General features: G+C 46.3%; 1 protein-coding gene across 1 annotated transcript; it reads right to left on the reverse strand.

Annotated features, from left to right (window-relative positions):
* Positions 1–22,475: 22,475 nt before the first annotated feature.
* On the reverse strand, positions 22,476–31,496 carry RPL7 (ribosomal protein L7). The gene is made up of 7 exons (XM_063923921.1): positions 31,398–31,496; positions 30,578–30,683; positions 30,243–30,409; positions 28,755–28,892; positions 26,939–27,048; positions 24,881–25,092; positions 22,476–22,531 (listed from the first exon to the last, which is right to left on the reverse strand). The coding sequence occupies exons 1-6, from the start codon at positions 31,409–31,411 to the stop codon at positions 24,884–24,886; spliced, it is 744 nt and encodes a 247-aa protein (XP_063779991.1). The 5' UTR covers positions 31,412–31,496; the 3' UTR covers positions 22,476–22,531; positions 24,881–24,883.
* Positions 31,497–72,089: the final 40,593 nt, after the last annotated feature.

Genomic DNA, 72,089 nt, shown 5'->3' on the forward strand with positions numbered 1-72,089 from the left:
ACTGTAATGCTGCACATTGAGAGGGCTCTAACTCTGGATAGTGGAGCTTCTCCTCAGGAACAAGATTCAGTAACTTTAGGTACATAGGTTGCATATAAATCTGCCACACAGACCAATTTTGTAAATAAACACCAGGAACAGCACTTACAGCAGCTCTGCCACATTCCCACACACCACACTTGTCCCCAAGGAGGAATGAGGTATAGAGGCTCTGCCTTACCTAATGTGTATAAGGAGCTCTTCCATCATGTAACATGTCTAAGGGGATCTACTGTGTGCTGTAATGTCACTAATGGACACTACTGTGTGGTGTAATGTGAATTGGTACTTTTCTGTTGCCACACCCCTTTCCCATTATACAATGCCTCTATATTTCTCATACATCCTAGAGCAGGCATGTCCAAACTGTGGCCCTCCAGCTGTTGAGAAACTACACATCCCAGCATGCCCTGACACAGCTTTAGCATTCTCTGACAGCAAAACTGTGTCAGGGCATGCTGGGATATGCAGTTTCACAACAGCTGGAGGGCCGCAGTTTGGACATGCCTGTCCTAGAGGATGCTGGGGACACCATAAGAACCATGGCGTATAGATGGGATCCGCAGGAGACATGGACACTTTAAGACTTTGAAAGAGGTGTGAACTGGCTCCTCCCTCTGTGCGTCTCCTCCAGACTCCAGTTTAGAATCTGTGCCCAGGCAGACTGGATGCACACTGAGGAGCTCTACTGAGTTTCTCGGAAAATACTTTGTTAGGTTTTCTCTGACGTCCTAGTGGATGCTGGGAACTCCGTAAGGACCATGGGGAATAGACGGGCTCCGCAGGAGACTGGGCACTCTAAGAAAGAATAAGGACTACTGGTGTGCACTGGCTCCTCCCTCTATGCCCCTCCTCCAGACCTGTTAGAATCTGTGCCCGACTCGAGCTGGTTGCACACTAGGGGCTCTCCTGAGCTTCTAGTAAAAGTATTTATTAGGTTTTTTATTTTCAGTGAGATCTGCTGGCAACAGACTCACTGCTACGAGGGACTTAGGGGAGAAAAGCGAACCTACCTGCTTGCAGCTAGCTTGGGCTTCTAGGCTACTGGACACCATTAGCTCCAGAGGGATCGAACACAGGCCCAGCCTCGGTCGTCCGGTCCCGGAGCCGCGCCGCCGCCCCCCTTGCAGAGCCAGAAGCAAGAAGAACGTCCTGGAAATCGGCGGCTGAAGACTCCGGTCTTCATTAAGGTAGCGCACAGCACTGCAGCTGTGCACCATTGCTCCCTATGCATACCACATACTCCGGTCACTGATGGGTGCAGGGCGCTGGGGGGGGGGGGGGGGGTCGCCCTGGGCTGCAATTAGAGTACCTTAAATTGGCAAAACAACACATAATATTGTCTAATAAACTATATATGTGTAAAAATCCATATGCCATAATGTTAATAAAAGAGCGGGAGAAGCCCGCCGAGAAGGGGGCAGGGCTATCTCCCTCAGCACACTGGCACCATTGCCTCTTCACAGCTCCGCTGGAAGACAGCTCCCCAGGCTCTCCCCTGCAGTTTCCAGGCTCAAAGGGTAAAAAAGAGAGGGGAGGGGGGGCACTAAATTTAGGCGCAAACTGTATTGTATAGCTGCTATAGGGAAAATCACTTTGTGTAGTGTGAATCCCTGTTTATATAGCGCTCTGGTGTGTGCTGGCATACTCTCTCTGTCTCCCCAAAGGACTTTGTGGGGTCCTGTCCTCAGTCAGAGCATTCCCTGTGTGTGCGCGGTGTGTCGGTACGGCTGTGTCGACATGTTTGATGAGGAGGCTTATGTGGAGGCGGAGCAGGTGCCGATAAATGTGATGTCACCCCCTGCGGGGTCGACACCAGAGTGGATGGAGATGTGGAAGGTTTTACACGACAGTGTCAACTCCTTACATAAAAGGTTCGATGACATAACAGCTGCGGGACAGCCAGCTTCTCAGCCAGTGCCTGCCCAGGCGTCTCAAAGGCCATCAGGGGCTCAGAAACGCCCGCTACCTCAGATGGCAGACACAGATGTCGACACAGAGTCTGACTCCAGTGTCGACGACGAGACTAATGTACATTCCACTAGGGCCATCCGTTGCATGATTACGGCAATGAAAAATGTGTTGCACATTTCTGACATTAACCCAGGTACCACTAAAAATAAGAATTTACTTACCGATAATTCTATTTCTCATAGTCCGTAGTGGATGCTGGGGACTCCGTCAGGACCATGGGGAATAGCGGGCTCCGCAGGAGACAGGGCACATCTAAAAAAGCTTTTAGGTCACATGGTGCGTACTGGCTCCTCCCCCTATGACCCTCCTCCAAGCCTCAGTTAGGTACTGTGCCCGGACGAGCGTACACAATAAGGAAGGATCTTGAATCCCGGGTAAGACTCATACCAGCCACACCAATCACACCATACAACTTGTGATCTGAACCCAGTTAACAGTATGATAACAAAACGAAGTAGCCTCTAAAAAGATGGCTCACAACAATAATAACCCGATTTTTGTAACAATAACTATGTACAAGTATTGCAGACAATCCGCACTTGGGATGGGCGCCCAGCATCCACTACGGACTATGAGAAATAGAATTATCGGTAAGTAAATTCTTATTTTCTCTAACGTCCTAGTGGATGCTGGGGACTCCGTCAGGACCATGGGGATTATACCAAAGCTCCCAAACGGGCGGGAGAGTGCGGATGACTCTGCAGCACCGAATGAGAAAACTCCAGGTCCTCTGTAGCCAGAGTATCAAATTTGTAAAATTTTACAAACGTGTTCTCCCCTGACCACGTAGCTGCTCGGCAAAGTTGTAATGCCGAGACTCCTCGGGCAGCCGCCCAAGATGAGCCCACCTTCCTTGTGGAGTGGGCCTTTACAGATTTAGGCTGTGGCACGCCTGCCACAGAATGTGCAAGTTGGATTGTGCTACAGATCCAACGTGCAATCGTCTGTTTAGACGCAGGAGCACCCATCTTGTTGGGTGCATACAATGTAAACAACGAGTCAGTTTTTCTGACTCCAGCTGTCCTTGAAATATATATTTTTAATGCTCTGACAACGTCCAGTAACTTGGAGTCCTCCAAGTCGCTAGTAGCCGCAGGCACCACAATAGGCTGGTTTAAGTGAAATGCCGAAACCACCTTAGGGAGAAATTGAGGACGCGTCCTCAATTCTGCCCTGTCCGAATGGAATATCAGATATGGGCTCTTGTATGACAAAGCTGCCAACTCTGAAACTCTCCTGGCAGAAGCCAGGGCCAACAGCATGGTTACCTTCCATGTAAGGTATTTTAATTCTACCGATTTTAACGGCTCAAACCAATGAGATTTGAGAAAATTTAGAACCACGTTCAAATCCCACGGTGCCACTGGAGGCACTATTGGGGGTTGTATATGTAGTACACCTTTGACAAAAGTTTGTACTTCAGGCACTGACGCCAATTCCTTCTGGAAGAAAATTGATAAGGCCGAAATTTGAACTTTAATAGACCCCAATTTTAGGCCCATAGACAATCCTGCTTGCAGGAAATGTAAGAATCGACCCAATTGAAATTCTTCCGTTGGAGCCTTCTTGGCCTCACACCACGCAACATATTTTCGCCAAATGCGGTGATAATGTTGTACAGTCACTTCCTTCCTAGCCTTAATCAAGGTAGGAATAACTTCCTCTGGAATGCCCTTTTCTTTTAGAATCCGGCGTTCAACCGCCATGCCGTCAAACGCAGACGCGGTAAGTCTTGGAACATACAAGGTCCCTGCTGAAGCAGATCCCTTCTCAGAGGTAGAGGCCACGGATCCTCCATGAGCATCTCTTGAAGTTCCGGATACCAAGTTCTCCTTGGCCAGTCCGGAGCCACCAGTATCGTTCTTACTCCTCTTTTCCGTATAATTCTCAGCACCTTTGGTATGAGAGGCAGAGGAGGGAACACATACACTGATTGGTACACCCACGGTGTTACCAGAGCGTCCACAGCTATTGCCTGAGGGTCTCTTGACCTGGCGCAATACCTGTCCAATTTTTTGTTGAGGCGAGACGCCATCATGTCTACCTTTGGTTTTTCCCAACGGTTCACAATCATGTGGAAAACTTCTGGATGAAGTCCCCACTCTCCCGGGTGAAGGTCGTGTCTGCTGAGGAAATCTGCTTCCCAGTTGTCCACTCCCGGGATGAACACTGCTGACAGTGCTATGACATGATTCTCCGCCCAGCGCAGAATCCTTGCCGCTTCTGCCATTGCACTCCTGCTTCTCGTGCCGCCTTGTCGGTTTACGTGGGCGACTGCCGTGATGTTGTCGGACTGGATCAACACCGGCTGACCCTGAAGCAGCGGTTTTGCCAGACTTAGAGCATTGTAGATCGCTCTTAGCTCCAGTATATTTATGTGAAGAGACGTCTCCAGGCTTGACCACACGCCCTGGAAATTTCTTCCCTTTGTGACTGCTCCCCAACCTCGTAGGCTGGCATCCGTAGTCACCAGGACCCAGTCCTGTATGCCGAATCTGCGGCCCACTAACAGATGGGCAGTCTGCAGCCACCACAGGAGAGACAACCTTGTTCTTGGTGACAGTGCTATCCGCTGATGCATGTGCAGATGCGATCCGGACCATTTGTCCAGCAGATCCCACTGAAATGTCCGTGCATGGAATCTGCCGAATGGAATCGCTTCGTACGAAGCCACCATCTTTCCCAGGACTCTTGTGCATTGATGTACTGACACCGTTCCTGGTTTTAGGAGGTTCCTGACAAGTTCGGATAACTCCCTTGCTTTTTCCTCCGGGAGAAACACCTTTTTCTGAACCGTGTCCAGAATCATTCCCAGGAACAGCAGACGAGTTGTCGGGGTCAATTGAGATTTTGGAAGATTCAGAATCCACCCGTGTTGCTGGAGCACTACCTGGGTTAGTGCTACACCGACTTCCAGCTGTTCTCTGGACTTTGCCCTTATCAGGAGATCGTCCAAGTAGGGGATAATTAATACGCCTTTTCTTCGTAGAAGAACCATCATTTCGGTCATTACCTTGGTAAAGACCCGAGGGGCCGTAGACAAACCAAACGGCATCGTTTGAAACTGATAATGACAGTCTTGTATCACGAACCTGAGATACCCTTGGTGTGAGGGGTAAATTGGGACATGCAGATAAGCATCCTTTATGTCCAGGGACACCATGAAGTCCCCGTCTTCCAGATTCGCTATCACTGCTCTGAGTGACTCCATTTTGAACTTGAATTTCTGTATGTACAGGTTCAAGGATTTCAGATTTAGAATAGGTCTTACCGAACCGTCCGGCTTCGGTACCACAAATAGTGTGGAATAATACCCCTTTCCCTGTTGTAGGAGGGGTACCTTGACTATCACCTGCTGAGAATACAGCTTGTGAATGGCTTCCAAAACCGACGTCCTTTCTGAGGGAGACGTTGGTAAAGCAGACTTTAGGAACCGGCGAGGGGGAAACCTTTCGAACTCCAGCATGTAACCCTGAGATATTATCTGCAGGACCCACGGGTCCACTTGTGAGTGAGCCCATTGATTGCTGAAAATCTTGAGTCGACCCCCCACCGTTCCTGGGTCCGCTTGTAAAGCCCCAGCGTCATGCTGATGGCTTTGTAGAAGCCGGGGCGGGCTTCTGTTCCTGGGCAGGGGCTGCGTGCTGCCCTTTCTTACCCTTTCCTCTGCCTCTCGGCAGATAAGACTGTCCTTTTGGTCGCTTTTTATAGGAGCGAAAGGACTGCGGCTGAAAAGACGGTGTCTTTTTCTGTTGTGAAGGGGTCTGAGGTAAAAAGGTGGATTTGCCGGCAGTTGCCGTGGTCACCAGGTCCGAAAGACCGACCCCAAACAATTCCTCTCCTTTATATGGCAATACTTCCATATGCCTCTTGGAATCCGCATCACCTGACCACTGTCGCGTCCATAAACTTCTTCTAGCAGATATGGACATCGCGCTTACTCTTGATGCTAGAGTACAAACATCCCTCTGAGCATCTCGCATATAAAGAAAAGCATCCTTTAATTGCTCTAGAGTCAATAAAATACTGTCCCTATCCAGGGTCTCAATATTTTCAGTCAGAGAATCCAACCACACTACCCCAGCACTGCACATCCAGGCTGAGGCTATTGCCGGTCGCAGTATAACACCCGTATGTGTGTATATACTCTTCAGTGTAGTTTCCAGCCTCCTATCTGCTGGATCCTTGAGGGCGGCCGTATCAGGAGACGGCAACGCCACTTGCTTTGATAAACGTGTGAGCGCCTTATCCACCTTAGGGGGTGATTCCCAGCGCGCCCTAACCTCTGGTGGGAAAGGGTATAATGCCAACAACTTCTTTGAAATTAGCATTTTTCTATCGGGGGTAACCCACGCTTCATCACACACATCATTCAATTCCTCTGATTCTGGGAAAAATACAGGTAGTTTTTTCACCCCCCACATAATACCCCTTTTTGAGGTACCAGTAGTATCAGAGAGCTGCAAAGCCTCCTTCATTGCCGTGATCATATAACGTGTGGCCCTATTGGAAAATACGTTTACTTCCTCACCGTCGACACTAGATTCATCTGTGTCGGTACCCGTGTCGACTGACTGACTGAGGTAAGGGACGTTTTACAGCCCCTGACGGTGTCTGAGATGCCTGAACCGGTACTAACTGGTTTGCCGGGCGTCTCATTTCGTCAACTGACTTTTGTAATGTGCTGACATTATCACGTAATTCCATAACCAAAGCCATCCATTCCGGTGTCGACTCCCTAGGGGGTGACATTACCATCATCGGCAATTGCTCTGCCTCCACACCAACTTCGTCCTCATACATGTCGACACACACGTACCGACACACACAGCAGCCACACAGTGAATGCTCTATTGAAGACAGGACCCTCCTAGCCCTTTGGGGAGACAGAGGGAGAGTTTGCCAGCACACACCAAAAGCGCTATACAGTATATAACAACCCTAGAAGGTGTTGTTTTTATATATGCGCTCTCAATATATATTTATATCGCCATTTTATGCCCCCCCTCTCTTTGTTACCCTGTTTCTGTAGTGCAGTGCAGGGGAGAGTCGTGGGAGCCTTCCTCACCAGCGGAGCCGTGCAGGAAAATGGCGCCGAGTGCTGAGGAGAATAAGCTCCGCCCCTTTTCCGGCGGGCTTTTCTCCCGGTTTTTCTAATAAACTGGCCTGGGTTAAATACATACATATAGCCTTAATGGCTATATGTGATGTATTTATTTGCCTCTAAGGTACTCTATATTGCTGCCCAGGGCGCCCCCAGCAGCGCCCTGCACCCTCCGTGACCGAGATCCGTGAGCCGTGTAGCAACAATGGCGCACAGCTGCAGTGCTGTGCGCTACCTCTATGAAGACTGAAGTCTTCTGCCGCCTGTTTCCGGACCTCCGTTCTGCCGTTCTTCAGCGTCTGTAAGGGGGATCGGCGGCGCGGCTCCGGGACGAACCCCAGGCTGACCTGTGTTCCGACTCCCTCTGGAGCTCAGTGTCCAGTAGCCTAAGACTTCAATCCTCCTGCAGGCAGGTGAGTTGCAAGTCTCTCCCCTAAGTCCCTCGTTGCAGTGCTCCTGTCGCCAGCAGGAGACACTGATTAGAGACCTAAAAAAAAACTTTTCTAACTAGCTCTTTAAGAGAGCCACCTAGATTGCACCCTCTCGGACGGGCACAAAAACCTAACTGAGGCTTGGAGGAGGGTCATAGGGGGAGGAGCCAGTACGCACCATGTGACCTAAAAGCTTTTTTAGATGTGCCCTGTCTCCTGCGGAGCCCGCTATTCCCCATGGTCCTGACGGAGTCCCCAGCATCCACTAGGACGTTAGAGAAAATAGGATTTTGGTACTTACCAGGTAAATCCTTTTCTTTGAATCCATAGGGGGCACTGGAGTACTCTTGGGATATGGACGGCTTAGCAGAAACAAAGGCACTGAATATTTAAATTTAGAACTCTCCATATCCCCGAGTACCTCAGTGTAGTACCTCAGTGTTTTTTACTGAGCCGAACAGGAACTATAGAGAGGTTGAGAATGGAGAATTCCTATAACCTAACGGACAACAACAAAGTTGACACATAACGTTACCGACAACGAAACAGTTGACACCATAACCGATAGAACCTTATAATTTGAACCAGTCGGTGAAAATGTGTTACCATAAGATCCCCTGAGCTTAATACAACCCAGGTAAAACTGCTCTGGGTGGGCGTCCAGTGCCCCCTATGGATTCAAAGAAAAGGATTTACCTGGTAAGTACCAAAATCCTATTTTCTTTTTCATCCACTAGGGGTCACTGGAGTACTCTTGGGACGTACCAAAGCTTCCCCCGTGGGCGGGAGAGCTGTTTGACACCTGTAACACTAGGCGGCCAAAGCTAGATGCTGATGCCGCAAACGTATCAAACCTGTAAAAGCGCACAAACGTGTGCACTGAAGACCATGTAGCCGCACGGTCAAGCTGTGTCGTAGAAGCTCCACGACCAGCTGGCCATGACATTCCCACAGAACCTGTGGGATGAGCTATTACTGATGTAGGCGACTGTAACCTAGCCTTAAGGTAAGCCTGACGTATAGTCAGTTTTTCCATCTGGATAAGGTCTGCTGAGAAGCTGGCCAACCCCACTTGGCAGCATCATAGAGAACAAACAACGTATCCGTATTACGAACTGTAGACGTTCGGGACATATAAACGCGTAATGCGCGTACCACATTCAGAATTCTAGAATGTGCAGTCAACACAGGAACCACTATTGGTTGATTGATGTGAAAAGATGACACTAGCTTTGGTAAGAAATCGGGATGCGTCCGAAGTTCCGCTCTGTCATCGGGAAACACCAAATACGGTGGCTTGCATGACAAGGCACCCAAATTTGAAAAACGCCTTGCCGAAGCTAAGGCTAGAAGAAAAAACGTTTTCCAAGTCAGAAACTTAATATCCACTTGCTGTAAGGGTTCAAAATATGAAGACTGTAAGAAATCTGAACCCAAATTCAAGTCCCATGGCGCTGTAGGTGGAATAAATGGAGGCTGTACTCTGAGGACACCCTGCAGAAAAGTGTGTACCGACGGCAATAGAGCCAATCGTCTTTGAAAATAAATTGACAACACAGATACCTGCACCTTCAGTGTAGATAAACGCAGTCCTCCATCCAACCCCGTCTGTAAAAATAACAGAATACGGGTAACTTGAAAGATGTCGGAAACTTCCGAGCTTCACACCAACCTATATAGGCACGCCAAATTCTGTAATAATGAGCTGCCGTAACCGGCTTCCTAGCTCGTAACATGGTTGGTATAACCGATACTGTAATGCCCTCTCTTCTTAAGAGGGCAGTCTCAACAACCACCCTGTCAACCGCAGCCGCGCTAAATAGGGGTAAAAGAACGGCCCCTGTTGTAACGGGTTGGACGTAGTATGAGCGGCCAAGGATCGTCTGCGAGTAGTCCTCGGAAATTCGAGAACCAAACTCTCCGAGACCCATGAGATATCACTAGTATGACTGTGACGGACTCTCTTATGATCCGTTTTAGCAACGGAGAGAGCAGCGGAAAACGGTGGAAACAGATACACGAGGCTGTACGGCCACGCGATTGTGAGCATCCACCGCCACTGCCCTTGGGATCTGTCGTTCTGGACACATACTGGGCGTTTGTAATTGTGGCGAGATGGCATCATGTCCACCTGAGGGTAACCCCACCTGTGGACCAACATGTGAAACACCTCTGGATTTAATGCCCAGTCTCCTGGATGAAAATCCCGACGGCTGAGATCATCTGTCTAGCAGATGTCCACTCCCGGAATGAACCCAGTCGACAATATCACCTTGTGGTATTCTGGGCAATTGAGGATTCGAGCTACTTCCCGCATTGCCATGCGGCTTCTCGTTCCTCCCTGGTTGTTGTGTATGCGACTGCCGTCGCGTTGTCTGACTGCACTTGGACAGTCTGAGAGCGAAGCATGTAGTGCATTGTAAATTGCACGGAGTTCCAGGACATTTATAGACAGCAATCTGTCGTGATCCGTTTAGAAACCCTGTTGCTGACCATTTTAAACTACAACTCCCCAACCTCTGAGACTCTCGCCCCAGAGTAGAGACACCCTCGCTTCCCTGTGGGAAATCTGCCTATGTGAGGGCGACTACTGCTGTTGAAATGGACGCGAGTGAAAACCTCCGAACTGAAGCGCTTCGAAAGCCCATCATTGTTCCTAATAGGCGAATACACAAATGTACCGTTAGTGTGCGTGGCTTGAGCACTAATTGTACCAGATGGCGTATAATCTGTTCTTTCTGGTGTAGTAGGTAAATTCTTTGATTTACCGTATCTGGAATCATACCTAGGAATTGAAGTCGTTGAGACGGAATTAGATGCGATTGTTTTTGAAGTTGACACTGCAACCGTGGTGTACGTTAGCAGCGCAAGTCGGAGGAGCATCTGTTGAAACGGAGCTCTTATGAGCAGATCGTTAAGTATGGAACGATTGTCACTGCCAGGAATCTGAGATGAGCTATCATCACAAACATCACTTTGGTGAATACCCGAGGCGCTGACAAGAGGCCAAACGGTAGAGCCTGAAACGGTTAATGGCTGTGGCGTATTGCCAAACGCAAGAACCTGTGATGGTGACCAAACCGGAATGTGTAAGTACGCATCCTGGAGATCAAGCGCAACCATGCAATCGTGTGGCTCCAAATATGCAAATACTGACCGCAGAAAATCCATCTTCAATCTGTAGTAAGTGACTTACTGATTGAGACTGCGACGGAGCCCTCCGGCTTTGGTACCACAAACAGACGGGAATAATAACCCTGACCTTGTTGGTGTACCAGGCCTGGAATTAAAAACTGCTGAATCCAGCAGAGACTGAATGGCAACCTGCCAAAACGCCTTATTTCGTCCGACAGAGGCAGTCCTGTCTTTTAACCCTAAATAGCGGATCCATCCATGAGTGGATGGCTGGAAACCCGGCAAATGTAACGTGTAAAGGCGCGCTCCCACAATTGGAAATTTGAGATGGGCTGGGAGCCCGTCAAGCCACTGGCTTGTTGTGACTTTAGCGCCCTGGCGTTACAAGGCGTGACTGTTTTTGTACCACAGCCTTGAAAAGACTGAAGTCTAAAGGCTTTAAACTCCGGACCAGAGTATTTCCGTCTTGATACCGGAGGAGGCAATGGCTAGACTTTCCCCCCTCCCCCCCGCCTTGGCCTGAAATATCAAATTTAGGACCAAACAACTTCTGGCCTTGTCGTGCTGAAACTAGCGACGATGAAAAGCGAGAAGCGAGGTAACAGGCGGCAGCAGAAGCTTTACAGAGATACTCAGCAGCTTCTCATTAACGATAAGTCTAACGTGATCGTCATTGTTTCCATACATAGAGCGCCTAGTGACCCAAATGTATCTTGGGTCTTTATAAGGTTTGACACAGACGAATTCACCAATGGCGGATTCTCCCATTTAGATGTGGAAACGGGTAAATAGACTTAAATCTTAGTAAGATATTCAAAATAAGAAACTCATTGAAGATCTGTCGTTTAGTAAATACGACGGATTAGATGTTAGAGGCTCCTTAGTCTCTGTAAATTTGAGACACTGACTCACTGGTCATTAGCAATGTATGGTTGTCAAAACCCGCACTATCTGACTGCTGGTCTAATGTGCCCTTCTCACTCGTAGTTAGCGCTGTGAGGTTTGACATAGAATTGTCAGACTGCAACATAGCCGAAATGTTTAAATTATAAGACCAGTTAAATTAACACCCTGGTACCCAAAGGGAAGTTGGACCTTTGGAAAGGCTGAGACTCCTCCGTTAGAGCTGGCGGAGTAACTTCCGAGACTCCGATCTTACCGCTCCTGTCGAGCGAAGTCAATTTGAATTGCCAATGCTTAACATAGGATCTGGGAATGAACCGGCTTCCGGAGTGGAAACCTACAAAACAAACTGAACCTGTGGTAGATTTATATACAGACATTGTAGTAAACCTTATTTTTAGTCTGTGCTGAAGCCTTACTCCTTATACAGACAGACAACACAATAGCCAAAGGACAGACACTTGCACGACTCAGTAAAATCTTTACTTAAGGTGTGTAATATATATATATATTTATGGCCGAAATACAGTTCACATGGCCAGCCTATGTGAAACCTGAACCAAAATTCCCACTAACACCCCTGCGCCTCCGTGTGGAGTAGAGATGTAGGGCAGGAATGTTCTGGAATTACAAACTGGAAGAAACAGGAAGCATGGTTAAAATGGCCCCCGTGCCATGCTTACACTGATAATCACAGGACAGGTTACAATACCTGCTGCAGTGTTAATATAGGCTCAATAGACTATTATACAGTGATAATCACAGGCAGGTTACAATACATGCCTTCAGTGTTAATATAGGCTCAATAGCCTATTATACAGTGATAATCACAGGAAGGTCACAATCCAGTGTTAATATAAGCTCTGCCCGCAGTTTAATTCTGTATTAATACCTTCTATAGATATGGCAGCCTGTCATCACTATTCTTTTCCTTACATTTTCCCCCTTGCAGCCGCGCTGTAATCAGCCAGGTCCCCCCCCCCCCCCCCCCTTCCCTGTACTCCCTGTAGCGCTGTGTCTCAGCGGGGAGTCGGGAAGCTCATTGCAGGGAGGCGAGGGACACTTATTTCAGAGCAGCGGAGGTCGGCTGGCCGGAGCGGCGCGTAGCGGCTTCCGGCATCGCTAGCCGAGCTGCGGCGGGTCTCCCCCTCTGAGCGCTGCACTTTCAATACAGCGCTGACGGAGCGCCTGGCGGGAGGACGGAGCGCCTGGGGCGGGCGGTCGGAGCGGGCGGACGGAGCGGCTGGGGCGGCCATTATGAGCGGCAGTGAGCGGGCGGCATTACCAACGGACCCCACACAGCGGGGCGGCAGCCTGCGCTGACCGCCCCGTTTCCCCAGCATACCTTGTTGTAGGGAGGCCTGCGTCGGGCTTCAATCTGTAAGCTCCGAGCTCTTCAGTTTATGGCTGCGACGGTGCTTCTATCTGTAAGCTCCGTCCAGCTGTTGCAGGAGGCAGTGACTGCCTGTGGCTGTGAGGGTGCTCTTTGTGAGGACCGACACGCCATGCGCTGTCCGTGCAGCGGCACTATCCCGGACCCATGTTTTTACAGAAACTGGGAAGGGATGTGCTAAGTGAAAAAGTAAAAATGTAAAAGTAAAAATGAGAAATTAATAAAATCTTCAACAAAGTGTGGGAACTCCACACAAGCCTTGTTAGTGCTGTGAGCACAGAAAAAACACTGAGGTACTACACTGAGGTACTCGGGGATATGGAGGGGTGGAGAGTTCTAAATTTAAATATTCAGTGCCTTTGTTTCTGCTAAGCCGTCCATATCCCAAGAGTACTCCAGTGACCCCTAGTGGATGAAAAAGAAAAGGGTATTATGTTTGGGGAGAAAAAGAAACCAGTGGTTTTTCCCCCATCAGATGAGTTGAATGAAGTGTGTGAAGAAGCGTGGGCTTCCCCTGATAAAAAAAACTAGTGATTTCTAAAAAGTTACTGATGGCGTACCCTTTCCCGCCAGAGGACAGGGTACGTTGGGAGACATCCCCGAGGGTGGATAAAGCGCTCACACGCTTGTTAAAAAAGGTGGCACTACCGTCTCAGGATACGGCCGCCTTAAAGGAGCCTGCGGATAAAAAGCAGGAGGCTCTCCTGAAGTCTGTATATACACACTCAGGTACTATACTGAGACCTGCTATTGCTTCAGCATGGATGTGCAGTGCTGCAGCAGCGTGGTCTGATTCCCTGTCTGATAACATGGATTCCCTTGACAGGGACACTATATTGCTAACCATAGAGCATATTAAAGACGTAGTCTTATATATGAGAGATGCACAGAGGGATATTTGCCGGCTGGCATCTAGAATTAATGCAATGTCCATTTCTGCCAGGAGAGTATTATGGACTCGGCAGTGGACAGGTGATGCAGATTCTAAAAGGTACATGGAGGTTTTGCCTTACAAGGGTGAGGAATTGTTTGGGGATGGTCTCTCGGACCTCGTTTCCACAGCAACAGCTGGGAAGTCGACATTTTTACCTCAGGTTCCCTCACAGCCTAAGAAAGCACCGTATTATCAGGTACAGTCCTTTCGGCCCCAGAAAGGCAAGCGGGTTAAAGGTGCGTCCTTTCTGCCCAGAGGCAGGGGTAGAGGGAAAAAGCTGCACCATATAGCCAGTTCCCAAGAACAAAAATCCTCCCCTGCTTCCACTAAATCCACCGCATGACGCTGTGACTCCACTGGTGGAGCCAGGTGCGGTGGGGGCCCGTCTCCGGAACTTCAGCGACCGGTGGGTTCGCTCACAGGTGGATCCCTGGGTTCTACAAGTGGTATCTCAGGGATACAAGCTGGAATTCGAGACGTCTCCCCCTCGCCGTTACCTCAAATCAGCCTTGCCAGCTACTCCCCCGGACAGGGAGGTAGTGCTGGCGGCAATTCACAAGCTGTACCTCCAGCAGGTGATAATCAAAGTTCCCCTCCTTCAACAGGGACTACTGGCCCTTGGAGACAGGGTTATCAGCCGATGCATCTGAAGATGCGATCCGGACCACCTGTCCAACAGATCCCACTGAAAGATCCTTGCATGGAACCCTCCGAATGGAATTGCTTCGTAAGAAGCCACCATCTTTCCCAGGACTCGCGTGCAATGGTGCACCGACACCTGTTTTGGTTTTAGGAGGTCTCTGACCAGAGATGACAACTCCTTGGTCTTCTCCTCCGGGAGAAACACTTTTTTCTGTTCTGTGTCGAGAACCATCCCCAGGAACAGTAGACGCGTTGTAGGAACCAGCTGCGACTTCGGAATGTTCAGGATCCAGCCGTGCTGGTGTAGCACTGCCCCAGCTAGTGCTACTCCGATCAACAACTGTTCCCTGGACCTCGCCTTTATAAGGAGATCGTCCATGTACGGGATAATTATAACTCCCTTCCTTCGAAGGAGTATCATCATCTCTGCCATTACCTTGGTAAATACCCTCGGTGCCGTGGACAGACCAAACGGCAACGTCTGGAATTGGTAATGACAGTCCTGTACCACAAATCTGAGGTACTCCTGGTGAGGGGGGTAAATGGGGACATGCAGGTAAGCATCCTTGATGTCCAGTGATACCATGTAATCCCCCTCGTCCAGGCTTGCAATAACCGCCCTGAGCGATTCCATTTTGAACTTGAACCTTCGTATATAAGTGTTCAAGGATTTCAAATTTAAAATGGGTCTCACCGAACCGTCCGGTTTCGGTACCACAAACATTGTGGAATAGTAACCCCGTCCCTGTTGAAGAAGGGGTACCTTGACTATCACCTGCTGCGAATACAGCTTGTGAATTGCCTCCAGCACTGCCTCCCTGTCTGAGGGAGCTGTCGGCAAGGCAGATTTGAGGAAACGGCGAGGGGGAGACGTCTCGAATTCCAGCTTGTACCCCTGAGATACTACCTGTAGAATCCAGGGATCCACCCGTGAGCGAGCCCACTGGTCGCTGAAATTCTTGAGACGGGCCCCCACCGTACCTGGCTCCGCCTGTGGAGCCCCAGCGTCATGCGGTGGACTTAGAGGAAGCGGGGGAGGACTTTTGTTCCTGGGAACTGGCTGTACGCTGCAGCTTTTTCCCTCTACCTCTGGGCAGAAAGGACGCGCCTTTAACCCGCTTGCCTTTCTGGGGCCGAAAGGACTGTACCTGATAATACGGTGCTTTCTTTGGCTGTGAGGGAACATGGGGCAAAATGTTGATTTCCCAGCTGTAGCTGTGGAAACGAGGTCCGAGAGACCATCCCCAAACAACTCCTCACCCTTGTAAGGCAAAACTTCCATGTGCCTTTTAGAATCAGCATCACCTGTCCACTGCAGAGTTCCTGGCAGAAATGGACATTGCGTTTATTTTAGATGCCAGTCGGCAATTATCCCTCTGTGCATCTCTCATGTATAAGACTGCGTCTTTAATATGCTCTATGGTTAGCAATATAGTGTCCCTGTCTTAAGGTACAGAGAATCTGACCACGCAGCTGCAGCACCGCACATTCATGCTGAAGCAATAGCTGGTCTCAATATAATGCCTGAGTGTGTATATACAGACTTCAGGATAGCCTCCTGCATTCTATCTGCAGGCTCTAGGGCGGCCGTGTCCTGAGACAGTAGTGCCACCTTCTTTGACAGACGTGTGAGCGCTTTATCTACCCTAGGGGATGTCTCCCAACGTGACCTGTCCTCTGGCGGGAAAGGGTACGCCATTAGTAACCTTTTAGAAATTACCAGTTTCTTATCGGGGGAAACTCACGCTTCTTCACACATTTAGTTCATCAGATGGGGAAAAACCACTGGAAGCTTTTTTTTCTCCCCAAACATAATACCCTTTTTTGTGGTACCTGGGGTAATATCAGAAATGTGCAACACATTTTTTATTGCCGTAATCATGTAACGGGTGGCTCTATTGGAATGTACAGTAGTCTCATCGTCGTCGACACTGGAGTCAGTATCCGTGTCGACATCTGTCTGCCATCTGAGGTAGTGGGCGTTTTAGGGCCCCTGATGGCTTTTGAGACGCCTGGGCAGGCACGGGCTGAGAAGCCGGCTGTCCCACATCTGCTATGTTGTCAAACCTTTTATGTAAGGAGTTGACACTGTCACGTAATTCCTTCCACATGTCCATCCACTCAGGTGTCAACCCCGCAGGGGGCGACATCACATTTATCGGCATCTGCTCCGCCTCCACATAAGCCTCCTCATCAAACATGTCGACACAGCCGTACCGACACACCGCACACACACACAGGGAATGCTCTGAGGACAGGACCCCACAAAGTCCTTTGGGGAGACAGAGAGAGAGTATGCCAGCACACACCAGAGCGCTATATAATGCAGGGATTCACACTACCCACAGTGATTTTTCCCTTATAGCTGCTATAATACACAGATTTGCGCCTAAATTTAGTGCCCCCCCCCCTCTCTTTTTAACCCTTTGAGCCTGAAAACTACAGGGGAGAGCCTGGGGAGCTGTCTTCCAGCTGCACTGTGAAGAGAAAATGGCGCCAGTGTGCTGAGGGAGATAGCCCCGCCCCTTTTTTGGCAGACTTCTCCCGCTCTTATAATCATAATGTGGCAGGGGTATTTTACACATATATAGCTTATTAGGCTATATTATGTGTGATTTGCCACCCTTAATGTACTCTAATTGCTGCCCAGGGCGCCCCCCCCCCCCCCCCCCAGCGCCCTGCACCCATCAGTGACCGGAGTATGTGGTGTGCACAGGGAGCAATGGCGCACAGCTGCAGTGCTGTGCGCTACCTTAATGAAGACCGGAGTCTTCTGCCGCCGATTTCCTGGACGTTCTTCTTGCTTCTGGCTCTGCAAGGGGGACGGCGGCGCGGCTCCGGGACCGGACGACCGAGGCTGGGCCTGTGTTCGATCCCTCTGGAGCTAATGGTGTCCAGTAGCCTAAGAAGCCCAAGCTAGCTGCAAGCAGGTAGGTCCGCTTCTCTCCCCTAAGTCCCTCGTAGCAGTGAGTCTGTTGCCAGCAGATCTCACTGAAAATAAAAAACCTAAAATATACTTTCTTTTCTAGGAGCTCAGGAGAGCCCCTAGTGTGCATCCAGCTCGGCCGGGCACAAAATTCTAACTGAGGTCTGGAGGAGGGTCATAGAGGGAGGAGCCAGTGCACACCAGGTAGTCCTAAAGCTTTCTTTAGTTGTGCCCAGTCTCCTGCGGAGCCGCTATTCCCCATGATCCTTATGGAGTTCCCAGCATCCACTAGGACGTCAGAGAAAAAGCTTTGCCAATATTTAGTGCAAACCTAGTCCCTATTTAAACCAAACTCGCCCTCTGTCTGAGGCACCCCCACCCTCTTCCCTGCTTTCTGTACCTCACATCGGGGAATAGAAAAAAAGTGCGCGAGTGTGTGTGTTCCCATCTGCCCCAACAGTTATTTACGCCTCATCTGATCTGCTGGCTACACAAACCAGAAGTCACACACTTCTACAGCCTACACCACAGGTGATACCTAGACCTGCAGTTCTGCAGCAACAGGAGGAGGGACCAACCACAAAAAAAAGAGACGTTCTCCCTGCACAGCACTGCCTGCTATGGCTGCAGCAGGAGGGCTGAACACACACACGGGTGATATATTCAGAGCTTCCTGCTGTAATGTCTACAGCAGACAGCAAGGTAGCATTGAGGACATGAAAAGCCAACCAATCAGGATGGATGCAGATGGTGCATCCACAGCACTAATGTGCTGTGTGCAAAGCACCATTTGCCCACCGCTAGTTACAACCCTGTTAGCAACAGCAGAGTCAGAATAGAACTGGACACATGACCAATTAATAGGCCGTGGTTAATTTACGGTAAGAACTTAGTTGTTAAGTCTTTTTGTGAGGTAGACTGGGCTCCACAGGGAATGACATTGGGGTGTAGAGTAGGATCCTGATCCGAGGCACCAACAGGCTCAAAGCTTTGACTGTTCCCAGAATGCATAGCGCCGCCGCCTCTATAACCCCGCCTCCGTGCACAGGAGCACAGTTTTTGTTAACCAGTCCAATGCAGTAGCAGGCAAAAGAAATGACAACTGTTAGTAGCCACAAACACCACATTCTCACGACAGGAGAAAGTGTCAACAGCTAATGCCATACCAACCCACAGAAGCCAAGTGCGTCAGAGTGGACGCCCAGTAGAGCCCAGTGTACCTCGCAGAAAGATTTAACAACGGTAAGTTCTTACCATAAATCTAGTTTTCTGCTGCGGGGTACACTGGGCTCCACCGGGAATGACATTGGGGATGTCCTAAAGCAGTTCCTTATGGGAGGGGACGCACTGTAGCGGGCACAAGAACCCGGCGTCCAAAGGAAGCATCCTGGGAGGCAGATGTATCGAAGGCATAGACCCTTATGAACGTGTTCACTGAGGACCACATAGCCGCCTTGCACAATTGTTCAAGGGTCGCACCACAGCGGGCCGCCCAAGAAGGTCCAACAGACAGTAGAATGGGACTTAATAGTAGCAGGAGCTGTGCGACCAGCCTGAACATAAGCATGTGCAATCACCATTCTAATCCATCTGGCCAAGGTCTGCTTATGAGCAGGCCAGCCACGTTTGTGAAAACCAAACAGTACAAAGAGAAAATCCGACTTCCTGATAGGAGCTGCCCTCTTCACATAGATACGGAGAGCCCGTACCACATCCAAACACCGCTCTTTGGAAGACAATTCAGGAGAGGCAAAGGCCAGAACCACAATCTCCTGATTAAGGTGGAAAGACACCACTTTATGTAGATACCCAGGACGTGTTCCAAGAACCACCCAGTCACGGTGAAAAAAATCAGATATGGTGACGTACAGGACAAAGCATCCAAATCAGACACCTGTCTGGCAGAGGCAATAGCCAGAAGAAACACCTTAAGAGAAAGCCACTTAAGGTCTGCCGATTCAAGAGGCTCAAACGGAGACCCTTGCAACGCCTCCAGAACCACCGACAAGTCCCAAGGAGCCACCGGCGGGACATAAGGAGGTTGAATCCGCAAAACACCCTGAGTAAATGTATGAACATCAGGTAAAGTTGCAATTTTTCTCTGGAACCAAACCGACAAGGCAGAAATATTAACCTTGATGGAGGCTGAACGAAGGCCCAAGTCCAGGCCCTGTTGTAGCAAAAGCCAAAAGTTTGGCAGTACTAAACTTGCAAGCGTCATGATTGTTAGATGCGCACCAAGCAAAGTAAGAATTCCAGACCCTATGGTAAATCCGAGCAGAAGCCAGTTTCCGGGCCTTCAACATGGTTTGAATGACCGCCTCAGAAAATCCTTTGGCCCTTAAGACGGAAGCTTCAAGAGCCACGCCGTCAAAGCCAAATTGGGCTAAGCCCTGATATAAACAAGGGCCCTGAACGAGGAGATCTGGGCGCTGCGGAAGTAGAAGGGGACGCTCTATCGAGAGACCCTGAAGGTCTGAGAACCAATGCCATCTGGGACACGCTGGAGCGATCAGAAGTAGGATTCCACCTTTTTGCTTGAACTTCCTTATTACTCTGGGCAGGAGTGACACCGGAGGGAACACGTATGGCAGCCAAAAGTTCCATGGAATTGCCAGTGCGTCCACGAACGCTGCTTGAGGATCCCTTGTCCTTGCTCCGAAGACCGGAACCTTTTGATTGTGTCGAGATGCCAGCAGGACCACATCTGGAAGGCCCCACTTCTGCACAAGAAGTTGAAACATCTGGATGGAGGCTCCATTCTCCACCATGTACGTCCCGACGACTGAGAAAGTCCGCTTCCCAGTTTAGGACCCCCGGAATGAACACTGCCGATATGGCTGGCATATGGTGTTCCGCCCACTGAAGAATGCGTGATACTTCCCTCATTGCCATGCGGCTTCGAGTGCCGCCTTGATGGGCGCTGTCTGACTGTACTTGAACAGGTTTGTTCTGTATTAAATGCTGGGCCAAGTTCAATGAGTTGAACACTGCCCGCAAAGTTAATCGGGAGGAGAGACTCCTCCTTGGTCCACAGACCCTGAAGGGAGTGTTGCTCCAACACCGCGCCCCAACTTCTGACTGGCATCCATCGTCAGAAGAACCCAGTTGGAGATCCAGAAGGGACGACCCCTGCTCAATAGTTGGTCCTGAAGCCACCAGCTCAGTGACAGACGGACCTCCGGAGACAAGGAGATCATTTGAGACCTGATCCGGTGAGGCAGGCCGTCCCACTTGGCAAGAACCAGTTTCTGCAGAGGGCAGGAATGGAATGGAGTGTACGCCACCATGTCGAAAGCGGACACCATGAGACCTAGCACTTGCATTGCCGAATGTATCAACACTTGAGGACGAGATAGGAAGCATCAAATCCTGTCCTGAAGCTTCAGGACTTTCTCCTGAGACAAGAACAACCGCTGGTTATGAGTGTCCAACAACGCCCCCAGGTGCACCATGCTCTGAGCAGGGACCAGGGAAGATTTCTTCCAGTTGATGAGCCACCCATGGGCTTGCAGAAACTGGATAGTCAGATCCAGATAGCGTAGGAGAATTTCTGGGGAATTTGCCAGGATCAACAAGTCATCCAGGTACGGTAGGATCCTGACCCCTTGATGGCAGAGCACAGCCATCATAACCACCATGACCTTGGTGAAGACTCGTGGAGCCGTGGTCAAACCAAAAGGTAACGCCCAAAATTGGTAATGGAGGTTGCCAACCGCAAACCTCAGGTAGTGTTGATGCGACACTGCAATGGGAATATGCAGGTAAGCATCCTGTATGTCCAGGGATACCATATAATCCCCAGTTTTCAAGGCCAGAACAATAGAGCAAAGAGTTTCCATACAAAACTTGGAGACCCTCACAAATTTGTTCAAGGGCTTGAGGTTGAGAATGGGCCAGGAGGACCCAATTCGGTTTCGGGACTAGGAACAGCGGGTGAATAGTACTCCTTGCCTCTCTGAGCCAGAGGCACCTGTACTACCACTCCTGTGTCCAGGAGGGACTGTACCACCGAAGAGTTTTTGCCTTCACCTGATCCGAAGGGACGTCTGTCAGGCAAAATCGATGAGGAGGACAATTCTTGAAGGATATGGCGTAACCTATTTTTCTTTAAAAGCTTCTTCTCAGGGCTGCAGGAGCAGGCCCCCTGTTGTATATGCCTGCTTACTGCATGGCACCAACTACAAAACTGAGCTCCTGTGCACAGAGGCGGGGTTATAGAGGAGGCAGCACTATGCATTCTGGGAACAGTCAAAGCTTTGAGTCTGTTGGTGCCTCGGATCAAGATCCTACTCTACACCCCAATGTAATTCCCTGTGGAGCCCAGTGTACCCCGCAGCAGAAACAAAGCTACTATAGTGACAGACTTAAATGTTTACTCCCAAATTAACTGGACTACAATTTTAATTTTCACCAAATATTGGGTTACACGAAAATAACCTTAAAGGAGAATTCAACTACATATACCCCCTTTCACATCGCCAATGCCAGATCTCACCCGGGAACTGGAAACGGGTCCTTCCCAGGTGGGATCCGGCATTGGACCCCAACAGGAGGCTAACCGACCAGTCAGTATGCCGGACCGGTTGCCACAGCGGCGGGGAGTGGTGCTGGGAGAGGAGCTCATCTCCATGCCGTCTTTCCCTATCTAGTGAACAGGTCCCATTGACCTGGGAACCAGTTTACACTGCCACGGTATTCAACCCAGGAATAATACTGCTTTATTCCCGAGTTGAATCACCGGGTCAGGCGATCCAGGATTTCAACAATGGTGCTTTCACAACACACACTGACCAGCGTCGACCCGGCAATATGCCGGGTCAATACCGGGTTATCTGCGCAGTGTGAAAGGGGCAAAAAATAAGCAGAACTCCATGGACATGGTGAGAACATTCAGGGGTCCCAGCTCATAGGAAATACCACTATTCACAACTAGCAACACTGAGATCTGACGGAGTCCCCACATCTCAGAATGACGACCAGGACCAAGCACATTTTGTAACTGGATTTTATTATTAACAGGCCAGAGTGGGAAGCGTCAATGGGAAACCTAGAAAGAAAAATAAAATTTAAAAAAGTCAGCAATATACAAAAACCTTTTACATATTAGCAGATGTGGGACTGGAAAGTACACTGGTAGAGTGCAAGCCACAAAATAGTTGTGTATACTCAAAGGCAGGCTGAAAGTATAAACTCCATGCAATACAAAACACTCGCAAGCTGCAAGTCTAAAAAGTCAACACATTTGAAGACCTTAGGTCTTATTTCAGTTTCTTCCAGTGACATGTCCTTTTGGTATGTTCTTTACCATTATTATTTTATTTTCTATTAAGATAACCATCTGGATATAAACTTGATTTGAATCAATTGTTCATGTGAAGAAGCTCTGTCAAGCAATAACAATGCTGCAGACAGCTGAAGCTCACACCACATTTAGGTTAGTGTCCAGAACATATAGGTGAAAAAGTAGAGGACAAAGCCAGATTCAGGTTAGTTTGTAAAACAGATGGTTTATGTGCTAACCCGATGTTTGTCGGTTGGCGCAAGACCCAATCTGTGCATTTGCAGCCCTGCGTGATTGCCCCCCTTAGGCTACGGCCACATAGCAGCCTAGCAGGTCATGCTGAATGGGGCCTGCTAGGCCAGGAGGGGTTGTGTGCACACGGATCCTGTTCTGCAGGATACCACAGAACAGCATCCGGCCAGTGACACACGGGATTTCACATTGAAATGTACGTGTTTACCTTGAAAACCCATCGCCCTGCATCCGGCTCAACCGCAGAATGCTGCGGTTGGATACAGCGGCGGTGGGACTGGCGCACGTGTGGGCGTTCTTCCGGTCAAGCAGGTCCCGCTTGGCCGCTATGTGTGGCCGTAGCCTTACAGGCAGCATGATTGACATGTTGGAGTTTGCGGGACTCAGCCACAGTTCTACACAAAAATGGGAGGAGATGGGGGTGTCACCCCAGTTCATCCAAGTGCCAGGCCATTCTCTGTATTTGGATGCAGACTTCCTGGCCCCAGTTGAGCGCCTGCAATGGCGATCAGACGATGCATCTTTGGATGCAGTACTCCGATCAGAGCTGGCAGGTGGTGTCTTTCTGACTGTTCATGCTCTTGGTCGTACAGTATTGCCCAGCTGCTTCCCTACGGCTGGGGAATACTATATATCTATGAAATCGGGCTCCAAGTCTCTTACTGTGATTCTGCACCTGTACAGGAATGGGAGAGCTAGCACTGAAACAGCCTGCCGAGTAAAAGAAGGACCCTCATCCAACACTTAGTGCACGGACGCCACAGTCATCCAGACTACATCACTGTTCAAGTCACAGATCATGACTGGCAACATGCAGCCCCATGCCCTGCAGCCTACAAAGTCATGGCATTGCCAGCTTCATTACAGAACTGTTCTAAGTCCGTGGTACTCAACATCAGCCCTTGTTTTCCCAACAGGTCATATTTTGAGGACTTCTGTCTGTGGAAGCAGGTGGGGTAATTACTGACCCTGCAAGATAGATTACCTCATCCATGCACAATTACAGAAGTCCAAAAACCATGCCCTGTTAGCAGTATATGGGGGACTGGAATATAGAATCACTTATTAGACTTTAGTTTGTTTACATTTATTTATACACTGCCAGTAAATGACTTTGCATTTTACAATTTTAATGACCAGTTCAAAACCAGGACTAGTTTAAATTGTATACAGGAATTGGAGCAGGTTTTTTGACCTCTCAATTCTACCTGCACTCTGAAGTCACTGCACAGCACTAATCACTGGCGAGAAGATAGGTTAGCGGGGGCACTTCACGGCGGATGAAGAGTTGAGTTGGTGATCCGCAGCGATGTGGTTAAATACAAATACGCTCTGCCTGTTATGCAGCAGCCCTGGCATATCTATAATGGGTGCAGTATGCGCAGTGTCCAGGGGACCCAAACTTCACCCATTCCTTCAGTATGCTCCTCTCCACAGTACCGCCATTGCTGAGGCAGCTGCAGTCTCTTCCATGTCATTTTGTGCAATAAAGGAATTGCCAGGAAATGGCCACCATGCCATTTCTCAAGGGCCCTGCGCAGTAGACTGGCACAGCGCAAGAGTGTACTAGCGCCATCACTCAGACTGCGCTGCCGGAAAGAGAGAGGGCCCAGACTGAGACTGCACATGGGTCACCTCCTCTTAACACACCCCTGTATGCAGCACTACATAACACTATTACAGACATCTTCCGAGGACAGCCAGCATTGTATCACACAGGTAATTATGATTGAAGGATAGCAACACAGACGGCATAACTCCTGGAATTGTACAGTTTATGGAAGATTAACCCGTTTAACATGACTACTCTGAGTTGTCATAATCCCTGCAAATGCAATTCTGGTCTGTAGATGTGTAGGTCACCTTTTAGTTCATCTTCCTGATCAGTCTGTTGATCTGGTCCTCCCGGTTACCAGCATCGCCACCTTCCACAAAGTGTGTGGTTTTCTTCTTCATGCCACCCCTGGGAGAAGACAGCTTGAAGGGCCAGAGAAAGTTGTTTGCGGATTTGAAGTTTTTGCCAACTGTGTAGATCTCATGGATCAGATCTTCAACACAGATTATGCCACGCCTGCCTATTAACAATTAAGATATTCAGGTTAGCAGACAGTCCTCTAATGTTACATGTCAAAGCAAATAAAAAAATGAAAAATACACACATTGTTTTTATCCCTTGATGTGTATACACACACGGTGCAATGCGTTTACGATTTTGACTATATAGTCAAAATCATAAGAATAGTTAGCACATAGGGGTCAATTCAATTCACCAACAGTTGAATAGTGCCAGGAATAAGCTCCCGGCGCTATTCAATTCAGCTCAAGTTAAGTCGGCGAATGCCCGTTCTCCCGGACTTAACAGGTTGTTTTGTCAGGAGAACGGGCATTCTCCGACTTAACTCCCCACCACGATGCTGATTCGCGACAGAATCCGCCTCACGCCGGTCGCGCGGCAGCACTTTTGTCGGATTTCCTCTCATCCACCGGGGGTGAGAAGAATTCTCAACAATGAGTGTCACTTGGCACTGAATTGAATAGCGCCGGGAGCTATTCAACGGTCGGTGAATTGAATCGACAACATAGTGTGTATACAGCTTGCGATATGTATGCACGCTCCCGTGTGGTCAGTATCATGGCAATTTTGACTACTGTGTACAATCTAGTTTCCAGTATAGTCAAAATTGTATATAGAATTGTACATAGTTAAAATTGCACTGTGTGTATAGTCAATATCGGTGGTTCTGGGCTCCAGGGAGTTAAAGGGAAATCACAAAGTCAAAATCGGCATTTAGCCAGAATCGCACCGTGTGTCTGCACCTTAGGTTTTTCAGGGTCAAGTACTTCAGTAATATGTCCCCAATGTGTATATTTAAAAAAAAAAATCTCTTGCAACAATGTCAGAAGGCCGCATCGCTCAAGAAAAGTATCTTTTCGACACCATTACCCAAGGTCTGAAGTCAAACCATCCCTGTAATTTCCCTCTAATTATGCAGTTAATGGGGGGACCATGCCAAGATCAAGTATTGTTAGACAAAAAAAATTACATACTTTAGATGTTAGTCTAATTCCAGTCACAAGCTACAAACTATAGCTAGAACATGTTTGAAGAGCTAACTGTAGCATCTTTTACAGTACATTTCATTTAATTCATCAAATAAAATAATTCAGCAATAAATAAATGCTGCAGTATGACTGTCAGACAAGCAGCAACTAAAGTCAAATCCAATTTCAATTTAAGTCTATGCTCATAGTTCTATACTAGGTCTAAGGGGGATATCCAATTAGCCCCAGTAAATTACTGGGGCTAATTGTCCCGCCGGGGGCTATCCTATTACCCTCGATAAGCTAGCATGAGCAGGGCTGATCTGATGCTGCACCAGGGAGCCGGCGGCTGACAGCTCCCGGTGCATCGCTACTCCTCCGACTACCCTGGTCACATGGGCGCTCCCTCATCATGTGACCGCTGCCGGGGGAGGAGGGGGTCACGGTGCTGCCTCAGCTTCCGCGCCGGGGGTCACTGTACCGAGTGGTAGCTTCCGGACCGCGGCGCCATGCCTGTAGTTCCAGCCTGCTGCAGCTGGCATGATACGATGCAGGTTGTCCGCGGTCAAAATCCCGGAAACAGACCAGTTTTCATGTGAAAACTGGGCTGTATCTACTGAAAATATACAGGTTTCACTGAACATGTGTGTTTTCGGGAGAAAGGGTTTTTGTTTTTTTACAGGAGATCAATCTGGATAGCTTGTAAATAAATAAATAAATAAAAAATTGGGAAAAATGGATATCCCCCTAATTTAGTACCCAGATACTCCAGAGGGCTAGGAGTGTGTTCTGTTATGTCTCTCACTCCTAAATGGGTTACACCAAGTAATGCAAAAAGGTACTTGTGCTACTCCATACTAATCTCTCCCTAGAACTTACCAAGGTGCTTCTCAATCAGAGAGTTGTCAGTCAAGGGAATACGCTGCTTTCTGATCTTCAGGTATCCACGCTTGTAGATGAGCTCCTTCACAGACTTCAGATTGGGGTACCTATAGAACACAATCATTTAACTTTAAGTATACATTTATGAGACCACACGATTCAATCAAATCGCATAAGCTAAACCCTCATCTCCTAAAATGCCCCCCCAAAAAGGAATCTGTTGGCATATGCAAGAGTATCGAAGTACCCCCCAGCTAAAAACAGAGGGGCAGATGTATTAAGCCTGGAGAAGTAATAAAGCATTGACAAGTGGAAGGTGATAACGCACCAACCAATCAGCTCCTGTCATTTTTCAAACCTGTAATGACTGGCTTGTGCATTATCACCTTACATTTATCCAGGCTTAATACATCTGCCCCAGAGTCCCTAACCAGACAACCACACATGATAAAATCCATGCATGGGATGTAGAACCAATTAGGACATCAACTTGCTGTTTAAGGCATTTTTAAAGAGGTCCTACGAGATCTGAAGGGGCGCAGGACCATCACACCATCAACTTCTCTAGAACCATTTATTTGCATACCACAAATTGCAGGCCAGGTACACAACAGTCTGTTGCATTCACCAATCAGTTCAGACTGTCAATTTCAGTATTTTTAAAAAAAAATTATTTTAAAAGCGCGACTGTGTTCTAGGGTGACAAGAACGAGAATCTGGCAAGTCACTGCCACAGGCAGCTGCTGTCCCAAGATATTCCCCATGGTAACCTCTTATAAACCCAGCTAAAAATTGGGAGGGGATGGGGGGGAATTGCTGAATTTATCATATTATGCAAATATCTATATCTGTTTCAGTGTAATTTTATTAACATATGCAGATTTGTCAATTATAAGTCAGGTTTAAATAGATTGATTTTATTTTTCAATGGGAAAATTCTACATTAAAAATAAGACTTTACGGTGGTACACCTACGCAGACATACAAGATCTTTAATGTAACTGTAAAACCCCCCCTCTCCCAATTACACCTCTCACAGGGTGTCGCAGTCCTACAAGAACAGCAGGCAGCAGAAGGTGGGCATTGTGTGTGTGGAGGGGTAGCCCATTTCAATGCTGCCTGGGAACAGGGAGAAACTGGGTGGAGGCGCAGCTGCAGCTCTCATGCGACCAAGTTGTTAAAACATAGCCAAAGTATACGTTTAATTTTTTTGCAATAATTTAATCTGCCTTGGAAAAATTAAGATTTTTCCTATCTTCAGTCTGCATGCACTCGTGTCCGTTGAGCGAGTAAAGGGGCCACTGCAAGTAGCAAGGGACATGAGGGCCTACACAAACTGGCAATATTGAACCCACAGATTGTTTAATAACCTCACAAGAACCATAATATGTTGAAATCAGTTTTATAGCTCTATCAAGTATCACACTGACTAATTCACTATCAGTAATGTCACATGAACAAGTGAAAGATAGTAAACGGGGCAACTCAAAGATTACAGGAATATGCAATTTACCTCAGCTTGGTCACTTATGATCACAGCCTAGGTTGAATTAAGGGCTGAGCTGTCTGTGGGAAATTATTAGAGTATAAATCCAGAAGTACTGTGCGCCTATAACTGCTACATTAGGAGAAGACAGTGCGCAGTTCTCAGATAAAAGCCTGTTCGTTAACATGAAATTATGACGGTAGTTTAAATAGGGACTTCTATAGATTGCAAGATAACAGCCTGTATTAACTACTCCTGAGGTGTTAATTTAGCGCTGGATAGAGGATTTTACATTTCTTGATCAGATTCCAGCCAGCAGATACTCACCCCCAGGCAATGTAGGGCTCTACCAATCTCAACATATTGATAGAAGCCTTGTTGAGTTTTACAAAAGTGCCGTTGAAGATCTGACGTAGCCGGAGGAGTTGCAACACTTTGCGAACCTTTGGGCTGACCCCATTGATGCTGAGGAAAGGGGGGGGAAAAAAAAAAAAGTTAATGGAAAAGTCCGACTTGCAGCAAGAGCATTTCAGTCAGTACTGCTACACAACAGGTGGTTTCATAAAGCAACCTTGTGATGTTTGTGAGGGTCCAACTATTATAGGGCTCCTGGATGAACAATAGTTTGAGACAGTTGTTTCTCTAAAATATGCTTTTGTCAATGCAGGGTTCACAAATAAAATGGACACATCCGTGATTACAAAATATGTGCTATAGCGAGTTTTTACACACTACAGGCCGAGGGACCCAGTTTTAAAAAAAATTAGCAACTCCCAGAGGAGGTGCTGCCTTTCACTGACCTATATGCGCATTAGCCGAGAAAGATCCTCAATGCCCCCCCCCATCCAGTCACTGTTCGAGACCTCCCTCCCAGTGCGCCACTCCAGGCAGACAGCATGTAAAAGTGAGCAGAGGTTCAGAACTCCGAGTAGCAGTGGGCACCAGGCAGTGATCCCCTGCTGTTTTCCATCCTTACCCCCATCATCTCCTTCCTCTAACCTCCTACTTGCCCCCTGTACTGCCCCAGTTATCTACCCTTACCCCCTTGCCTATCCCCAGCACCACCTGTCCCTAACCTACGCCTTGCCCCTCAGCACTGTCCAAACTGCTATCTGCACTTACCCCCAGCACTGACTGCCCTCTACCACCAGCACTACCACCCAACTGCCCTCTACCACCAGCACTGCCCCCCAGCTGCTACTTTTCTTCACTCCCCATAATATGTGATGGGACCTAGAAACAGCATAGTAGGAACACCATTATTTTTTATTTTATTTTTAAAGTGAGGGGACACCTGGGACTTACAATTTTTTTTTTTGCTATGCGCAATCACTACACGTGCGAGATATATTTAGCAAATAAACACATTAAAGGGTTTGCAACACCTACAAGTAATTGTTATTTGGGACCATTAGCCGGGTTGCAGTCTCTCTCCTCCCAGACTGCCACAAGTTCTGTATACAGTACTAGCCATTCCCAACTGTATAGTACTTTTAAATCATTAGACATACTAGTGTAGAAGAAACTATTGCTCCGTCAGGCTTAGGACTTCATTTACCGATGAATTTAAACACAAAGTATGAAGATATTTTTTCTAAGATAGTCTCTCCCTCTAGTTGGTGCCAGTCCACACAACCCTTGTTCCCTTAGCTCATGTTTCTTGCAGCCTTTGCTGAAGAAAGGAGCATCTGTATTACAGATCCAACAGAGACCAGGAAAAACTGCTGCATGGAGAAAATAAAACGTAAATAACCCACTTAAACCCATGCATCATGTGATTATCAGTAAGCTGTATATTCCAATATGGTTTCTTACCCTCTGATTCGAACAACAAATGCCAACTTAGGTTCAGCAGGGACATAATAGCTTCCGGCCTTTCGGGCCATTCTGGCCAGGCGAATTTCGCGCCTGGCCATCTGCCTGTATTCCTTGTAGTAGCCCTCTGCCCGCTTGTAGATTATCTTCCTTTTTTCTTTACGGACCTGCATTACAAATAATCAAGTAAATACACAAACCTAGCCATACAAGATACATACCGTAGCGCCAGACATTCACACCACAAGATACCACGCACAGCAGCACACTCACAGTAATATGGAACGCCTACATTAATCTTACCTATTTCATATCGAGACTAAAAAAAAGCTCACCTTTTTTGTGGTCAGAATTCGCTTGACCCTTCGGACCTTTGCTGCCGCGAAGGCTTTTCGCCTTTTTAAAAGGCTTTCTGGAACGGACGGCAGCTTCTTCTTCTCCCTGCAATGGGGAACATACGTTTGGGTGATTCTCAGGTGCACAGATAGGTTCCCTCCCCAGTCCTAATACTAGCAGAGGAGCACCCAGCATAAGTGGGACAGAGTGTGGCTCCTCACACCACTGTAAGCATGAGCGTGTCTGTATGCAGAGGAAATTAGTCTCTGTGGCAAGATGATAAATATTTACCTGCATATCCTAGTATAGGGATAGGCTGTCTGTGGTACTACACATCCCAGCATGCCCTGCCACTGATTTACTGCTAGGAAAAGATTTAACTGTGGCAGAGCATTCTGGGATCTGTAGTCCCACAGTAAGCCTAGCCCTGTCTCGGTCATTACATGATTCACAGTGTTAAGTCCAGAAACAATACCCGAGGTATATGGCTTTATTTAGCGGAGTGAGAGGAACACGGGCCCGGTCTCTGCTGTAAGCCTTAACAGCCAGCACTGTGGCACAGAGACAACATCACTGCCCCCCAGAGAAGGCAGCAGCGCCCGGTGCCGATAGCCACAGGCTCCCCGGATGTCGGCTCCCACCAGGCCACAACACAGGCCGGGCTCACGCATCCCCTATGGATCTGGAGCCGGACGGCACAATACTCTGCGCTGCCTGCTCCCCGCACACTCGGGGACCGGCGCTGCTGATGGAAACGCGCGGAGAGGCGACATGACCGGAGGATGACAGCGGATCACACGGAGGCCATGGGTTACTCACTCTGTCCCCGCCATCTTCACCACCAGAAAAGAGGGCAGCACGCATGCGCAGGGAAAACTTAAGCGCGACTGTGACGTGACGTCATCAAGCTGCGCGCCAGACTGTGTATAATGGCACGGACGGGCGAAAGTGTCCTGGGCGCTCATGTTTGCCAGAGTAACGCCAGTGGTAGCGATCCTCTTATTCTGTTATATATCATGATGTTCTCGCATTATGCTCGCCTGTGGGAAATTTTTGTACGTGCCGCCATTTGATTTCAATATATCGCCATATAAGTTAAGTTGGTTAGTACTCATTTGTTGGCACTTGATGCACATTGTGCTTAGCTAGCACAGCACCACTTGTCCACCTTATCTTGTGTTGGTGTTAAGCTAAGATCTCCGGGTTTTGGTAGTGCCCTAAGAAAGCTGGTGTGGCTATAGTACAGAGCTGTTTGGGACGAGGCTGAAGTTAGCTTCTTATTCGGCCAGCTTCTTATTCACTTCTTATTCAAGCTCCAGCTTCTTATTCACTAATTATTCGAACTCCAGCTTCTTATTCAGTTTCGCAAGGGTTAATGAGTCTTCTGTCACAAATTTGACACCTGAAATCAACAGAGTAGGGTCCCTTGCATGTGACCCACTTGTATTTTGCCTGGCCCAACGCTGTTTTGGGCATGAAATACACTGGCAAAGTGGGCACACACACCATATTTTCCATTTTGAATAAGTAGCTGTAGTTTTGCAAGGGTTAACCAGTCTTGGGCCACAAATTTGACACCTGAAATCAACAGAGGGTGGTCAGTTACATATGACCCACTTGTATTTTGCTTGGCCCAACGCTGTTTTGGGCATGAAATACACTGGCAAAGTGGGCACACACACCATGTTTTGCTATTTTGAATAAGTAGCTGTAGTTTTGCAAGGGTTAACCAGTCTTGGGCCACAAATTTGACACCTGAAATCAACAGAGGGTGGTCACTTACATATGACCCACTTGTATTATGCTTGGCCCAACGCTGTTTTGGGCATGAAATACACTGGCAAAGTGGGCACAGACACCATTTTATAAATTGCCATTTTGAATAAGTAGCTGTAGTTTTGCAAGGGTTAACTAGTCTTGGGCCACAAATTTGACCCCTGAAATCAACAGAGGGTGGTCACTTACATATGACCCACTTGTATTTTGCTTGGCCCAACGCTGTTTTGGGCATGAAATACACTGGCAAAGTGGGCACAAACACCATTTTATAAATTGCCATTTTGAATAAGTAGCTGTAGTTTTGCAAGGGTTAACTAGTCTTGGGCCACAAATTTGACCCCTGAAATCAACAGAGAGTGGTCACTTGCATGTGACCCACTTGTATTTTGCCTGGCCCAACGCTGTTTTGGGCATGAAATACACTGGCAAAGTGGGCACACACACCATGTTTTGCTATTTTGAATAAGTAGCTGTAGTTTTGCAAGGGTTAACCAGTCTTGGGCCACAAATTTGACACCTGAAATCAACAGAGGGTGGTCACTTACATATGACCCACTTGTATTTTGCTTGGCCCAACGCTGTTTTGGGCATGAAATACACTGGCAAAGTGGACACACACACTATGTTTTGCTATTTTGAATAAGTAGCTGTAGTTTTACAAGGGTTAACTAGTCTTGGGCCACAAATTTGACCCCTGAAATCAACAGAGAGTGGTCACTTGCATGTGACCCACTTGTATTTTGCCTGGCCTAACGCTGTTTTGGGCATGAAATACACTGGCAAAGTGGGCACACACACCATATTTTGCCATTTCCAATAAGTAGCTGTAGTTTTGCAAGGGTTAACTAGTCTTGGGCCACAAATTTGACACCTGAAATCAACAGAGGGTGGTCAGTTACATATGACCCACTTGTATTTTGCTTGGCCCAACGCTGTTTTGGGCATGAAATACACTGGCAAAGTGGGCACACACCATGTTTTGCTATTTTGAATAAGTAGCTGTAGTTTTGCAAGGGTTAACCAGTCTTGGGCCACAAATTTGACACCTGAAATCAACAGAGGGTGGTCACTTACATATGACCCACTTGTATTATGCTTGGCCCAACGCTGTTTTGGGCATGAAATACACTGGCAAAGTGGGCACAGACACCATTTTATAAATTGCCATTTTGAATAAGTAGCTGTAGTTTTGCAAGGGTTAACTAGTCTTGGGCCACAAATTTGACCCCTGAAATCAACAGAGGGTGGTCACTTACATATGACCCACTTGTATTTTGCTTGGCCCAACGCTGTTTTGGGCATGAAATACACTGGCAAAGTGGGCACAAACACCATTTTATAAATTGCCATTTTGAATAAGTAGCTGTAGTTTTGCAAGGGTTAACTAGTCTTGGGCCACAAATTTGACCCCTGAAATCAACAGAGAGTGGTCACTTGCATGTGACCCACTTGTATTTTGCCTGGCCCAACGCTGTTTTGGGCATGAAATACACTGGCAAAGTGGGCATACACACCATGTTTTGCTATTTTGAATAAGTAGCTGTAGTTTTGCAAGGGTTAACCAGTCTTGGGCCACAAATTTGACACCTGAAATCAACAGAGGGTGGTCAGTTACATATGACCCACTTGTATTTTGCTTGGCCCAACGCTGTTTTGGGCATAAAATACACTGGCAAAGTGGGCACACACACACACCATGTTTTGCTATTTTGAATAAGTAGCTGTAGTTTTGCAAGGGTTAACTAGTCTTGGGCCACAAATTTGACCCCTGAAATCAACAGAGAGTGGTCACTTGCATGTGACCCACTTGTATTTTGCCTGGCCTAACGCTGTTTTGGGCATGAAATACACTGGCAAAGTGGGCACACACACCATATTTTCAATTTTGAATAAGTAGCTGTAGTTTTGCAAGGGTTAACCAGTCTTGGGCCACAAATTTGACACCTGAAATCAACAGAGGGTGGTCAGTTACATATGACCCACTTGTATTTTGTTTGGCCCAACACTGTTTTGGGCATGAAATACACTGGCAAAGCGGGCACACACACCATATTTTCCTTTTTGAATAAGTAGCTGTAGTTTTGCAAGGGTTAACCAGTCTTGGGCCACAAATTTGACACCTGAAATCAACAGAGGGTGGTCACTTACATATCACCCACTTGTATTTTGCTTGGCCCAACGCTGTTTTGGGCATGAAATACACTGGCAAAGTGGGCACACACACCATGTTTTGCTATTTTGAATAAGTAGCTGTAGTTTTGCAAGGGTTAACCAGTCTTGGGCCACAAATTTGACACCGGAAATCAACAGAGGGTGGTCAGTTACATATGACCCACTTGTATTTTGCTTGCCCCAACGCATTTTGGGCATGAAATACACTGGCAAAGTGGCCACACACACCATGTTTTGCTATTTTGAATAAGTAGCTGTAGTTTTGCAAGGGTTAACTAGTCTTGGGCCACAAATTTGACCCCTGAAATCAACAGAGGGTGGTCAGTTACATATGACCCACTTGTATTTTGCTTGGCCCAACGCATTTTGGGCATGAAATACACTGGCAAAGTGGCCACACACACCATGTTTTGCTATTTTGAATAAGTAGCTGTAGTTTTGCAAGGGTTAACTAGTCTTGGGCCACAAATTTGACACCTGAAATCAACAGAGTGTGGTCACTTACATATGACCCACTTGTATTTTGCTTGGCCCAACGCTGTTTTGGGCATGAAATACACTGGCAAAGTGGGCACACACACCATATTTTCCATTTTGAATAAGTAGCAGTAGCTTTGCAAGGGTTAACTAGTCTTGGGCCACAAATTTGACACCTGAAATCAACAGAGGGTGGTCACTTGCATGTGACCCACTTGTATTTTGCCTGGCCCAACGCTGTTTTGGGCATGAAATACACTGGCAAAGTGGGCACACACACCATATTTTGCCATTTTCAATAAGTAGCTGTAGTTTTGCAAGGGTTAACTAGTCTTGGGCCACAAATTTGACACCTGAAATCAACAGAGGGTGGTCAGTTACATATGACCCACTTGTATTTTGCTTGGCCCAACGCTGTTTTGGGCATGAAATACACTGGCAAAGTGGGCACACACACCATGATTTGCTATTTTGAATAAGTAGCTGTAGTTTTGCAAGGGTTAACCAGTCTTGGGCCACAAATTTGACACCTGAAATCAACAGAGGGTGGTCACTTACATATGACCCACTTGTATTTTGCTTGGCCCAACGCTGTTTTGAGCATGAAATACACTGGCAAAGTGGGCACAGACCCCATTTTATAAATTGCCATTTTGAATAAGTAGCTGTAGTTTTGCAAGGGTTAACTAGTCTTGGGCCACAAATTTGACCCCTGAAATCAACAGAGAGTGGTCACTTGCATGTGACCCACTTGTATTTTGCCTGGCCCAACGCTGTTTTGGGCATGAAATACACTGGCAAAGTGGGCACACACACCATGTTTTGCTATTTTGAATAAGTAGCTGTAGTTTTGCAAGGGTTAACCAGTCTTGGGCCACAAATTTGACACCTGAAATCAACAGAGGGTGGTCACTTACATATGACCCACTTGTATTTTGCTTGGCCCAACGCTGTTTTGGGCATGAAATACACTGGCAAAGTGGGCACAGACACCATTTTATAAATTGCCATTTTGAATAAGTAGCTGTAGTTTTGCAAGGGTTAACTAGTCTTGGGCCACAAATTTGACCCCTGAAATCAACAGAGGGTGGTCACTTACATATGACCCACTTGTATTTTGCTTGGCCCAACGCTGTTTTGGGCATGAAATACACTGGCAAAGTGGGCACAAACACCATTTTATAAATTGCCATTTTGAATAAGTAGCTGTAGTTTTGCAAGGGTTAACTAGTCTTGGGCCACAAATTTGACCCCTGAAATCAACAGAGAGTGGTCACTTACATGTGACCCACTTGTATTTTGCCTGGCCCAACGCTGTTTTGGGCATGAAATACACTGGCAAAGTGGGCACACACACACCATGTTTTGCTATTTTCAATAAGTAGCTGTAGTTTTGCAAGGGTTAACTAGTCTTGGGCCACAAATTTGACCCCTGAAATCAACAGAGAGTGGTCACTTGCATGTGACCCACTTGTATTTTGCCTGGCCCAACGCTGTTTTGGGCATGAAATACACTGGCAAAGTGGGCACACACACCATATTTTCCATTTTGAATAAGTAGCTGTAGTTTTGCAAGGGTTAACCAGTCTTGGGCCACAAATTTGACCCCTGAAATCAACAGAGAGTGGTCACTTGCATGTGACCCACTTGTATTTTGCCTGGCCCAACGCTGTTTTGGGCATGAAATACACTGGCATAGTGGGCACACACACCATATTTTCCATTTTGAATAAGTAGCTGTAGTTTTGCAAGGGTTAACCAGTCTTGGGCCACAAATTTGACACCTGAAATCAACAGAGGGTGGTCAGTTACATATGACCCACTTGTATTTTGTTTGGCCCAACACTGTTTTGGGAATGAAATACACTGGCAAAGCGGGCACACAGACCCTATTTTCCATTTTGAATAAGTAGCTGTAGTTTTGCAAGGGTTAACCAGTCTTGGGCCACAAATTTGACACCTGAAATCAACAGAGGGTGGTCACTTACATATCACCCACTTGTATTTTGCTTGGCCCAACGCTGTTTTGGGCATGAAATACACTGGCAAAGTGGGCACACACACCATATTTTCCATTTTGAATAAGTAGCTGTAGTTTTGCAAGGGTTAACCAGTCTTGGGCCACAAATTTGACACCTGAAATCAACAGAGGGTGGTCAGTTACATATGACCCACTTGTATTTTGCTTGGTCCAATGCGGTTTTGGGCATGAAATACACTGGCAAAGTGGGCACAAACACCATTTTATAAATTGCCATTTTGAATAAGTAGCTGTAGTTTTGCAAGGGTTAATTAGTCTTGGGCCACAAATTTGACCCCTGAAATCAACAGAGAGTGGTCACTTGCATGTGACCCACTTGTATTTTGCCTGGCCCAACGCTGTTTTGGGCATGAAATACACTGGCAAAGTGTGCCCACACACCATATTTTACCATTTTGAATAAGTAGCTATAGTTTTGCAAGAGTTAACTAGTCTTGGGACACAATTGTGAGACCTGCAATCAACAGAATGTGGTCACTTACATATCACCCACTTGTATTCTGCTTGGCCCAACATTGATTTGTGAATGAAATACGCTGGGAAAGTAGGCACAACCACCATATTATAATTTACCATTTTGAATATTTAGCTGTATTTTTGCAAGGGTTAACTAGTCTTAGGCGACATATTTGATACCAGAAATCAAGGGTTAGATTAGCTCCTTATCGCACAGGGGAGTCATAGAGAGCCTATGTTGCGTTAAAGTTGTCTGAAGTCAGCTCTTATCCTTGCTTGAAGGAAGCTATACTTAGCAGGATTGGGGTGACGAGTCCCAGCAAAGCCCAAGAATATTATGAGTTGCAGCTGAACCCATCTGAGCCTCCAGTGGTCAAACTGGCATAATTGGCCAAACTGAGTAAAACCTGGTTACAGATAAAAATTCTTCTTAGTGGGTAGTGGAAGTGATGGCTCTAGACCAGGCTATACGGGTATCAGACCGTGGTGTAAAACACTGGGCCTTTGCAGGCTGACCCCAGACAATTGAGGAGCTAGCAGTGGTGATTGAGAGGTACCTGACCCTGGGAAATTTTAATAAAGCCAAGCAAGGGTTACAGCCAGTACCTAAGCCCAATACCCAGATTCCCATTGTTAAATCAAACAGCCCATCTCCAGTCATATGTTTTGAGTGCAAAGAGCCCAGTCATGCACAGCGGTACTTCCTAAAGCAGGGTGAGCTAGTGGATTGCAGCTCAGGGAAAACAGTACAACCTGTATTCAGTATGGCGCCTGGAATTATTTCCCCAGCTGAAACTACCATTTCATCTGATGGTACAGATTGAAGGCTGGGATATCTGGGCCTTGGTTGATACTGGCAATGAATTGTCTATCATCTCTGCTAACCTGGTTCTTCCCGGGTCTGGCCAGGTTGTGCTTCTGGTAAAGATGCTATGTATACTTGGTGACATAGAAGAATGCCCATGAGTGCACCTGCCGGTGGTGATTAAAGTAAGACCAGTAAAAATGGTAGTCACAGTAGCTTCCAAACCTCTTTATCCACTAATCCTGGGCCAGGACTTCCCACTGTTGCAGGAGTTTGTTACCTGGCATGACATTGGCAGACAGACAAAGGTTAAGCTGTCGCAGGGGCCAAGATCTACTGGAAGCCAAGGTTGTATGACTGTAAACCCCTCTCTTGCCAGTGAGATTGAGACACATTAGTCCCCCATTTGCGAAAGAGTGTCTTTGCAGGACTTTAGGCGAGATCAACATAACGATGACAACTTGTCTAATACTTTTTAAAATGTGGTAGTGGTAAATGGTAAGGTAAACTCTGCTTTACCACCTGAAGGTGTACCTTACTTTATGTGAAAAACATTTTTTTTTACCTTGTAACTTATTTGCAAATTAAAGGGTAGACCAGTTGCTGATTCCCCGAAAACACGAGCAGCTGGTACTGAGGGCGGCTCACATGCATTTATGGGGTGGCCATTTAGGGGAGAGGAAAACTCTCCAGCGTATCCAGCTATGTTTCTCCTGGCCAGGCATTCATGCTGCAGTAAAAGAATATTGTCAGGAATGCCCAGTGTACTAAAAGAATGCACCCCAGACAGAATTTAGGGCGACCTTGGTTTTCCTGACTATAATTTCCATGCCTATTGAGCCAATTTTTATAGATCTGATAGGGCCAGTAGAAAAATCGGATCATGGGCATCAGTATATATTGGTGACGGTGGACTACTCCACCGGGTACCCGGAGGCCATACCACTATGTAACATGAAATCTAGCACTATTGTCCAGGAGTTCTTGATGCTGTATACCAGTCTAGGAATACCAATAGAGGTCCTGACCGACTAAGGTACCCCTTTTGTGTCTAAATTAATGAAATACCTGTGTCGCCTGTTAAAGGTGGATAGAATTACCATTTCGGTTTACCACCCGCAGACAGACGGCTTGGTTGAATGCTTTAACAGAACCCTTATGCAGATGATGAAAAGGGCAGTGTCACAGGAGAAGCGAGATTAGGACCAACTCTTACCTTAGCTAATGTTGGCAGTTTGAGAGGTACCCCAAGCCTCTTTTATTATTATTATTATTATTATCCTTTATTTATATAGAGACTTTATATAGAGACTGTATGGGGTTTAGACCCTTCAAACTCCTCTATGGTAGACAACGCAGAGGGATACTAGATCTATTAAAAGATGGGTGGGAGCAGCAATTGTCCCAAGGGGATGCGGCTAAGATCCCGCCGGACGGAATCCCGGCGGTTGAAATACCGACGCCGGAACCCCGACCGGCACAATCCCGACATATTCTGCCTCCGTGGGTGTCCACAACACCCATAGAGGGAGAATATAAAAGTGTGCTGAGCATAGCAAAGCACCGTGCCTGCAGCGTGGCGAGCAAAGTGAGCCCACAATGGGCTGCGTTCTGCTCGCCACCCCTGTCGGGATTGTGTGGTCGAAATTCCGGTGTCAGTATTTCGACCGCCGGGATCCCATCCTGCGGGATTTAGTACTGATCCCGTCCCAAGAGCCTAACATCGTTCAGTTTGTGTCCCAATTATATGGCTGTCTAAGGCAAATTGCGCCACTTCTGACCAAGCATATGGCAAGAGCTCAACAGGATCAAAAACGCAGTCATGGCGTTACTGCTGTCAACCGGACTCTCAATAGGGGCAACAAGGTACTGATACTTGTGTCTAGGTACGGCAGGAAGGTAGAAGGAAAGAGGTAAAAGTCTACCATGTGAATTTGTTGAAGCCTTGGAAAGTGCCAGTCATCCCTCTTTAGTGGCCATGAAAACCCCAGAATGTCAGGTGCCTACTGAAGTAACTTTGAGTCCTATCCAGAAACAAGAAGTGGTAAACTTAGTAGCACAGTACCAGGTTGTGTTCTCTGCCCTCCTGGGGAAAACTCAAATCATACAGCATGACAATGTTACTCCACCCAGGGGGGTGATAAAACAAAGGCAATATTGTATATCTGAGGCCCAACAGGCAGCAGTAAAACGGGAACTGGAAGTGATGCGGCGCTTGGGGGTCATAGAGTAGTCAAACAGTGAATGGAATAATCCCATTTTTTTTAGAGCCCAAGCTTTTTGGAGCTTTGAGATTCTGTAATGACTTCAGAAAGTTAAATAAAGTTCCTCGGTTTGATTCCTATCCTATGCCCCGGGTTGATGAACTTAGCAATAAGCCAGTATCTAACTACGCTAGATTTACTGAAGGGGTACTGGCAAATTCCTCTGATGGAAGCTGCCAAAGCAACAACAGCCTTCTCTACCACAGTGGGTTTGTTCCAGTCGCACCTTCCAAAGGTGGATGCAGTGTTACAGTCTCTACAGGCACAAGGGTTCACAGCTAACCTGGAGAAGTGTGCCATCATATCTGTGGAGGCAAAGTATCTGGGGTATATTGTATGCCAAGGGTAAGTTAAACCTCAACCTGGCAAGGTGGAAGCAGTCTTCACATGGCCTAAGCTAAAATGTATGTCGCAACTCAGTATATTCTTTGGTCTGGTGGGCTATTATCGTAGGTTCAGGGGTGGAACTTGCAGCGGTGCAACCGGCAGGGCCCCTCCACGATGAAGGGGCCCACAGCCGGAGGCACTACAATGAGTGAGACTGACTCATTACATGCCACCTGCCGGCGCGCTGCAAGCCGCCGCTTCCCCTTAACAGAATGAGGCTGAGCTGGTGTGCAGAGCTGCAGTCTGGCCAGAGGGGGAGGAGGATGCAGTGGAGGAGTCTGGAGAAGGAGAAGGGGCCATCTTCCCCTCTCATTCACGGGCAGCCCAGCTGTTTCTTTTTGCTACCGGAGCCGGAGCATCACGTGACCATGCGGCTAAACTGTAGAGTTAGTGCAGCAGCATTCCTTGTAAAGGCGGTAAGGCAGCTGTGTGTTTATTTATTTTTATTTTATTATACATTTTTCTAATTGTACATTTCATCCTGCAAACTCAGAATCGCGGACCTCGAAGAGGCGGATCCTACATTGAAGGGGCGGAGATTGGGAGGTGGTGGGCGGGGTTGTTACAGTAAGCTGGTCTCTCTGCAAATAGTAATGGTGACTGTGCAGTGACATATAACATACAGCACAGCATAGAGTGACCCCACTAAGGCAGCCAGGCACAGGGTCATGTGTTGTCACCCAGGGTGCATGTGCTGCTGCTGGCTGCATGATGCATAGTGTGGACATCTGTCTCCATGGGCCTTGTGTATCCTTGTACAAAGGAATTGTCCCATCTTTATACAGTGAGAAGTCTTCTGAGTTTTTGTGGGAGTTGGATACAATTGGCCGACAGTTATCATATTGATATTCATTATGTCGACATAAAGAACTGTCAACAAACAGTCCCTTGTGATATAGCAGTTTCGCACTTTATACCGGTGACAGCAGTGCCTTTTTCTGGATCACATTGCATTGGCGATGTCTCAGCAGTGTTCTGGTGAGTATTTTCCCCATTATCCCTAATCCCTAAACCTTTCCCTAGTAGCTAACCTTAACCTTTACCCCTCCCCACAGCCTAACCCTTGCCACCACCCCAGTGCCTCACCCCCCCCCCCCCAGCAGCCTAACCCTAAAACTTTACCGTAGTGCCTACTATATTGGCGTTACGTGTAAAAGGAGCTCTACTGTGTGGCGTAATGTGTATAAGGAGCTCTACTGTGTGGTTTAACCTGTATAAGGGGTATTACTGTGTGGTGTAACGTCTATAAGAAGCACCACTGTGTGGCGTAACGTGTATAAGGAGCACTATTGTGTGGCGTAAAGTGTATAAGGACCATTACAGTGTGTTGTAACGTGTATAAGGAGCTCTACTGTGTTGCGTAACATGTATAAGGAACAGTACTGGGTGGAGTAACGTGTATCAGGAGCACTACTGTGTGGTATAACGTATATTAAGATACTACTGTGTGGCGTAACATGTATAAGAGGCACTACTGTGTGTTGTAATGTGTATAAGAACTACTGTGTGGCGTAACGTGTAGAAGGAGCTCTACTATGTGGCGTAATGCGTATAAGAAGCAATACTGTGTGGCATAACGTGTTTCAGGAGCAGTACTGTGTAGCGTAATGTATATAAGGAGTACTACTGTTCAGTGTAATGTAATGTAAATCGGTGTAATGTAATAAGGTTGCACTACTGTGTGGCATAATTTGAATTGGTGGTACTATTGTGTGCCCACACCCCTTTTCAATGAGACCATGCCCTATTTTTTGACACACGTTTTGGATCTTGGGCGGGCTGGGGCAACGCATTTTGTTGCACCTCGGCCCACCATGGTCTTGTTCCGCCACTGCGTAGGTGCATGCGCGAATTTGCCACAGGGCAGCATCATTCACTGAATGTCTGAGGAAACAGTCCCCAGACAAGATCTAATCACAGATGTGCTAAATGTAGCACATCTACAATCATGTACTCTGACATGCGGGTGGATGCCCAGCACAGGGCTGGTCCGCCCTGCATGACCGGCCCTAGCCCCCCCCATCCCCCTCGCACAGGTACAAAACCATTGCACGGTGTCGATGATTTTGTACCTGATGAGTAACTCCCTGCAAACGAAGCTCCTGCACGCTGGCAGTCCGCTACTCGCCACATCCCGGGTCGCAGAGTCTGTGTGTAACACCACACAGCTGCCTCGGGCCACCCCCCAACGGTCCAGACAGGCCTCCGTTGTCCGGACCGTGGTTCTAAAGCCGGTGGCATGCCCCTTCCCACCACATGACCGCCTCTGCCTGTCAATCAGGCAGAGGCGATCGAAGCCCTGAGATGCTGATAGAATCTCACTGGGCTCCCGGATTGCGCACGCGCAGGGCGCACTTCACAAAGTAATTCAGACTGCGATCGCTGCCGCTGCAGTGATGCAGTCTGAATTACCCCCTAGGCCCGCAGAGACTACATTGCAGAATTTAAGAAAAGCTTTATACGCAGAGACTGTATTGATAGGCTCCTGATTCCAGGTGTCAAATTTGTGGCCCAAGACTAGTTAACCCTTGCAAAACTACAGCTACTTATTCAAAATAGCAATTTATAAAATGGTGTTTATGCCCACTTTGCCAGTGTATTTCATGCCCAAAACAGCATTGGGCCAAGCAAAATACAAGTGGGTGATATGTAAGTGACCACCCTCTGTTGATTTCAGGGGTAAAATTTGTGGCCCAAAACTATTTAACCCTTGCAAAACTACAGCTACTTATTCAAAATAGCAAAATATGGTGTGTGTGCCCACTTTGCCAGTGTATTTCATGCCCAAAACAGCGTTGGGCCAAACAAAATACAAATGAGTGATATGTAAGTGACCACCCTCTATTGATTTCAGGTGTCAAATTTGTGGCCCAAGACTAGTTAACCCTTGCAAAACTACAGCTACTTATTCAAAATGGCAAAATATGGTGTGTGTGCCCACTTTGCCAGTGTATTTCATGTCCAAAACAGCGTTGGGCCAAACAAAATACAAGTGGGTGATATGTAAGTGACCACCCTCTGCTGATTTCAGGGGTCAAATTTGTGGCCCAAGACTAGTTAACCCTTGCAAAACTACAGCTACTTATTCAAAATGGCAAAATATGGTGTGTGTGCCCACTTTGCCAGTGTATTTCATGCCCAAAACAGCATTGGGCCAAGCAAAATACAAGTGGGTGATATGTAAGTGACCACCCTCTGTTGATTTCAGGGGTAAAATTTGTGGCCCAAAACTATTTAACCCTTGCAAAACTACAGCTACTTATTCAAAATAGCAAAATATGGTGTGTGCCCACTTTGCCAGTGTATTTCATGCCCAAAACAGCGTTGGGCCAAACAAAATACAAATGAGTGATATGTAAGTGACCACCCTCTATTGATTTCAGGTGTCAAATTTGTGGCCCAAGACTAGTTAACCCTTGCAAAACTACAGCTACTTATTCAAAATGGCAAAATATGGTGTGTGTGCCCACTTTGCCAGTGTATTTCATGCCCAAAACAGCATTGGGCCAGGCAAAATACAAGTGGGTCACATGCAAGTGACCACTCTCTGTTGATTTCAGGGGTCAAATTTGTGGCCCAAGACTAGTTAACCCTTGCAAAACTACAGCTACTTATTCAAAATGGCAAAATATGGTGTGTGTGCCCACTTTGCCAGTGTATTTCATGCCCAAAACAGCGTTGGGCCAAACAAAATACAAGTGGGTGATATGTAAGTGACCACCCTCTGCTGATTTCATGTGTCAAATTTGTGGCCCAAGACTAGTTAACCCTTGCAAAACTACAGCTACTTATTCAAAATGGCAATTTATAAAATGGTGTTTATGCCCACTTTGCCAGTGTATTTCATGCCCAAAACAGCATTGGGTCAAGCAAAATACAAGTGGGTGATATGTAAGTGACCACCCTCTGTTGATTTCAGGGGTAAAATTTGTGGCCCAAAACTATTTAACCCTTGCAAAACTACAGCTACTTATTCAAAATAGCAAAATATGGTGTGTGCCCACTTTGCCAGTGTATTTCATGCCCAAAACAGCGTTGGGCCAAACAAAATACAAATGAGTGATATGTAAGTGACCACCCTCTATTGATTTCAGGTGTCAAATTTGTGGCCCAAGACTAGTTAACCCTTGCAAAACTACAGCTACTTATTCAAAATGGCAAAATATGGTGTGTGTGCCCACTTTGCCAGTGTATTTCATGTCCAAAACAGCGTTGGGCCAAACAAAATACAAGTGGGTGATATGTAAGTGACCACCCTCTGCTGATTTCAGGGGTCAAATTTGTGGCCCAAGACTAGTTAACCCTTGCAAAACTACAGCTACTTATTCAAAATGGCAAAATATGGTGTGTGTGCCCACTTTGCCAGTGTATTTCATGCCCAAAACAGCATTGGGCCAAGCAAAATACAAGTGGGTGATATGTAAGTGACCACCCTCTGTTGATTTCAGGGGTAAAATTTGTGGCCCAAAACTATTTAACCCTTGCAAAACTACAGCTACTTATTCAAAATAGCAAAATATGGTGTGTGCCCACTTTGCCAGTGTATTTCATGCCCAAAACAGCGTTGGGCCAAACAAAATACAAATGAGTGATATGTAAGTGACCACCCTCTATTGATTTCAGGTGTCAAATTTGTGGCCCAAGACTAGTTAACCCTTGCAAAACTACAGCTACTTATTCAAAATGGCAAAATATGGTGTGTGTGCCCACTTTGCCAGTGTATTTCATGCCCAAAACAGCATTGGGCCAGGCAAAATACAAGTGGGTCACATGCAAGTGACCACTCTCTGTTGATTTCAGGGGTCAAATTTGTGGCCCAAGACTAGTTAACCCTTGCAAAACTACAGCTACTTATTCAAAATGGCAAAATATGGTGTGTGTGCCCACTTTGCCAGTGTATTTCATGCCCAAAACAGCGTTGGGCCAAACAAAATACAAGTGGGTGATATGTAAGTGACCACCCTCTGCTGATTTCATGTGTCAAATTTGTGGCCCAAGACTAGTTAACCCTTGCAAAACTACAGCTACTTATTCAAAATGGCAATTTATAAAATGGTGTTTATGCCCACTTTGCCAGTGTATTTCATGCCCAAAACAGCATTGGGTCAAGCAAAATACAAGTGGGTGATATGTAAGTGACCACCCTCTGTTGATTTCAGGGGTAAAATTTGTGGCCCAAAACTATTTAACCCTTGCAAAACTACAGCTACTTATTCAAAATAGCAAAATATGGTGTGTGCCCACTTTGCCAGTGTATTTCATGCCCAAAACAGCGTTGGGCCAAACAAAATACAAATGAGTGATATGTAAGTGACCACCCTCTATTGATTTCAGGTGTCAAATTTGTGGCCCAAGACTAGTTAACCCTTGCAAAACTACAGCTACTTATTCAAAATGGCAAAATATGGTGTGTGTGCCCACTTTGCCAGTGTATTTCATGTCCAAAACAGCGTTGGGCCAAACAAAATACAAGTGGGTGATATGTAAGTGACCACCCTCTGCTGATTTCAGGGGTCAAATTTGTGGCCCAAGACTAGTTAACCCTTGCAAAACTACAGCTACTTATTCAAAATGGCAAAATATGGTGTGTGTGCCCACTTTGCCAGTGTATTTCATGCCCAAAACAGCGTTGGGCCAAACAAAATACAAATGAGTGATATGTAAGTGACCACCCTCTATTGATTTCAGGTGTCAAATTTGTGGCCCAAGACTAGTTAACCCTTGCAAAACTACAGCTACTTATTCAAAATGGCAAAATATGGTGTGTGTGCCCACTTTGCCAGTGTATTTCATGCCCAAAACGGAGTTGGGCCAAACAAAATACAAGTGGGTGATATGTAAGTGACCACCCTCTGCTGATTTCAGGGGTCAAATTTGTGGCCCAAGGCTAGTTAACCCTTGCAAAACTACAGCTACTTATTCAAAATGGCAAAATATGGTGTGTGTGCCCACTTTGCCAGTGTATTTCATGCCCAAAACAGCATTGGGCCAGGCAAAATACAAGTGGGTCACATGCAAGTGACCACTCTCTGTTGATTTCAGGGGTCAAATTTGTGGCCCAAGACTAGTTAACCCTTGCAAAACTACAGCTACTTATTCAAAATGGCAAAATATGCTGTGTGTGCCCACTTTGCCAGTGTATTTCATGCCCAAAACAGCGTTGGGCCAAACAAAATACAAGTGGGTGATATGTAAGTGACCACCCTCTGCTGATTTCATGTGTCAAATTTGTGGCCCAAGACTAGTTAACCCTTGCAAAACTACAGCTACTTATTCAAAATAGCAATTTATAAAATGGTGTTTATGCCCACTTTGCCAGTGTATTTCATGCCCAAAACAGCATTGGGTCAAGCAAAATACAAGTGGGTGATATGTAAGTGACCACCCTCTGTTGATTTCAGGGGTAAAATTTGTGGCCCAAAACTATTTAACCCTTGCAAAACTACAGCTACTTATTCAAAATAGCAAAATATGGTGTGTGCCCACTTTGCCAGTGTATTTCATGCCCAAAACAGCGTTGGGCCAAACAAAATACAAATGAGTGATATGTAAGTGACCACCCTCTATTGATTTCAGGTGTCAAATGTGTGGCCCAAGACTAGTTAACCCTTGCAAAACTACAGCTACTTATTCAAAATGGCAAAATATGGTGTGTGTGCACACTTTGCCAGTGTATTTCATGTCCAAAACAGCGTTGGGCCAAACAAAATACAAGTGGGTGATATGTAAGTGACCACCCTCTGCTGATTTCAGGGGTCAAATTTGTGGCCCAAGACTAGTTAACCCTTGCAAAACTACAGCTACTTATTCAAAATGGCAAAATATGGTGTGTGTGCCCACTTTGCCAGTGTATTTCATGCCCAAAACAGCGTTGGGCCAAACAAAATACAAATGAGTGATATGTAAGTGACCACCCTCTATTGATTTCAGGTGTCAAATTTGTGGCCCAAGACTAGTTAACCCTTGCAAAACTACAGCTACTTATTCAAAATGGCAAAATATGGTGTGTGTGCCCACTTTGCCAGTGTATTTCATGCCCAAAACGGAGTTGGGCCAAACAAAATACAAGTGGGTGATATGTAAGTGACCACCCTCTGCTGATTTCAGGGGTCAAATTTGTGGCCCAAGACTAGTTAACCCTTGCAAAACTACAGCTACTTATTCAAAATGGCAAAATATGGTGTGTGTGCCCACTTTGCCAGTGTATTTCATGCCCAAAACAGCATTGGGCCAGGCAAAATACAAGTGGGTCACATGCAAGTGACCACTCTCTGTTGATTTCAGGGGTCAAATTTGTGGCCCAAGACTAGTTAACCCTTGCAAAACTACAGCTACTTATTCAAAATGGCAAAATATGCTGTGTGTGCCCACTTTGCCAGTGTATTTCATGCCCAAAACAGCGTTGGGCCAAACAAAATACAAGTGGGTGATATGTAAGTGACCACCCTCTGCTGATTTCATGTGTCAAATTTGTGGCCCAAGACTAGTTAACCCTTGCAAAACTACAGCTACTTATTCAAAATAGCAATTTATAAAATGGTGTTTATGCCCACTTTGCCAGTGTATTTCATGCCCAAAACCGCATTGGGTCAAGCAAAATACAAGTGGGTGATATGTAAGTGACCACCCTCTGTTGATTTCAGGGGTAAAATTTGTGGCCCAAAACTATTTAACCCTTGCAAAACTACAGCTACTTATTCAAAATAGCAAAATATGGTGTGTGCCCACTTTGCCAGTGTATTTCATGCCCAAAACAGCGTTGGGCCAAACAAAATACAAATGAGTGATATGTAAGTGACCACCCTCTATTGATTTCAGGTGTCAAATTTGTGGCCCAAGACTAGTTAACCCTTGCAAAACTACAGCTACTTATTCAAAATGGCAAAATATGGTGTGTGTGCCCACTTTGCCAGTGTATTTTCATGCCCAAAACAGCGTTGGGCCAAACAAAATACAAGTGGGTGATATGTAAGTGACCACCCTCTGCTGATTTCAGGGGTCAAATTTGTGGCCCAAGACTAGTTAACCCTTGCAAAACTACAGCTACTTATTCAAAATAGCAATTTATAAAATGGTGTTTATGCCCACTTTGCCAGTGTATTTCATGCCCAAAACAGCATTGGGCCAAGCAAAATACAAGTGGGTGATATGTAAGTGACCACCCTCTGTTGATTTCAGGGGTAAAATTTGTGGCCCAAAACTATTTAACCCTTGCAAAACTACAGCTACTTATTCAAAATAGCAAAATATGGTGTGTGCCCACTTTGCCAGTGTATTTCATGCCCAAAACAGCGTTGGGCCAAACAAAATACAAATGAGTGATATGTAAGTGACCACCCTCTATTGATTTCAGGTGTCAAATTTGTGGCCCAAGACTAGTTAATCCTTGCAAAACTACAGCTACTTATTCAAAATGGCAAAATATGGTGTGTGTGTGCCCACTTTGCCAGTGTATTTCATGCCCAAAACAGCATTGGGCCAGGCAAAATACAAGTGGGTCACATGCAAGTGACCACTCTCTGTTGATTTCAGGGGTCAAATTTGTGGCCCAAGACTAGTTAACCCTTGCAAAACTACAGCTACTTATTCAAAATGGCAAAATATGGTGTGTGCCCACTTTGCCAGTGTATTTCATGCCCAAAACAGCGTTGGGCCAAACAAAATACAAATGAGTGATATGTAAGTGACCACCCTCTATTGATTTCAGGTGTCAAATTTGTGGCCCAAGACTAGTTAACCCTTGCAAAACTACAGCTACTTATTCAAAATGGCAAAATATGGTGTGTGTGCCCACTTTGCCAGTGTATTTCATGTCCAAAACAGCGTTGGGCCAAACAAAATACAAGTGGGTGATATGTAAGTGACCACCCTCTGCTGATTTCAGGGGTCAAATTTGTGGCCCAAGACTAGTTAACCCTTGCAAAACTACAGCTACTTATTCAAAATGGCAAAATATGGTGTGTGTGCCCACTTTGCCAGTGTATTTCATGCCCAAAACAGCGTTGGGCCAAACAAAATACAAATGAGTGATATGTAAGTGACCACCCTCTATTGATTTCAGGTGTCAAATTTGTGGCCCAAGACTAGTTAACCCTTGCAAAACTACAGCTACTTATTCAAAATGGCAAAATATGGTGTGTGTGCCCACTTTGCCAGTGTATTTCATGCCCAAAACGGAGTTGGGCCAAACAAAATACAAGTGGGTGATATGTAAGTGACCACCCTCTGCTGATTTCAGGGGTCAAATTTGTGGCCCAAGACTAGTTAACCCTTGCAAAACTACAGCTACTTATTCAAAATGGCAAAATATGGTGTGTGTGCCCACTTTGCCAGTGTATTTCATGCCCAAAACAGCATTGGGCCAGGCAAAATACAAGTGGGTCACATGCAAGTGACCACTCTCTGTTGATTTCAGGGGTCAAATTTGTGGCCCAAGACTAGTTAACCCTTGCAAAACTACAGCTACTTATTCAAAATGGCAAAATATGCTGTGTGTGCCCACTTTGCCAGTGTATTTCATGCCCAAAACAGCGTTGGGCCAAACAAAATACAAGTGGGTGATATGTAAGTGACCACCCTCTGCTGATTTCATGTGTCAAATTTGTGGCCCAAGACTAGTTAACCCTTGCAAAACTACAGCTACTTATTCAAAATAGCAATTTATAAAATGGTGTTTATGCCCACTTTGCCAGTGTATTTCATGCCCAAAACAGCATTGGGTCAAGCAAAATACAAGTGGGTGATATGTAAGTGACCACCCTCTGTTGATTTCAGGGGTAAAATTTGTGGCCCAAAACTATTTAACCCTTGCAAAACTACAGCTACTTATTCAAAATAGCAAAATATGGTGTGTGCCCACTTTGCCAGTGTATTTCATGCCCAAAACAGCGTTGGGCCAAACAAAATACAAATGAGTGATATGTAAGTGACCACCCTCTATTGATTTCAGGTGTCAAATTTGTGGCCCAAGACTAGTTAACCCTTGCAAAACTACAGCTACTTATTCAAAATGGCAAAATATGGTGTGTGTGCCCACTTTGCCAGTGTATTTTCATGCCCAAAACAGCGTTGGGCCAAACAAAATACAAGTGGGTGATATGTAAGTGACCACCCTCTGCTGATTTCAGGGGTCAAATTTGTGGCCCAAGACTAGTTAACCCTTGCAAAACTACAGCTACTTATTCAAAATGGCAAAATATGGTGTGTGTGTGCCCACTTTGCCAGTGTATTTCATGCCCAAAACAGCATTGGGCCAGGCAAAATACAAGTGGGTCACATGCAAGTGACCACTCTCTGTTGATTTCAGGGGTCAAATTTGTGGCCCAAGACTAGTTAACATTTGCAAAACTACAGCTACTTATTCAAAATGGCAAAATATGCTGTGTGTGCCCACTTTGCCAGTGTATTTCATGCCCAAAACAGCGTTGGGCCAAACAAAATACAAGTGGGTGATATGTAAGTGACCACCCTCTGCTGATTTCATGTGTCAAATTTGTGGCCCAAGACTAGTTAACCCTTGCAAAACTACAGCTACTTATTCAAAATAGCAATTTATAAAATGGTGTTTATGCCCACTTTGCCAGTGTATTTCATGCCCAAAACAGCATTGGGTCAAGCAAAATACAAGTGGGTGATATGTAAGTGACCACACTCTGTTGATTTCAGGGGTAAAATTTGTGGCCCAAAACTATTTAACCCTTGCAAAACTACAGCTACTTATTCAAAATAGCAAAACATGGTGTGTGTGCCCACTTTGCCAGTGTATTTCATGCCCAAAACAGCGTTGGGCCAAACAAAATACAAATGAGTGATATGTAAGTGACCACCCTCTATTGATTTCAGGTGTCAAATTTGTGGCCCAAGACTAGTTAACCCTTGCAAAACTACAGCTACTTATTCAAAATGGCAAAATATGGTGTGTGTGCCCACTTTGCCAGTGTATTTCATGCCCAAAACAGCGTTGGGCCAAACAAAATACAAGTGGGTGATATGTAAGTGACCACCCTCTGCTGATTTCAGGGGTCAAATTTGTGGCCCAAGACTAGTTAACCCTTGCAAAACTACAGCTACTTATTCAAAATGGCAAAATATGGTGTGTGTGTGCCCACTTTGCCAGTGTATTTCATGCCCAAAACAGCGTTGGGCCAAACAAAATACAAATGAGTGATATGTAAGTGACCACCCTCTATTGATTTCAGGTGTCAAATTTGTGGCCCAAGACTAGTTAACCCTTGCAAAACTACAGCTACTTATTCAAAATGGCAAAATATGGTGTGTGTGCCCACTTTGCCAGTGTATTTCATGCCCAAAACAGCGTTGGGCCAAACAAAATACAAGTGGGTGCTATGTAAGTGACCACCCTCTGTTGATTTCAGGTGTCAAATTTGTGGCCCAAGACTAGTTAACCCTTGCAAAACTACAGCTACTTATTCAAAATGGTAAAATATGGTGTGTGTGCCCACTTTGCCAGTGTATTTCATGCCCAAAACAGCATTGAGCCAGGAAAAATACAAGTGGGTCACATGCAAGTGACCACCCTCTGTTGTTTTTGCGGGTCAAATGTGTGGCCCAAGACTGGTTAACCCTTGCAAAACTACAGCTACTTATTCAAAATGGTAAAATATGGTGTGTGTGCCCACTTTGCCAGTGTACTGTATTTCATGCCCAAAACAGCGTTGGGCCAAGCAAAATACAACTGCGTCATATGTAAGTGACCACCCTCTGTTGATTTCAGGTGTCAGATTTGTGGCCCAAGACTGGTTAACCCTTGCAAAACTACAGCTACTTATTCAAAATGGTAAAATATGGTGTGTGTGCCCACTTTGCCAGTGTATTTCATGCCCAAAACAGCGTTGGGCCAAGCATAATACAAGTGGGTCATATGTAAGTGACCACCCTCTGTTGATTTCAGGTGTCAAATTTGTGGCCCAAGACTGGTTAACCCTTGCAAAACTACAGCTACTTATTCAAAATAGCAAAACATGGTGTGTGTGCCCACTTTGCCAGTGTATTTCATGCCCAAAACAGCGTTGGGCCAAGCAAAATACAAGTGGGTCATATGTAACTGACCACCCTCTGTTGATTTCAGGTGTCAAATTTGTGGCCCAAGACTGGTTAACCCTTGCAAAACTACAGCTACTTATTCAAAATGGAAAATATGGTGTGTGTGCCCACTTTGCCAGTGTATTTCATGCCCAAAACAGCGTTGGGCCATGCAAAATACAAGTGGGTCACATGCAAGGGACCCTACTCTGTTGATTTCAGGTGTCAAATTTGTGACAGAAGACTCATTAACCCTTGCGAAACTGAATGATCTGAATAAGAAGCTGGAGTTCGAATAAGAAGTGAATAAGAAGCTGGAGCTTGAATAAGAAGTGAATAAGAAGCTGGCCGAATAAGAAGCTAACTTCAGCCTCGTTTGGGAGCATTCATTTGGTGTGCAAAATTCTAGCCAACCGCAAGGTGTTTCCTGCTCAGTTTGCAACAAGAATATTAGCTGATGTGATTTCCATAGTAGCTTTTTATCTGCACATCACACGTGCCCAAATAGTTCCAACTTTGAAAGTTTCAGGACTGCAGTGCCCTGAATTGAGCAATTATAGTGTCAACAGACTACAGAGCGCTGTATATTGAGGGGATCATAATACTAATTGATAACATAATGAAGTGAAGCAGAAGGTAAAGATGGGCCTGAACAAATTAGCTTACAACCTTTAAGGTATTTGGTAACAACGGATAACATAAAGTAGTGGATTAACATTACTAAACTGCAAGGTTCAGCTGATAATAATTGCTGGTACATCGGTACCAAAGGAAAAACCTCAATACTTTGATATGAAGTTCAGGTGTTGTCCAGGCAATGATACCACTTGCAGAGGGACGTGCGGTGAGGTGAATGGATTAGGAGACACTGGCTGATACCAGAGTCAGATTTACACACAATATATGAGCCCAATTATACCTCTTTTACACTCGCAGGAAAGTTCATTCCCGGGAATGTGTCCCGGTATATTTGCCGGGACACATTCCCGGGAATGACCCTTTCACATTAGCGGGCTGACCCGGCATATTGCCGAGTCAGTGACGTCACCGCCGAGTCTCCCAGAGGCGGTGCTTGGAGATAATCTTCTCCAAGCACCGCCTCCTCCTATGAAGAGAACGGGTGCCGGGTCGCCTTGACCCGGTATACCCGTTTACACTAGCAGCTTCCCGGGACGGTCCCGGGTTCAACCCTGCTCTAGACCTGGGATGAAATCCCGGGATGCTCGTCCCGGGAAATTGTCCCTGTACCCATTTACACTGAGAAAAATCCCGGGATGATGCGCGTTCACGTGCAATATCCCGGGATTTTTCTGCGAGTGTAAAAGTGGTATAATTTATGTGGGCAGTATACACGGGCGCAGCAGTATATACTGCTGGAAATTTGGTGAGTTTTGATCAGAGATGTGCGGAAAAGGTAGTCGGGTGAGACGGTGCCTCACCTGTCGTAGACTTTTTAGGCCAGAGTTTTGTCTGTAAAAATTATTAGAATAATATAAAGACGATTTTTTATTATTATTATTTCTCATACGTCCTAGAGGATGCTGGGAACGATATCAAGACCATGGGGTATAGATGGGATCCGCAGGAGACATGGGCACTCTAAAGACTTTTCATTGGGTGCGAACTGGCTCCTCCCTCTATGCCCCTCCTCCAGACCTCAGTTTTAGAAATGTGCCCAGGTCGACTGGATGCACTCTGAGGAGCTCTACTGAGTTTCTCTAAAAAGACTTATGTTAGGTTTGTTATTTTCAGGGAGAACTGCTGGCAACAGACTCCCTGCTTCGTGGGACTGAGGGGGCAGAAGTAGGAACCAACTTCCTGAAGAGTTTCATGGCTCTGCTTCTGGCTGACAGGACACCATTAGCTCCTGAAGGGTACTGAACGCTAGACGTGCCTAGATGCTCACTCCCACAGCACGCCGTCACCCCCCTCACAGAGTCAGAAGACAGGTGAGTAGAAGAAGACAGATCTTCTATCAAGAAAAGTGACGGCTGAGGTACAGCACGGCTGGCGGGAGCGCAGCGCGCCATTGCTGCCCACGCACACAGGCACTGCAGGGCGCGCGGGGGGGGGGGGGTGCCATGGGCAGCAAAAACACCTCTATAAACTGGCAAAAATGGGGCATAAGATGCCCAGGCACAGCCCTACCCCCGCCAGTATAAATATTATGAAAAGTTTCTGAGGTAAAAAGAGCGGCGCTTCTTCCTCAGGCAGCCAGCACACTGCTCAGTGCCATGTTCTCTCTCCTCAGGCTGCAGAGAAATCGCTGGTCCTCCTTCACTTCTGACTACAAGTATCAGGGTGCAGAACGGGGGGGGGGGGGGGGGGGCACAAGCGAATTTGGTGCTTTACAAGTGTGTTTTACTGTGTAAAAAGCGCTGCATGTCAGTGGGCATTCTGTGTTCACAGGCATTAGATACTGGCGCTGGGGTTGTGAACTGGCTGCTCCTAAACTGTGTCCCTCTGACAGATTTTACTGTGGGTCTGTCCCCTAATAAGTCCCAGTGTGTCTGTGTGTGTTGTACACGTGTGTAAGACATGTCAGAAGCAGGGAGTTCCTCCCCGGAGGAAACCATTTTAGGGACACAGAAGTGTAATGTGATGACGCTGCCGGCACACCAAGAGCCTGCATGGGTGAAAGAAATACGTGATAGTATGCATCATATCAATAGGAGATTAGATAAGTCTGAATCTCATGCTGAGTGCTGGAGAAAATCTGTGGAGGATGTGATATTTCAGGGCTCTGTTCTTCCATCCGGAGGCGACCCCTATGGGTCACATAAGAGACCATTTGCAAATATTGTGAATACGATACCGACATGGACACTGATTCTTGTGTCGACGATAGTGACTCCAGGGAAATAGATCATAAATTGGCAAAAAATATACAATATATGATTGTGGCTATAAGGGAAGTTCTGGAAGTCATGGAAGCCACTCCTGTACCTCAGGAGAAGGCTTATTTCTATAAAGAAAAGAAATCTAAGGTCACTTTCCCTCCTTCCCAAGAGCTTAATACACTCTTTGAAGGGATGTAAATAAATTTCGTATTCCCAAGAGAATTCAGATAGCTTATCCTTTCCCAGTGGAGGACAGGAAAAAATGGGAGTCACCCCCTGTGTTAGACAGTGCACTGTCCAGGTTGACAAAGAAGGTCATTCTCCCTGCACCTGGCACGGCTTCACTAAAAGAGCCGGCAGACCGAAAGATGGAAACTACATTGAAATCGATTTATGTTTCCAATGGTACGCTGCTCAGGCCCACAATTGCTTGCGCGTGGGTGAGTCGCGCTATTGATAAATGGTCAGAAAGCGTGTCGTCAGAAATTGACACGGTTGTTAAAGATGTGATACTCCTTAAGTTAGGGAATATCAAAGACGCTGCCGCATACATGCTAGAAGCGATGAAAGATATTGAACTCTTGTTCACAAGCCGCTACCATGGCAGTATCGGCTCGGTGGGCGTTGTGGATTCGCCAGTGGAACGCGGATGCAGATTCCAAAAGAAATATGGAGGCTCTCCCATATAAAGGTGAGGCCTTATTTGGCGATGGACTGGATGCGTTAGTCTCGGCGGCTACCGCAGGTAAGTCAACATTTTTGCCCTCTGCGCCTGCACCGGCAAAAAAGACATCACCCGCACATGCAGTCCTTTCGGCCCAATAAATACAAAAAAGCGAGAGGTTCCGCCTTCTTTGTGGGTAGGGTAAGGGTAAAGGGAAAGATGTTCACAGCAGCTTCAGGTTCCCAGGAGCAGAGGTCTACCCCTACTTCTGGCAAATCTTCAGCTGGGGCTCCTTTGCGGGAGGCCGCTCGGGTGGGGGCACGTCTCAAACTGTTCAGCCAAGGTTGGATTCTGTCTGACCTGGATCCCTGGGTGTTGCAAATAGTGTCCCAGGGATACAAGCTGGAGTTTCAAAACGTTTCCCCATGCCGATTTTTCAAATCGAGCTTGCCAGCTTCTCTTCCAGAAAGGGAAGCAGTAACAGCGGCAATCCAAAAATTATGTCAGGATCAGGTCATAGTCCTGGTACCTTTGTCACAACAAGGGGAGGGGTTTTATTCAAGCCTTTTTTGTAGTTCCGAAGCCGGACGGCTCGGTCAGATCGATCCTAAACCTGAAAAATCTGAATCTCTACTTGAAACGATTCAAGTTCTAAATGGAATCACTGAGGGCAGTGATTTCCAGACTGGAGGAGGGGGACTACATGGTGTCGGTAGACATAAAAGATGCTTACCTGCATGCTCCCATTTATCCTCACCAGGCTTATCTGAGATTCGCTGTTCAGGATTGCCATTACCAATTCCAGACGTTACCTTTCGGTCTCTCCACGGCGCCGAGGGTATTCACCAAGGTGATGGCGGAGATGATGGTTCTCCTGCGTCAAAAAGGAGTCAATATAATTCCTTATCTAGACGATCTCCTGATAAAGGCGAGATCCAGGGAGCAGTTGTTACAAAACATCACACTCTCCCTGTCAATACTCCAACAGCACGGTTGGATCATAAATTATCCAAAGTCACAGTTGGAACCAACGACAAGATTGTCTTTTCTCGGGATGATTCTGGACACGGAAGTTCAGAGAGTATTTCTTCCGCTGGAAAAGGCTCTGGAAATCCAGAAAATGGTAAAACAGATATTGAAACCATCGAGTGTGTCGATCCATAAGTGCATTCGGTTGTTGGGGAAGATGGTGGCGGCCTACGAGGCCATACAGTTTGGCAGGTTCCATGCCAGGATATTCCAGTGGAACCTGTTGGACAAGTGGTCGGGATCCCACCTAGACAGGCACCGGAAGATAATCCTGTCGTCAAAAGCCAGGATTTCGCTCCTGTGGTGGCTACACAGTTCTCACCTACTAGAGGGACGCAGGTTCGGGATTCAGGACTGGCTCCTGGTAACCACGGATGCAAGTCTCCGAGGCTGGGGAGCTGTCACTCAAGGAGAAAGCTTCCAGGGAAAATGGTCAAGTCAGGAAGCCTGCCATCACATAAACATGCTGGAATTGAGAGCCATTTACAACGGCCTTCAACAAGCGGTACATCTTCTTCAAGATCATACCGTGCAGATCCAGTCGGACAATGTAACAGCAGTCGCGTACATAAACAGGCAGGGCGAAATGAAAAGCAGAGCGGCAATGGCAGAGGTGACAAAGATCCTCCTCTGGGCAAAAAGACATGCAAAGGCTCTGTCGGCAATTTTCATTCCGGGAGTAGACAACTGGGAAGCAGACTTCCTCAGCAGACACGATCTCCATCCAGGAGAGTGGGGCCTACACCAAGAAGTCTTCACAGAGGTGACAAGTCTTTGGGGAGTTCCTCAAGTAGACATGATGGCATCTCATCTCAACAAGAAGCTTCAGAAATATTGTTCCAGGTCGAGAGACCCTCAAGCAATAGCAGTGGATGCGCTGGTGGCCCAGTGGGTGTTCCGGTTGGTGTATGTCTTCCCTCCACTTCCGCTGATCCCAAAAGTGCTCAGGATCATAAGAAGAACAAGAGTTCGAGCAATCTTCATTGCCCCAGACTGGCCAAGGAATGCTTGGTACCCAGATCTTCAGGAGTTGCTCATAGAAGATCCTCTGCCTCTTCCTCTTCGCGAGGACCTGCTGCAGCAGGGGCCGTGCGTGTATCAAGACTTACCGCGGCTACGTTTGACGGCATGGCTGCTGAGCGCCGGATCCTAGCCCGAAAGGGTATTCCCAAGGAAGTCATCCCCACCCTTATTCAGGCCAGGAAAGGAGTAACGTCGAAACATTACCACCGTATTTGGAGAAAATGTGTCTTGGTGTGGATCCAAGAAGGCTCCTACGGAAGAGTTTGAGTTGGGACGTTTTCTCCATTTTCTGCAGGCTGGTGTGGAGGCGGGCCTACGATTGGGATCAATCAAGGTCCAGATTTTGGCCTTTTCAGTGTTCTTCCAAAAACAATTGGCCTCTCTTCCAGAGGTTCAGACCTTCGTGAAAGCGGTTCTGCACATCCAGCCTCCATTTGTGCCTCCAGTGGCACCATGGGACCTTAACATGGTGTTGCAGTTCCTTCAATCAGATTGGTTTGAGCCTCTACAAGAGATAGAGTTGAAGTTTCTCACTTGGAAAGTGGTGATGCTTTTGGCATTGGCATCCGCGCGGCGGGTGTCTGAATTGGGGGCCTTGTCTCACAAGAGCCCTTACCTGATCTTCCATGAAGATAGGGCAGAGTTGAGGACTCGTCAACATTTTCTTCCGAAGGTGGTTTCATCTTTCCACATAAACCAACCTATTGTGGTGCCAGTAGTTACTGACACGTTCACTGAGTCAAAGTCTCTAGGTGTGGTTAGGGCTTTGAAGATTTATGTCGCTAGAACAGCTCGCAACAAGATTGGGTGTCCTGATTCCAAGCAGACTATTGCGCGTTGGATCAGAAGTACGATTCAGCACGCTCATACTACGGCTGGATTGCCATTACCGACGTCGGTGAAGGCCCATTCCACTAGGAAGGTGGGCTCATCCTGGGCGGCTGCCCGGGGGGTCTCGGCATTGCAACTTTGCCGAGCAGCTACTTGGTCAGGGTCAAACACATTTGCTAAATTCTACAAGTTTGACACCTTGGCCGATGAAGACCTCAAGTTCGGTCAATCGGTGCTGCAGGATCATCCGCACTCTCCCGCCCGTACTGGAGCTTTGGTATAGACCCCATGGTCTTGATGTCGTTCCCAGCATCCTCTAGGACGTATGAGAAAATAGGATTTTGATACCTACCGGTAAATCCTTTTCTCCTAGTCCGTAGAGGATGCTGGGCGCCCGTCCCAGTGCGTACTTTACCTGCAGTTTAGTTATTAGAATTACACAAGTTGTGTTATCTTAGTTTTCAGCATGTTGCTGCAATTGATTCATGCCTGTTGGCGTGTGTTATGTTGAATGCCATGTGTGCGGCATGGTTGAGGGTGTGAGTTGGTAGATATCTCACCACTAGTTTGTCACGATCCGGGTATCTGGACGCCATTATTTACCTTTCAGGTGTCCCCTAAGGCTGGCTCAGCGTCCTAGGCCCGGTTCCCAGCTATGTTGCTAGCATTCATATGTCAAGTCTCATCTTTGCTGATCCGTGGATATTGTCCTTCCAATGCCCGGGCGACTGGCATGGCGTCACCTGCCGGCGGGGTCTCGGGCATCGTCTCCTATTCTCAAGGCACTACAGGGTATGTGGCTCTCGTCACCTACTGCGGCCGCGGCCATCCATGCTGGAGGTTTGAGACGCAAGTCGGTGTTCTCTGTGTTCACCGCCGCCATTACAGAGGAATCTCCATGTGGTGTTACAAACAAGGTTTCCCTCCACTGGCCGGTATGGGCGCAGCCATCTTAGTTCTAGTCACATGATCCTGACCTCCAATCCATAGCTCCGCTGAAGTCTGCCTAATTGCTCATCCAATCCCTGCATACCTAAGGGTATAAAGGGATTGAGCCTGCACCAGGAAATCGTCAGTGCTTTGGTTGTCAAACCTTGTTTCCAGTCTCTCTCTCCTGTGGTTGTTTTCATTCCAGGTTTCCAGCTCCTGTTCCAGTTTCCACTAAGAGATCCGCACCAGCTTACCACCTTGCGGTGCAGCCTGACTCTGCAGTCTTCTGTGTTTGCTCCAGCTTCCAGCTATAGTTTTCATCTGCTTCCAGCGGTCAGCTTCCAGCAGTGATCAGCTTCCTTAAAGAGCCGGTGCTTCTCCAGCGGCTACCTGCATACCATCGGTACCTGCACACCATCGGTTCCTATATCCTCGCTCCCTAGCTTCATTCTACTATTTGGCTGGTTCCATCCAGCATCCACTCCATGTTGTAACACCTGGCTGATTCCATCCAGCATCCACAGCAGCTACCTCAACCACAGTGTTACCGGCTTCCAGTGATACATCTGCTGGTGTGTTCCTTGGCTACACTTAATACTACGGACGGGTCTGGTAAGGACATTCCATCTCTGGGACATTAAGAACTGTACCTTTCTACAGCTTACCCGTATGTCCAGGGGTCTGATTAAACCTCCGAAGTTTAGCTTCACCTCAGCCCCTACAACTGAGGCTTCCTCCTGTCAGCGCAGGCCCTCAGTTGTGACATAGTTTAAGTAATTCTTTCCCTCGAAATGTCAGTCTCCCTGGGCACAGTTCCTACAACTGAGGTCTGGAGGAGGGGCATAGAGGGAGGAGCCAGTTCGCACACAATGAAAAGTCTTTAGAGTGCCCATGTCTCCTGCGGATCCCGTCTATACCCCCATGGTCTTGATGTCGTTCCCAGCATCCTCTACGTACTAGGAGAAAAGGATTTACCGGTAGGTATCAAAATCCTATTTATTATTATCCTTTATTTATATGGCGCCACATAATATATTCTTTGTATTTTTCATATACTTTATATAGTCAAAACTCTGGCTTATACTGGAGTATGATAGGAAAGGCTCTGCCTCGCCTAATATAAATATCTAATAATATAGTTGCAAAAAAAATGTACACTGGTCAGTGAGTTACAAAGATTCCTGACCAATATACAATATCCCCTCTAAGCAAGCAAATAAATAAGTAAACATGCTTTCTCATCCCAAAATATTGTATACTTAAAATATATGAAGTTATTGGTAATGATGTATTCTCTGATTTAATTCTAACAACAGTCAAATACTGGCTGATCTCAGGGAGGTGTCCTACAGCAGCGCCCAGGTACTCTAGGCAGAGCCGGATTTAGACCTCACGGGGTCCTAGATACCGTTTTGCTCTTCCACCCTTCTTTTTTAAAAATAAACCATTGGATTTATTTTTGTAGTAGGTGGGGAGTGTACGGTACCGCCACTGCTTAAAAACACTTTGGCCCTTGACAGGTACATATTGCCTTCCAACAACAACAAAAAAAACCACACTGGTGTTGGTAGAAGGATACTCATTATATTATAGCAGTGGTTCTCAAACTCGGTCCTCAGGACCCCACACGGTTCATGTTTTCCATGTCACCCAGCTGCACTGTGTATCACCAGCTGTCATATTTTAAAAATCTACTGGTGACCTACAAAACATGAACCATGTGGGGTCCTGAGGACCGAGTTTGAGAACCTGTGTACTATATCATATAGATTATACCAACAGAAATAACCAAGACATTACAGCACATTTGTAGAGATCCCAATCACAAGTAATTAATTTTGACAGCTTTTGGGGTAATGTGTGAAAGCAGACACAAGGGGAGAAGTTTGTAAAAGCTCCTCATGCTCATTCTGGAGGAGCCAGAGACTGAGCTTGCAGACAAAGCAGGACAAGAGGTCGGTGACTATATATTAGGTACACCCATCCCGGAAACTCTCCAAATGGCTGTTGTGAGGAGAGTTTATCTGACCACATCCAGCTACGTTATCTTACTGTGGGGTGTGCGGAACTCAAAACCTAGCGTGAAATGTTCCATGATCCTGATGGCTCAATCTGGCCATGGTGCTGGCAGTGGCAGCTGTGCTGGGGTTGGGACTGGGGGTGGGCCTTCTGATGCACTGCAGACAGTTGGACTTTTACTACTATTATTACTATTACAAGCCAGCCTTGGAGATGGATCATGGATGTGCCTAGATTGCCTGACTCTGGGGGGAGGGGGGGGGGGGTGTAATGAGAGGAGGCTGTGCTATTGAATGGTCCTTTGTTGGCTTTGGTAAAACTACAAGTCTCAGCATGCTCTACCAGTCAATCAAGCCATGCCGGGACTTAGGAGCTGAAAAGTTATAGGTTGAATAAAGTATATTTAATGCTGCAAAGAGTTTTGCTGTATATTTGTGGGACTCTGCCCCAGGTGCCTATCTCTCTCTCTCTTTCTCTCTCTCTGCCCCAGGTCTCTCTTTTCTAGGAGTGTCTCTCTCTCTTTTCCAGGTGTCTCTCTCCCTGTCCCAGGACTCTCTCTTTCTCTCTGCCCCAAGTCTCTCTCTCTGTCTCAAGTCTCTCACTGCCCCAAGTATCTCTCTCCCTCTCTCTCTCTCTGCCCCAAGTATCTCTCTCTCTCTCTCTGCCCCAAGTATCTCCTATCTCTCTCACTTTGCCCCAAGTATCTCCTATCGCTCTCTGCCCCAAGTATCTCTCTCTCTCTCTCTCTCTCTGCCCCAAGTATCTCTCTCTCTCTGCCCCAAGTATCTCCTATCTCTCTCTCTCTCTCTCTCTCTCTCTGCCCCAAGTATCTCTCTCCCTCTCTCTCTCTCTCTCTCTCTCTCTCTGCCCCAAGTATCTCTCTCTCTCTCTCTCTGCCCCAAGTATCTCTCTCTCTCTCTCTCTCTCTGCCCCAAGTATCTCCTATCTCTCTCTGCCCCAAGTATCTCCTATCTCTCTCTGCCCCAAGTATCTCTCGCTCTCTGCCCCAGGTCTCTCTCTCTGCCCCAGGTCTCTCTCTCTCTCTGCCCCAGGTGTCTCCCCCAGGTCTCTCTCTGTCCCAGGTATCTTTCTACCAGGTCTTTTTCTCTCTGCCCCAGGTCCCTCTCTTTCTCTCCCTATCTCTGCCCCAGGACACTCTCTCTCTCTCTCTCTCTCTCTCTCTCTGCCCCAGGTCTCTCTCTCACTCTTATTCCCAGGTCTCTCTCTGCCCCAGGTTTCTCTTTCTCTCTCTCTCTCTCTCTCTCTCTCTCTCTCTCTCTCTCTCTGCCCCAGGTCTCTCTCTCACTCTTATTCCCAGGTCTCTCTCTGCCCCAGGTTTCTCTTTCTCTCTCTCTCTCTGCCCCATGTGTCTCTCTGCTTCAGTTTCCTCTCTCTCTCTGCCCCAGGTGCCCCTCTCACTCTATCTGTCCTATGCTTCTTTGTCCTCCCGACTGGAGGCTCCTTGCTCTGTATGTCAGGGCTTTTAACAGGACTGACAATTGCTCTGTGTTCCAGTAGGATGTTTGGGTACTATATGTGGCGTGGAGAGGAGCATCATTTATTAATTTGCCCTGGGCGCCATCAACCCTAGTTTCGCCCCTGCATTTACTGTACCCTTGTGGTGGTGCGGAAACTTTATAGCCCATTAAAACTAAAAGATAATAATAATTGTAATTAATGCACAGTACACAAACACGTATCTTTATTACGCCCCTGAAATTAGCTTCACTACATGTCGTATCTCTTCATTTTGTTGGTGTTGCTTATTACTGGCTGATGTCTGAAAGTGGCAGAATATTTTAACCCTGTGCATTAGGTACAGTATCACTATCATTATACTATTAGCAATGTAAAAATTAACCTACATGTGATTGTATATTAACTGAAAGAAAACCAAAAGTCAGTTGTCCTTTTTTTTTTTGTACAAATTTTTATTAAAACTTCACATCACATCCTATACATCAAATGTCTTGTTTCAATTATAAACAATAAATTGGAAAACATCACATCCACAACAGTTTATCAAAGCATTACAGTCATCTTCAATATACCATGTCACAATTACACATGGCAGATTCAAATCAGTATTTAAATCAAACAATAAACCAAATATCCCCTTTATCAGGGACATGGGGAGTCTAGAGTCCGAAGGAGACGCAGTATCCCGGAAAATGTTAACAGTCTGTCTCATACTATTCTTTTTTCTTTAGGGAATTTCTGATCCTCATTTGGAAATCCGCTGGCAGAGTAACAATATCGCTTTCCCAAGAATCAAAATATTTAGATAAAGGAAAAATGTTATCTAAAGACGTCTCCAACCAAATTATTACAAATAGATTATGAAATTTCCCTTTAAAAAGAGGGAGGGTGGATTCGGAAGGATCCATAACTGCTAAATGTTTTTTTTTTCCGAGCTGCCGCACTGATAGCCAAGAGCAAGTTCTAGCATCCCTTGTAACCAAAACCTGTAACCAAAAACCTCGGAGCAATGGACACTACCTGAAACAATGAAACAGGTCTGCATCTGGTGTACGACAATGACGGCACTCACCGGATGCGCACATACAGTACCTGCTGAGTATTGTCTGTGAGGTGAATAATATGCCCCGTGAGTTATGGTCAGAAACATTTCTTGATATTGTGCAGAAGGTTGTAGATGCCATGAATTTATCACCATTTTTTTAGTAAAAACTCGCAAGTAAGTGTCAGAACCTCAGACAACCACTGCGTCATACCCGTCTGAGTAATGGAATGCTCTATGGGGGATTTTAGCAGAGTCCAATATATACATACAGTATGGCTTTCTTCGTGGCTGGCGGAGATCTCAACACCCCATTCAAATCATTAGACCAACCTGTTTCTGATAATGCAGTTAACATAGAACTAACAAGACACTTCTGACGTTGTTTGTTCAGGAGCGGCTTGACAAGAGGAATACGACATTTGAAGCCCATGTCCAGGATCCGTCTGTGTGTGGTGGCTCTTGATGCACTAACTCCAGCCTCAGTCCACTCCTTGTGAAGCTCCCCCACACTTTTGTGCAAACTCGCCTGACCTGAACCCCATAGAGAATCTATGGGGCATTGCCAAGAGAAAGATGAGAGACATGAGACCGAACAATGCAGAAGAGCTGAAGGCCGCTATTGAAGCATCCTGGTCTTCCATAACAACTCAGCAGTGCCACAGGCTGATAGAATCCATGCTACGCCGCATTGAGGCAGTAATTCATGCAAAAGGGGCCCAAACCAAGTACTGAGTACATATGCATGATTATACTGCTCAGAGGGCCGACATTTCTGTATTTAAAATCCTTTTTTTAACGATTTTATGTAATACAGGTTGAGTATCCCTTATCCAAAATGCTCGGGACCAGAGGTATTTTGGATATGGGATTTTTCCGTATTTTGGAATAATTGCATACCATAATGAGATATCATGGTGATGGGACCTAAATCTAAGCACAGAATGCATTTATGTTTCATATACACCTTATACACACAGCCTGAAGGTCATTTTAGCCAATATTTTTTATAACTTTGTGCATTAAACAAATTGTATCTACATTCACACAATTCATTTGTTTCTTATACACCTTATACACAGCCTGAAGGTCATTTAATACAATATTTTTAATAAATTTGTGTATTAAACAAAGTTTGTGTACATTGAGCCATCAAAAAACAAAGGTTTCACTATCTCACTCAAAAAAAGTCCGTATTTCGGAATATTCCGTATTTCGGAATATTTGGATATGGGATACTCAACCTGTATTCAAATTTTCTGAGATTATGGATTTGGAGTTTTCTTAAAATGTAAGCCACAATCATCAAAATTATAACAAATAAAGGCTTGAAATATCTCACTTTGCATGTAATAAGTCTCTATAATATTTTAGTTTCACCTTTTAAGTTAAATTAGTGAAATAAATTAACTTTTGCACGATATTCTAATTTTCTGAGTTTCACCTGTGTAAAAGGCATGGAAAAATTGTCATTTTAATTACACTAGCTCTGCCAAGATATGAGAACAACTAGTGGTTCCAACCCTCTAATTCCAAATAAATTGCAATAATTGCTTCTTTTATATTTACCCGGTACAATTCTAAGGGATATTTCAGAAGTTTAATACCGACACAGACAATATGGGATTTTGTCCAGGTTAATGGTAATTGTCTACTCCATGCAGTCCTAGTGACCCCCAATTCCAATTACATACCCACCGATTTAGATAGATTCGCCTCAGATCCTGACACTTTACCAAAATGCTTTAATTAACTTTTTTTTAAATTTGGTTGTGTAAATGTTTGCCTTGTACAAATTGTGGTATAATATATATGTCTGCCCAGATTAAATTATCACTGAATGTAATCGTGCGCATTCTTTATAAAAGTGTGTGTATTTCGCAAGTCTTTCATAATTATCTTAATTCATTACTCTTAAGGACATGGCACAAAGCAAGAGATCAGTAGCATTCCTTCCAAGTCTTCAGCTTCTGTTCTAAGTGGTGTAAATTGCTTTCCCAGTCTCCTCTTCAATACAATACAGGGATTAGGCAATTAATTCATTAATCAGTTAAGCCAGTGGTAAGCACATTATCACACATCAATGTTCCTACTCCACCAATTTGCACCTTATAAATTAGCTAGTTGACAAGGTTTTTCTTTCACTACAACATACTGGGCATTTTTAGGGTTGGATGCATTTAAGCAGTCAATGTACATATGAACAGATAAACACAAGATAAAAATGCTGATTGGCTGTCTGTGCCCGGGGGTCAGCAGCGTCGCTGTGTGTATCACTGCCAGCGCTGCACCAGCCGGGACGCAGCTCTCGGCTTCTCCTTCCTGTATAACCCGCCCCCAGACTCCCATTGGCTAGTAACACACGTTTTATAACCAACAGTAAAGATACTATAAAGCTTATTACTACTCCTTATTACTACTACTTGTTACTCGGTGCTATAAAGAGTATTAACCTGCCCCCACCCCACCCACAGGCAGCAGCCACCGCTGCTTATTATGTATATAGTAAAATGAGTGCCAAGGAACATTGAACAGATTTGCATTCAATCCCAACATTTAAGGGGGGTACTCACGGAGAGATCCATGCTTAAAATCTAAGCAATCTGACTAGATTGCTTAGATTTTAAGCATGGATCACTCGTGTGTAGCCCCTACAGCGATAGCGATGCGCAGCCCCGCGCATCGCTATCGCTGGTGCTAGATTGGCCTGCCGTGCAGGCCAATCTAGCACGTCGCTCATTTCACCCGCTGGGTGAAATGAGCGCGCCCCCCCCTTCTCCCCCTGCAATTTTCTTCTGATTGCACATGTGTCACGATTGCACTGCGCATGGGCCAGGTACCTTAGTGATGCAGTGAAGATGGTGGCAGAAGCTGTGGGGGATGCGGGAACACTAAGGAGAGTCTGCTGGGATCGCTGGACAATGAGGGGGAGGAAAACAGACATCGGGGGTGGGAATGCAGGGAGGGAGAGCAGATGGGTAGTGGAGCTGCTCTCCCTCCCTGTAAAGGGACCGCTCAGATAATGGGGAAAATGTATTATTATTATTATTATCCTTTATTTATATAGTGCCACAAGGGTTCCGCAGCACCCAATTACAGAGTACATAAATAAAATAGGAAAACAATAACTTACAGTTGACAATATACAGATGTGCCCTCATATGTCGTTGCTGTGTACCACGTAGCGGGCGCCATGCAACTCACGCTGGCTCCTTGCACTATAACTCCCGTTATAAGTTGCGTTAAAAATCTAGCGTCACGTTATAATTGTAATGTGCATTCTACTTTCTGTCCACTAGATGTCGCTTTTCCTAAACTGTAAAGCGCATGCCTCAAATAGCCAACGGACCCTTCCTAGCGCTGCCTGCTGATTGGCTTATATTTATTGTGACAATAAAGAGCCATTAATCACTTCCTTTTATAAAAAAAAGTCCCCTTCTACAAAATACAATGCCACGCTGCCGCTCTGTTCACTCAATTCATTTTGTCGTTACGTTGTGTACAAAATCCCGGATTGTATTAGCGTAAACAGCATTAATATTTTGGACAGCGTTTCCGGTTCAGTTGCTTCAAATGGCCAGAAATATTTAATGCACAGTGCCACTGGGTCCCTATCTCATTAATATGACTCCCAGATGGCCTCCATTGCAAAATTCTCTTCTACAGTATTCTATGCCACGCTATGATGAGGCTCTTTTTACACTGTATTGTTCACAATCTAGACAGCTCCCTACACTACATTATGCAACTCAGTGCAGGCTTCTGCACCACCCCCCATTGAACACTCATTAGTATTCTTTCCCACTGAGCTCACTGTATGCCTGTACCAAAGCGGTATCCGTTCAGATGGTCCACCATGTTATGGTCGACAGTCATTAGGTTGACCACTATTGGTCGACATTGACATGGACACATGGTCGACACATGAAAATGGTCGACACATGAAAGGTCGACATGAAAAAGGTCGACATGAGTTTTTTAACTTTTTTTTCTTTTGGGGAACATTTCCATACTTTACGATCCACGTGGACTACGATTGGAACGGTAATCTGTGCCGAGCGAAGCGGTAGCGGAGCGAAGGCACCATGCCCGAAGCATGGCGAGCGAAGCGGTGTACTAATTGGGGTTCCCAGTCACATTACGCAAAAAACAACACCAAAAAAAGTTAAAAAACTCATGTCGACCTTTTCATGTGTCGACCTTTCACGTGTCGACCATGTGTCCATGTTGACCATGTCAATGTCGACCAATAGTGGTCGACCTAATGACTGTCGACCATAACATGGTTGACCATTCATACCGGAACCTACCTAAGCACCTCCCCCAGCCACGTCTGCTGCCCGTTCACGCTAGCTATTGATATTGTTGTTACAGTGTGTATAAAGTCCTGGATTTGATTAGCATAAACAGCATTATTCTCTCAGAAAGCATTCCATTTTAACGTGCTATCAAATACTGTATGACAAAGGATGACCTTCTCTACACAAATTCTGATACAGGTGCATTTGCATTGTGGTCGACCAATAGCAGGGCAGACCCACCGGCAACGCACACAATGGCAATTAGCAGCATTGTCCAAGGTGTCAGCCGCTAAGAGCTCACACAAATGAGTCTTCCTTTTTGAAAATTGGTATCACAGACTTGGTGCACCGCAGACAAGAGTAGCCACACACTTTACAGACACCTCATACTGTATAAATCCACTTTGTAGACACAAGTAGCTATCCATTCTGTGATTCTGCATCTTACACTTGCTACTGGATTCGTCTCTTCGGCCGTATCACCCGTACAAGCCCTTGAGATACACTCTGCCGCTTCTGCTGACTTCAAAGTCAAGTTGTTGCTGCATTCTACTTTTTCTACCATGAACGGTGCCTACAGTATTACTGAACGATCATCTTGCTGGTACAGTAAGTAGAGGTCATTTGTACATTATACAGTATGCCGCTGATATCCGCATTTCTATACACTAATGCTACATCCATTTACCTACAGTATAAACTAGCCCAGTGATTTGTGCAGTGAGCAAATTTGCCATACTCCCTCCCGCTACAGTAGCTAAGGGGTCTATTTATTAAGCCTCAGGTGAAGATAAAGTGGAGGACATAAAGTACCAGCCAATCACCTCCTGTCATTTTTCAAACCCAGCCTGTAACATGGCAGCTAGGATCTGATTGGCTGGTACTTTATCTCCTACCACTTTATTTCCATCCAAGGCTTAGACCCCTAAGCCCCCTGTTGCTACTGCACTGTGTCATACTGTACCTCCCAACATGACCCTCTTCACTGGAGGGACAAAATGCTCAAGTCCTGGACTTCCCTCTTAATTAAAGGTTACCATCACCTGTGGTGAACTACAGTGTAGTTACTGTATTTGAATATGAAGGTGTTTCACCACAGGTGATGGCTATCATTAATTAAGAGGGAAGTCCAGGAACACAGCATTCTGTACATCCTGGAGAGGGTCATGTTGGGAGGGTTCCGGTATGAATGGTCGACCATGTTAAGGTCAACAGTCATTAAGTCGGCCACTATTGGTTGACATTGACATGGTCGATGTGGACAAATAGTCCAGCAACCCCAATCAGTGTACCGCGTCCACTTGCATGGCTCACTTTGCTAGCAATGCTGCAGGCGAGGTGACTCACTCCACTGCCGCTGTGCTCAGCACAGGGTTACTATTCCCAGTCGTAGTCCACGTGGATCTTATAGTATTGAAAAGTAACACATCTAATTAACAAAAAAACACGTTGAACTTTTCATGTGTCGTCCATGTCGACCAAGTCAATGTCGGCCAGTAGTGGTCAACCTTAACATGGTTGACCATCCAAACGGATACCTGTTGTGAAGTATGCAGTATGTCCATGTATTGTTACAGTACCTAGCCCCTGGCCTTGTACACCGCCCATGTCTATGGATGCACGTTTACTGTATGTATTGTAATTTGTCACACCCTAGTGGGAATGACTGTATACTGTATGTGCTGTGTCGCACACACTCCTGGGGGCAGAAGTTTGCCTACTGTATAAACTAGCCCCTTGATTTGTGCATTGATCGGCCATTTATATGTACTGTCGTTTGTCGTACACCCTAGCCAGGGCCAGTTCTAGACCTTGTGGTGCCCAGGGTGAAGATTCCCAGTGGCGCCCCCCAGGTCAAACAGAGTTGGTGTGCGCCAAAGGCGCATGTTGAAAAATAGGGGCCTCAAATAGGGGTACAAGCAGGCCCTCTGGGTGTATATGTAATGTGTTTTAGCTGATTGCTTTAAAAAAACCGGAATGAATCCGCCAACCGTTGTCGGAAAAGTAATGGAGACCATCTGGGAGTCATATTAATGAGAAAGGGACCCAGTGGCACTGTGCATTAAATATTTCTGCCCATTTGAAGCAACTGAACCGGAAATGCTGTCCGAAATATTAATGCTGTTTATGTTAATACAATCCGGGATTTTGTACACAACGTAACGACAAAATTAATTGAGTGAACAGGGCGAAAGCGTGGCATTGTATTTTGTGGAAAGGGATTTTTTTTATAAAGGGAAGAACGTGATTGGCCAGCCTCTCACAGATCACTGCCTACTGCCACAGCATTGTATTCAGCACTGTAGTCTTAACGTGGAGCATTCGCCACACAGCGGTTAAACTGTGTATTACATGGCGTGGGACACAACGCATGCCATAACGTTATGCAACTTGCAATACAGGACCCTAAAGAGTGCGCTATGAGCAACGATGTATGAGGATACATCTCTAGGACAAGTACAGGGTAAATAAACATAACTACATCAGCAGATGACACTGTAATAAGTATCATGTGGCAGAAGACTGCTGGATTTGGTGCAGTTGAAGATTATTAAAGTAAGAAAAAGGATAAGCACATGAGGGAAGAGGGCCCTGCTCGTGAGATCTTACATTCTAAAGGGGAGGGGTAGACAGACATGGGTGATACAGATGGGGTACATAGAGAGCGTGGAACAGAGGGTTAGGATGAGATTTGGCTGGGTTTGGTGAAGAAGTGGGTCTTGAGAGCCCGTTTGAAGTTTTGTAGAGAGGTGGAGAGTCTGAGGGGGAGAGGTATGGAATTCCAGAGAAATGGAGCAGCACATGAAAAATCTTGGAGGTAGGAGTGGAAGTAATCAGTAGGCAGGAGAGTCGGCGTGCATTAGCAGAGCGAAGAGGACGGGTGGAAGTGTAAATGGAGATAAGGGGGTATATTTACTAAAATTCGTATT

This window comes from Pseudophryne corroboree, chromosome 5, assembly GCF_028390025.1.
Source record: "Pseudophryne corroboree isolate aPseCor3 chromosome 5, aPseCor3.hap2, whole genome shotgun sequence".
Lineage (NCBI taxonomy): Eukaryota > Metazoa > Chordata > Amphibia > Anura > Myobatrachidae > Pseudophryne > Pseudophryne corroboree.

Excerpts from the sequence above, each read along its gene's own strand:
- RPL7 (XM_063923921.1), bottom strand. Across the intron at positions 28,893-30,242 it reads TTTGTTGTTCGAATCAGAGG|CATCAATGGGGTCAGCCCAA; the intron begins GTAAGAAACCAT and ends CCCTTTCCTCAG. Across the intron at positions 27,049-28,754 it reads GAGCCCTACATTGCCTGGGG|GTACCCCAATCTGAAGTCTG; the intron begins GTGAGTATCTGC and ends TGTGTTCTATAG.